Here is a 71,857-nt window from a genome sequence, read left to right as displayed (position 1 = left end):
GCGTAGACCAACCCATCTACAATCTCATCTTGGGAAACATTACGGGTACAAGAAGCGTTGAAGACCCCGATCCCGAGTGGAGGATGCTCGACGGTGAAGAACATCCAAAGGAGGAAAGGCCTGCGACAGCTCAGACGGGTGCAGTCAATTTTTCGTCGGCAGTGGAGACAAGAGCTCAAGCGACAGCCCGAGCAACGCAGCGTCCGCTCTCTGCTCCTGTTACGATGTGCCTGAGCGTAACACCGGGCGAAATTGCAATTAGGCAAAAGGAAAACCCGAGCTTGAAGGCTTGCTTCGAAAGAGTCGGGGAAAACGTGAAAAGAAAGAAGAGTCGCACGTCCTTCGAAAATCAATTGGTAAATGGTCTTCTGCACAGGGAATGCATATTTAGTTCAGGAAGGCGCGTCCAACAGCTGGTGTTACCGAGAGATATGCGAGAGACCGTGTTGCGCTTAGGACACGACGTCATTATGGCCGGACGTCATTAGGACACGACGTCATACAACGCCGCAGCTACACCGAACCAACCGTGAGCACGAACGCCGACCGCTAATAGAACACTAGTAGTAGACGCTAGTAGCAGTGTGCCCGGGTCGTGTGTATTTATAGTCTGTGCTTTGTGTTAGTTTTGTTAGCTTTTTGTTCTAGTGTGTGTGCCACATAGGGTGTATTAAATGTGCGTTTTTGTGGGTACACCCGTCGCCTAGTCCATTCTTTCAGTCCGAGTGTTCTTCGGAGAGAACCGTGACACTGCGGTATAAAAAATTGTCATTATCTACATTCACAGATCCCCAGGAGTCCTGATTCCGCTCCTGGCACAGAGGTGCAACAGTTAAGCTACACGTCACGGCCCTGCGATTGCAGATGCTGCCATCGGTAGGGCTTGAGAGGCCCACGTTGTTTCTGAGTAATCTTGAGCGACTAATCATTAAATGAACTGCCATGGTGGGCAGTTTGCTCCCAATCCAGGGGGCAGCTTGTGATCACGTCACAACGTCGCGTGACCAAACTGGTCCACGTGCTATATGCAGGCTTCGGACAGACAGACAACCGCATTTCAGCAGAGTGGAAGCACCAGGACACTAAAATAGCAACCACAGGAATTGTTCATTAGAGACTCGAGGAGTTAGTGATTACCATTATTCAGCCCAAATGCTGCATTTTAGCGACCCGTTTGGTTTTGAATTGGCCTGAATAATGTTTTACTTCAAGCGACAGCATAAGAGCCTCACTGCAGTGGAAAGCTGGCATCACACTGGGGCAAGACAAAAGAAATAAAAACTTCATAGCTGGGGGAGTGGGATGCTAAACCGCGGCGACGCTAAAAAATCAGTTACGCTGGCCGCTGCTTCAGAACACTATGCCATCACCACAGCTTTTTTTAAGCACGATATTTATTACATTGAAAATATAATCCATTTACAATAACTAAATTATTTACAAACCATTTAAGAAATGCAACGAAGCACATCGCAAAGAGACAGAGCAACAGAGCACTAGATGCAAGGTAAGGCTAAGCACATCACCAAGAGGAAGTGCCACTCCGGTTTAAAGTAGGTCGGTTCATACACTTCCCTCAATTGAATAATCAGTTGGGAGAAATCTTAACGTCCTGTCTGAACGAACTGCCAAGCTCTCAAACTGTGCTTGCGATGTCATCTTCGTCACATACCCGCGTTCACACGTGCTAAACTGCCAGCATCTCACGCCGTAGTTTGAAACCATCGTCTTCATCACCTTCCATCCGTGCGCATGGAAGCGTCATAAGACGAGCATGCAGCAAACCGCACGAAACAGCGGGAGACTAAAAGCAGTGAAATTCAGAATACCCACTGCAATGTCATCGAGTAATGGTAATTAAGCGACCTACAAATTTCCTTGTTATGAGTCAATTCTGTAGTTAGCATTTATTGTAATTGTCGTGTTAAACCCTACTGCACTGTTTTCTAAATATTCTTAGCGTACATTAGTTTTTGTACACAGAAACAACAATGCGCTGACTCATTTGAGCAGTGCATATAGATAACAATGAAATGCTATAAGTGCTGGGCACATGTATGCATGCAGTGCGTGCCAGAAGTAAAGGCAGAGATATTTTGTGGCTCAACTCGTAACTCCTTCGGTCTTGTCTCACATATTAGCTCAAACAACACTACGCACACGTGCACGCACAATATAAGCATGTAGGCTCTCATCTAATAGAGCCTAGAGGGCTTGTCTTGTATGTCTATTACTGAGTAATATTGCCAGAAGTTGCCGATTACAAAAATAACAAGTTTTAAAATGACTGTTAGTGAGGGTGCGGGAGGGCCAATGATGTGAGGGAGAGGACGAGGGAGGGCCAGCAAATTTTTGGAAGTGAGGATGAGGGTGAGGGAGGGTTGGTTAACTTTTCAAAATGAGGGCGAGAGTGAGGGAGGGCAATGGATTCAAAATTGAGGATGAGGGAGGAAAAGTAAAAATGGGGGCAGTTGCCTACCTCTGGTTATGACGCCCATGAGGAGACGATGCCTAGTCTATTTGGTCGGCATCACTGAGTACGCAGAAGAGGAGGATAAGGAGGTGGTTGGTTGCGTCTCGTGCTCAGCAAGCGGACCCAGCTGGTTTCAGTCGCCCGTCGTGTTCTGAATAAACCCCTGGTTGTAACAGTAGTGTATTCAGGCACCCTAATTCGCGGCTTTTTTTTTTTTCGATCTAAGGAGCCCCGCTGTCCATTTGATTGTACAGGGCTGCCTTGGCTTGGGTCCATCGCATCCTCAGATGCAATGGACGCCCATGCAGTATGCACGGGTGTTTTCATGTTTGACCTCTCTGTGTAGGGACGGCCCTCGTGGCCCTCTGACCTGAAGGTCCGCGCAGCAAGTTTTGTGGGTAGTGGCGCAGTGCAAGCTGCTGCCACCAGAGGCACGTGTGGCCCTGCTCCAGGCTTACTGTGTGTTACCTGGGCAGGTGCTGAAGGCAGCTGCGATGCTGTGCCCTGTTGCACCACAGTGGAGTAGCTTAGATTTTGCACCAATGAGAGTCATTCCTGCGCGTCCCTGAATGATATGTTTTCTTTGACTTTTAGTGTTGCTATTTCTTTTTCTTCCAGGCTGGGCACGGCCATGAGTACGCCGGATGGCTGCCCTCAGAGTTTATGCAAAAGTGCAGTTGAACACCATAGTTTTCAGCAGGATGGTAGTGAGAAGCACATTTGGCATAGGTCTGTTGGCCCCGGCAGCTCTGCAAACCGTGACCTTACCTCTGGCATTTGTAGCATCGACGTAGATTGGGTATATACTGTCTGTGTTTGAGCTTCGTACAGCCTACCTCCACAGAATCAGGAAGTAGGCTAGAGGCAAAGGTGAGAAAAATGCGCTTCGTAGGTGTTTTTGCTTTGTCATGACTTATTTTTAACCTATAGAAATTAGTAACATTCTGGTCTTCCAGTCCTTTGAGTAGTTCAGTCTTGCTTAGGTATTTTAGGTGATCATCAGATCACTCCACAAATAGTGCTGAGTGATCGGTGTGGGCTGATTGTTAAAGGAATTTCTCCGAATGATGCGATATTTAGCAGTTTCTCATACTGATGTTTGTACAATACTTCCAGAAGCAAATCTCTGTTTGCCAACATCTTGATCATGTATACTTGCCCAATTCTGTCAGTTAACTGTTCTCGAAACTAGCAATGGTGAGTCAAGTCATGCAGCTTTTTCCGGGGCCTTCGCTGTGTACTACATGGTAGCATGGGAAATTGGTTCTGCTGCCAAAGAACTCAGCAGTCACTTTGGTGCGTCCTCTTTTTGGAGTACGGTCAGCAGAAAGTAAGAAATTGGCCATGAAATATATTTGCTGTTCGGTTACGGTGCCAGACACCCACCATGAAACCCAACGAGAGGACGGGACAGGAGCTTACATGCAAGCCCTGCCCACGTCAGTTGTGCACCCCATCTATAACCCAATATGGTGAAATGCAGGGTAGTCCGCCACACAAGGTTAACCCTAGCTGCCAGGAAACAGAGGAAAAAAATAAACAAAGAAGGGAGAAGGAAACAGGAAAGTTGTGAGAAAGATAGGAAAGTGAAAGATTAAGGGGACAACAAAAAGGCGAGTGCAGATTTCCCATGGTCGGGTCAGGCCGGACGTGTCGTCTACAGAAAGCCGGGGCCAAAGTGGTGTGTTGCCTCCGCCGAGGGGCCTACAAGGTCCAAACGCTCGGCATTGGCTCAACCACCAGGATCCCCTTTTCCCCGGACACGGCTGAGCCACGCACTGCTAAACATGGGTGCTCGGGTCCGTGATGACACACTGCTCACCATCATCCCCCCGCCAACTCACCAACACCTGTATGTTACCGACGCCCCTGCGGGGGATAATTTTTGAGTACAGGCCTCATATAACATTGAATGAAAGCAAAGACAACGAGTGAAAAACATGCTGGCAGTTGTTTCATTGTCAGCGACTTCTGGATGAAAATGAGCAACAGTCCTGATTTGTTTTCATGAGTAGTTTGGAAGGACGACACAAGGCGTACATAACTTACAAACGTTACTGACATATTTTTGATAATGCTCTACACTTAACAGAGATTGTGCAGCACTTATATCAACCATTTAAAAAAAAGTTGCGTGCCGCATCTTAAAATGTTAAGAGCAAAACTTCCCATCAGTGAGCTGTCCTGACTATTGACATGTAGAGCTGTAGGGGGCATTGGCCATTTCGGACTTTTAGCAAGGCACCATTTCTTTTGCAACCCAATTCTTTTTATTAGCACTGCAGTTCACTGAAGAGCTCAGAGGAATCCTTCCATTTGCAGTTAACCTCATTCAGACTGCTTGTCCATGTCAACAGCCTGTTTAGTGAGAGAGGACCACTCATAAAGTAAGCGCTCTGATATCTTTTGTGAAAGAGTTCCCTTTGAAGGCTGATCACGTACTATGCTGTTGGTAGCGGTGCAAAATGGCATGCAGCAGAAGTTTGCGAATACCACTGGCATAAGCTTTTCGAAAACAATGGTAACATTCCATATGGTCATTAGAGGTTGCTGCAAATTGCATGTCAAGCTCAGTAACTGCAGCGATGACAGTGTCTTTGATGAGATCCAATGTAACACTAGAGCAAGGATCGTACACGCTGACCTTTGACATCAAGTGAGTTATATATAGTGCCTTTGTGATGCTTGGGCTGCAGCCAGGCAACTCTAACCGCTTTCCAGGAATTAAAAATGACAAGGCTCCACTAATGCGAGAATCTGTAAGTTTGCCTCGCAGGGACAACGGCCACAGTAGTGAAAGAAAAGAATGCTTGAGGCATTTTTATATTTTTATGGTTTTTCAGAGAAGCAAAGACACTGAGCGGGAAAGGCAAAACAGCAACAGTGGAAATGGAACTCATATAATCTATATGTCTAGTGCGGTGCACAGGCCTCAAGTATTGCCCCACATCAGGACCTTTGAGATATGAATAAATAAATACCGCTGTCATGTCGTGACGGCTGTCAACAATTCCAACTTAAAAAGAGGACTGAAAGTTTGAATTAAGCGGAGTTCCAATTAAGCTGAGCGTTTCAATACAGTTGATGTTGACATGATAAGTTCTGCTTGAGAAAGGGGAGGTTTGAATTAACGAGAGAACACTGCGGTATCACATCCACCCACCCCTTACCCACCTAAAAGGAAGCTGCAAGCTCTGCCTATGTGATATGAATGAATTATATAGGGTCAAGATAAAACAATTGGTGGCAGTGAGAAGGGTTTAGTATTTTTCACCCAGCAGATTAGGTAAGCAGGGTCAAAGAAGGCAGAAAGGCAAATAGGGCAGACATGTTATTACTCACATGAAAAAGAGTATCCAACGACACAAGGAAAGTCGCACTGCATGCTGCAGTCATCATTCTTTCAGCTCCCCACAAGTTCATCTGAGCGTCCAAAGAGTTGCACAATTATCACCCGAAAAGCGCAGGAAAATGAGCAAGACTAGGTTCATAGCTAAGCGCAGGGAGCTGGGCCAGTTGTTTCTGGGTATAATTATGAGACATCATTCCAGCGCACAAAAACACACAGACAAAGAGAGTAGACACCACGAATGCCAGACTTCAACTGAGGTTTATTCCACAAAACAGGCTTTTTTTATCTGCAAAGGGTTACTAGTGACCCCTGGGGCTTAAAAGTATTCCCGCGACCAGATTACAAAGTATTTAAGGCGACAGAAACCAAAACGAAGCCAAAACAAAAACATAGGCATGAGGGTATCTTGCCTCTCACAATGGATGGATGGAAGGATGGATACGGCTGAACCCTTTACACCGGGCGGTGGCTCAAGCCACCTAGCCATGTCTTGTGAAATTTTACTCCTGTCTTGCTTTTAGCCACCAATCAGATAACCTTCGCTTGGTTACTTCTAACCTCTTAAAATCCACTTTCCCTTCACTATCCCTAAACCCCAATGTCTTGCCCCGCCGCGGTGGCTCAGTGGTTAGGGCGCTCGACTACTGATCCGGAGTTCCCGGGTTCGAACCCGACCGCGGCGGCTGCGTTTTTGTGGAGGAAAAACGCTAAGGCGCCCGTGTGCTGTGCGATGTCAGTGCACGTTAAAGATCCCCAGGTGGTCGAAATTATTCCGGAGCCCTCAGCTACGGCACCTATTCTTCCTTTCTTCTTTCACTCCCTCCTATATCCCTTCCCTTACGGCGCGGTTCAGGTGTCCAAAGATATATGAGACAGATACTGCGCCATTTCCTTTCCCCAAAAAACCAATTATTATTATTATTATTATTGGGTAAGTCAGCCCCGCTGCTTTCCACTCTAGGGTGAAGCCCTTTACAGAAAAGTATTCAACACATCGACGCGCCACCACAACGCCTACCTAGTTGACCCATTAAACACATTTGCCTTAATTTGTCCGTGTGTTTATGTACGCTGGAATGATGTCTCATAATTATACCTAGGTTTGTAGCACGTGCCCTCCCTGTAATCCACAGCATCCCATACTGTGGGCAATTAACTCATACGCGAGGCAAGTGGATCAACGCGTAATGACAGGCTTTGTAAGCGTATTAAGTGATCAAAGTGTGAGGCACATATTCCGTCGCTAGCTATTCACTGCGAAAACTGCGTCAGAGCACCTTTTCAGGTGGGACGGATATTGCTGGGAAAGTGCAGAATCGACTCGACCTCAGCACGGTTAGGAAAAACAGATGTATGAAAAACATGAACGATGTTGCATGAGCTAGATATTTTGGGCGTCATGTTTTTCTGTAGGCACCGTTATTTATGACACTATCTGGTTTGCAATAGTCTTATTCGCGTGCTATTATTTTTTTTCGTCTGGGCATAATGCTCCGTGCTTTCTTTATCGTGTCCACCAGACAAACCGCTCATCGTTCCGAGCCCTGCTAACCTGCTTTGTCAGGGTGTCACCTTTAACTCTCATGCCTCCAGCCTCATATCTTCGCAAACAATATGTTGGAAACAAATACTGCTCTCGCGATATTCGAAACACTTTCAGCGCTGCCGACACGCCGAACAAATCAACACTGCTTACGTGAGGGCGCATAAACACGCTGTTGGCGCTGAGCAGCTGCTTTTCAGAGTCCACGCTCGGCGAAGAAGCCGCCGACCATCACACACTGGCAGGAGTTACGTAACTGTAGTTAATACCGGCCATATGTGCCACTCTGCCAAGCATAGCCTCTTATACAAATTGCCTTAAATACTACAGTGTGCACAAAAAGCGCGCTATCGACGCCCAGACACCACGCCGAAAGCGCGCCGAAGTAAAATGACAAAAATATAGCCCTAAGGCCCTAAGGCTCGATTGTCGCGGCTGTAGCGCCTTTTTCGACAAAACATGGCAATGCAAAACAACAAATTGAATAAAAATACCAAAAATACAGCACGGCACAACTTTGTTATTGCCTTTAGTGCACAAATCAAATTTATTTTTCGAAAAAAATTTTCTTTAGGTTCTGTCAATTACTTTCGGTTTCGGTTTTTGCTTAAGGGAGGTCTGTAATTCTCTCCTGTGCATTGTTTCACACCTTTCTGCCAAGCCAGCTCACCTTCGTGTAACACGCTCAGTTGCAACGTTTTTAGATAGGATCAGTCTCAGGTAATCCTGGAAACGAGGCTGCCAACGCTTTCGCCCGAGGTTCTCTCAACCGGGCATCGGCGGCCTCTGATCTAGGGCTCTCACGGAAGCGCATGCATTCCTTCAGTGAACTGACGCAGGCCTGCAAAGCCGAGCGCCGGCTCTACCCCCCACCACATCCCTCCCTCGACAATTATCACCAGACACTTCAGAGGCGGCTCCAGACACGCACCTTACCCTCCCCGTATAATACGCTCGCGTTATCACCAAGTCCACACAAACCCCTCCTGTACGTATACCCTCTGCCAGCACACCAAAGCCACACTCGATCACATCCTTTTCCTCTGCCTGGCGGATCCTCCCCCGCGGGGCCTGGAGCACATTACCACTTGGGGGGTTGGGAGACCCCAGCTGCTGCGTCGCGAGGACCCGGCCAAGCAAGCCATCACCACAGGCCGGGCTGCCAGCGTCATGAGCCTACGGGACATGAACGTTTGACTGCAGTGGGGCCGTGCGGGGGCCCAGGGACCTGCGTCTCTTAAACTCCCCTGTGTCCATTGAAGTTTTCGCCACCACCACCTTTCTAAAGAGCGGAGGGGGTGGGAGCGGAGTGGGCCCGCGCGATCGCCGCCCAGGCGGTGACGCTGCGGTCGCTTTGAGCTGCTGCTCCCTGCATGAGGAGCGTCAGCAGACGGCGGCTGGCGTGCGTACAAAACCGTATGCGCATCGCTTTACTTGAACGCTATCGCTTTACTTGAACAAGCTGTGGCAACTGACATTCGCATTTTATTTCTATCTGAGCATGGTAAAGCGGCGAAGGCTACTGTACAAAAAGGGAGCATAGGCCGCGAAATAAAAAACGATGACAAGACAAATAGGTCTCCATTTTTAAAAATTATTTTCCTATGTTTCAGTTGTAGAAAATTGATTTACGGCGAACTGGTCAAGATCAGCTGGCTCCAGTTATTTAAGAACACACATCTATGAGCCATTCGGACTCATTTAACGTTTTCCGATAGAGTTTTTTTCTTTTGGAGCTTTTAGTGCTGCCTTGCTTTATCCAAGTCATGAACACGCCAGAGCATGGACTTAAGGATGCACACAACAGGAATAAGCATGTGCGAAAGCTAGCACCTTATGTCCGAAGCTAGGTCTCTTTTTATCCTTTTTTATGAGAAATATTTCGCTTAAGCCCTGTTATTATTAGGCTCTTAACAATCGCGGTTTTCTTTCTCGCGGTTTTCTTTCTTGCATTGATTTTTTCTTTGCTCCCTGTTGACTTTGGCGCAGGCTTATTAACTTGTTGGGTGCTGACACGAACACTTTTACACCAGCTATTGCGCCTACCTTTTTGAGACTGTGGGAAATGCCATTAATGTAAGGAATGACCGCGTACGGCTCCCTTTCTTCTGATGTGGTTGTGACATATTTTCTGCCTCTAAGTGCTTGCAGAATCCCTTCTGCGACACTGGATAGCAGTCTCGTCGGGCAACCTGCTGATTTCAGCCGACGGTTCTGGGTGTCAAAACTGCTTTGAACTTCATGATGACAGGATGTCGTCAATGCGGCTCTCATTGCTGTTTCTTTCTATACCCCCGCTTGATGATCTTGGAGTGCGCAGGTGTGTCGGCGAGCAGACCCTTCTAGCTTCGTGGTCCGCACCGCTAGCATATGTGAGCGCGAAGAAAAGTTCGCGTCAAGTCAAGAAATCGCATAACGCTGTTTTCTGGGAGTTCTCGTTATTTCCAGTCCTAGTTCTTCTAGTCCTTAGCAAAAAGCAGCAATGAGAGCCGCATTGACGAGATCATGTCATCACGAAGCTCAAGGCAGTATTGACGCCCAGAACAGTCGGCTGAAAGAAGCAGGTTACCCGACGAGACTGCTATCTAGTGTCGAAGAAGGGATTCTGCAAGCACTTAGAAGCAGAAAATATGTTACAACCACATCAGAAGAAAGGAAGCCGTACGCGGTCATTAATGGCATTTCCCACTGTCTCAAAAAGGTAGGCGCAAGAGCTGGTGTAAAAGTGCTCATGTCAGCACCCAACAAGTTAAGGAGCCTGTGCGCCAAAGTCAACAGCGAGCAAAGAAAAAATAAATGCAAGAAAAAGTACCCGAAAAAAAAAACATGTCAAATGTGTGAAAGCGGGGTTTATGAAATACCTGGGTCAAGCGGACGCACCAACATTGGTCAAACAAGGCGCTGTTTGAATGAACGGTTTCGAGAGCACAAAAGATCCCTAAAGAGCGCCATCAGCAGTGAATTAGCACAACATTGCAGAGAGCATGAATGTGACCTGCAGATTAGCAACACAATGGTCATCACGTCATATATTGATCAATGGACCAGGGAGATTGAAGAAGCCTTAAACATCCGACAAAAGAACGACGCATGCGTCAGCATACTTTCGATAGTGTTTCGTGACAGCGAAATTGATTATCTACGTGCGTTGCCCTAATCTTTTACCACGTGTACATCTTATGCGTTTGTCATGCTTCGGTCCTTTCCTTATTGCGCGAGCGAGATGTATATATTCGACGAACGTGCATTAAAAATCTTGTTGTTAGTCAGCGTCGATTCCCGCCTCTCTTTGTTTCGTGCGGCGCTGCTCCCGCCACAAGAACATGAAATGTGCTAGAATGTTACACACAAAGGACGTATGAATTCAAAAAGTCGCCCGATCCCGCCCATATAACAGGAAAAAACAGCGCAATAGAGATGTAATTTCAGTTTATTAGATGTGCTCTTTGCATTTAAATGAATACAAACAGGAGACGCATATGTACGCACAATTTAACACACAATGTACGTAGCACTACGGCACCAGCATATAATAATAGCCTAATTTTTCTACAGCTCTGAGAAATCTGAAAAAAATGAAGCAATAAAAACATAATACAAGCTGAGTTGATGCACCTTAACCAAACATTCTGAAGGGTACAAAAGCATATATGCACACGCAAAACCAAACACATGTAAAGAGCAACCAGGGTGCCAAAAGAAAAGACGAGATGGGCGTACGATACAGATACGCGGTTTCAGGTCACGGATATTCTGCAGGTTGAAATCTCCCTCTCACTTTGCCTTTCGCACGAGCCTCGCAGTAAGCTTCAGAGTGTCATCAAAACAGGAAAAAAAAAATTAATTCAACTAGGCTAAAATAAAAAAAGACCAAAAACCAACCTACCCTGACGACGTTGCCAACGGAAACCCGGGGATGAAATCAAATGCTGCAACAGCTGCAACTATATATATGAATTCAACGCAGCCTTCTGTCCTGCGCCTTCTGCAAGATCTGCCGCGCTCTGGGGCTTGCGCGCGAGCGGCTAGGGGCTGCGCGAATACGTGTGCGCAAGATGGCTTTCGTCCAGCGAGGAAGCCGGGCGAGCGACGGGAAGTCATTACTGAGCTTCTGCTAGACAGCGGCGCAACGAGGACCGGTGGTAGTTGGAGATGCCTGCAGGGACCACCGCACCGTGTTGAAGTTGGAAACACTATACTAGACGGACACGTTGGAGACCCCGGCGGGGCGATGAAAAGGCAGACAGCCGTCGCCTGCCTGCCTGCAGCATGGAGCCGACGGCCCACGAAAGAGATGCGGGGTGAAATGTGCTTCCTTCGGCTGTTCGAACGAAACTGTTTGATCTATCAAAACGGCGAGTGCAAGAGCAAAACCTTCTCTCCCCGCAGCTTTTGGCGCGAGGGAGAGAGAAAAAGGAGCAAGGAGTCAATTTGTATTTTTTGTTGAAAAGCATTGGTCCCAAAAACGTTCTCCCCAGTGACCTTTATGGGACCAAAATGCTATGATTTGTTTTTGTTTCTGCTTAACACCCTCGAGAAAACGTTTCTAGACCACTAATGGGCGCACTGCACTTTTGCTGTTTCTGTGTCCTGTCTCTACGGCCTGGAAACGTTCGATAAATGTTGTACTGGGACTGGGACATTCCATCCTTTCTAGCCGCCGCAGTGGCTGAGTGATTACGGCGCTTGGCTGCTGGCCCGAAAGACGCGGGTTCGATCCCGGATGAAAGCTGTAACCGCTTTGAAATTCTACTCAGAAAACAAACGTGACCTGACAAGTGGGGGCTCGTCCTGCCGATCGAGCCATGGCATCGACCGATGATTTCCGTCCGCCGCCTTCCCTGGTTCAGCAGCAGCTGGCTACAGCAAATGGAAGCGCGCTGCAGCGCGAAAAATTCGTAACGCAGTTCCGAAAACTGCTTCTGACAACGCCGCTCTAACCCAACACAGCCAGGCTGACGTGAACGGCCGCTGCGGTTACATCTAACGCCGACCCGGCTAGGCATAACGCCGACCCAGGTTTCCGAGGTTCTTCGTTACGCTCCCACCCACGGTTCACAGGGTACGACGACACCAGGACGCCGCAGAATATCCAGGTGCAATATGTGGAATACTGTGAGATTAGTGGCGCGCCACCAGAGCGCGCCACTAATCTGGCGCGCCACCAGAGCGCGCCACTAATCTCACAGTATTCCACGTAGAACGCCGCCTATGACGGCTCCGCCAAACAATGGTGGCGCTTCACCGGTGGCTACACCGAATGGTAGCTGTTTTCGTCGTACTTGCCGCATTCAGCTCACGGCCGAAAATTTGAAGTGATTTATCCACGTGATTGCGGAATTCTACGACCGCATCGGCGTGCCCGTTTCCGACGCGGAGAAGGTTAACCGCCTTCGGCGTCAAATGCGCCCGACATAACAAGACCTTACACCGAATATGGAATCCGCAAACGTGAAGGAAATGGCGAAAGCTGCGGGTCCAATTATGGAACGTGCGTGGCCCCGCCTGCGCAACATGCCTCCGCCTCAGCCGACCAGCGCAGCAGCGGCTGACCTCGCTTTCGCCGACTGCTCCCCAACGCAGTCGTCGCAACACAGCTTGCCCACGGCAATGTCCTCGATCCAGTCGAAGCTGTCCATTCGAGAATGGCCCCTCCAACCGGCAGCCGTGCTCGCTTCAAGTGATCGGCCCGTTCCTCTCTCGCCAGTGTTGCGCCCGAACACCCAAGCATGGCACCCGCCACCAGCACCACGCACAGACACGACAGGCATTACTAACGGCACAGCTACATCCTTCGAGCGGCGACGACGAGGAGAAGCAGCTCCACACCACTCGCACATTCAGGCAAGGCCCCAAGCTTGGAGTTACGCAGGCAGAAACCGCACCACAGAATGCCAGCGTTGCGGAGGCGTGGGAAACATTGCACATGACTGTGCCAGCAGCAGGCCACATCGCCGTCTCCGTTGTTTTCGCTGCAACCAGCCGGAACACCTGCAAGCTCAGTGCTCGGGAAATCGTCAAGTATAGCGGTTGACCCAGCAAACGGCTACGCTGCTTCACAGCCGGTGGCAAGGAACCGCTCCTCGAGCTTCTTATCGGAGACCGTGTGTGTTCTATACGCTCTTGGACTCGGGCGCAAGTGCCAATTTGATGGGAGAGTGTGCCTTTGAAGTAGCGCGCGGCCAAGGAGCAAGTGTTCGCGAAGAGAAGCGTGCCCTACGGCTGGCCAACGGTTGGTTGGAGTCATCATTTTCAGTGTGTCGCCGATTTCCATGGCAAGGCGGCTCAACAAAGCTACAATTCCTGCTGCTACCCAGCCTCCGCCACGAGGTAGTGCTTGGAAGACACTTTCTAGAAATGGCTTGTGTTTCCTTGCACAGGGGCCTCAGTGGGTGGACATTACACGACAGATCTCTCGAACTGATCAAATTTTGCAAGCGAACAAAGGTCCCTAACCACCCTGAAGTGACTTGGAAGACACTTTCTAGAAATGGCTCGTGTTTCTTTGCACACGGGCCTCAGTGGGTGGACATTACACGACAGGCCTCTCGAACTGATCAAATTTTGCAAGCGAAAAAACGTCCCTAACCCCCCTGAAGTGGTACCAAGATATCTGCCAGCCATATCTCCCAAGCCTGAAGCTGTAGCTCTTGCCAGTGGATATCTTGAAGATGATGATTATGTTGAGACCGCTGTACAAGCTCTGTTTTTGCTGCTGACACTAGTACCCGCACCCCAGTGTTGTACATTAGCCAGCTAAACCTGCCAAATCTAAGTGAAGATGCCAGCATACAATTAAAAACGTTTTGAGTGCATATAACCATGTATTCATTATACAGCCAGGTTGCACTTCATTCCTGGTTCGCAGAATTGATAAAAGCTCTATATAACTCACCAGTTCAGTGTAAGCTATGCCCAGTCAAGAGGGATTCTAGACAAATGCATTCAAGACCTCCTCGATCAAGACCTCATTGAACTCTGCACAAGCTCACGAGCCAGTGCCCCGGTCCAAGTAAAGAAAAAAAGCAGGGCATACCGTCTGGCAGTTGAATATAGACAGTTAAGTGCCAGGACAAAGATACTAGTATACCCTGCGCCTCGCACTGACTGGGTGCTTGCATAGCTGGGACGTGCCAAGTGGTTTTCCAGTCTCGACCTTGCACATGGATTTTTAAAGTGCCTGTAGCTCCTAAGAACATACTACAAGACGGCTTTGCTAAGCCACAAAGGCATGTTCAAGTTTAAAAGAATGTCTTTCGGTGTAGCTGGACAAGCAGCATTCCAATCCTTGAAGGACAAATTGCTGGAAGACATCAAGCGCACACTGCATGGCGTTCTTGGATATTCTCATTTACTCCGGCCCATTTGAGGGACACCTGGAGCACATAGCAGAGGTGCTGCACAGGATCGACAAAGCTGGCCTCTCAGTGAATCCAAAGAAAGTTTCTTTCTGCAAGCAGGGCATAAATTTTCTAGGACACATCAAAACACCTGGTGAATACAGACCTGACCAGGAAAAAGTAGAGGCTGTTTCACAGTTTCCCGAGCCTCTCACAGTCAAAGAACTCCAGATGCTCGTTGGTCTTGTTGGATACTACAAACATTTTATCCCTTCCTTCTCGAACAAGGCAAAACACCTCACGATGCTGCTAAAAACGATAAAGACTAGATTTGGGCCAGGGAGCAGCAGGCAGCATTTGAGCTGCTCAAGACGACACTGGCCGGCAAGGTGGTTATTGCTCTATAAGACCTCAACAGACCATTTGTCATTGAAACTGATGCTAGTGGCATAGCCATAGCAGCAGTCTTATTGCAAGAAGTGGATGCCCTACTGAAACCGGTCGCATTTATAAGCAGGACCCTGACTGCTGCTGAAGAAAACTACTAGAAAACTACACGGTTAGGGAATGTGAATGTTTGGCAGTTGTGTGGGCTATCGAAAAGTTCAGGACATACATTGATTTACATCCATCGGGGCTCACTGTGACCATGTGTCACTTGCGTGGATGCTGACCACAGAACACACATCGGGCCGGGTCGGCGTTGGGTTCCGCGGCTACACGGCCTCAAATGCACGACCAAGCATAGCAGAGGCCATACTAACATCCCAGCATATGCTTTAAGCCGATTTCTCGCTGGCCATCCGGAACCCGCACCATCAAGCTTGGTGGAGGAACGGTTCCCAATAGATCTCGAAGAACCTCAGCAAACCATCATTCTGTTTGCAGACGCTACACCAGGTGACTTGACTGGCACACCCCTTAAATGACAGTGCTAAATTTGCACAACTCAGAGACGTTTTGTTGCACAGGACCTTGAGGCAGGCGTACTCCCTAGCAACCCTAAACAAGACAAAACGGTCCAAGATTTCGGCACTGAAAAATGCATAGCAGAACAGGGTGTATTACTGCGCACACGGGCAGAGCAAGCCGTACAGTGGCTTTTCCTTCATCTGAGGGGCCTGGTGCTGCAGACGGAGCATGACCATCCTTTCAGCGGACATGCCGGGTTTCTCAAAACCCTAAGTCGTGCTCAGAGCCATTTCACATAGCTGGGAATTTAGTCTGACATATCGCATATATGCAGGGCTGCCAGGTGTGCCAGGCATTCGAATCGCGTCGTCAGAAGCCGAAAGGCCACATTGACAGTTTGAACCTTTAGTATCTGGACGTATGCAACAACTCAGTGTGGATCTCGTCGGTCCACTGCCTAGAACTTCACGGCAGCACAAGTACGTCTGGACACTTTCACCAAGTTCTTGAGGTCTTTTCTTTGCGCGCACCAACTTCGACGACCATCATTGACAAGATGGTCGAAGTATTCTGCTGGCATGGTGTACCTTGTTCTATATCAAGTGAGAATGGCAAGTCTTTTGTCAGCGAATTTTGGAAATGACTGCTGCAACACTGTGGCATACAAAAGAGGCACGCAGTTCCCTACAGACCTTGTGGACAGCCTGTAGTACTCCATAATGCAACAGTTAAGCAAACCATCATGAACTACTGCTCCTCGCACCACGATTGGGACAAGCGACTTCCGGAGGTGGCTTTCGCGATGCGGACGTCAGAGAGTGTAGTAACAGGTTTTACGCCCTCATGCATGTGTTATGGGCGTAAACTGCGCACACCATAGTCTACTAGGCATCAAAAGACGAGTTGTTTTCTTCATCGGCTCCCCATACACTAGAGCTCGACCTCTATTTGCAGGATGTCATAGATATGTCCAGGGAGCATCAAGCATTGGTAAATGTTGTGGGGAATCAGCCCCGCAGTTTCCCCTTGTGATGCAGCCGCAGCCTCGCCTCCAGGAGGGGCACATTCCCTGGTTAGTTACCTCAACTAGCAAGAGAGAGCTCCAGCGTCGCGAATCGCACTGTATTTGTCGCACTGTGCTAGCGCTGCTGCAGCCAAGAAAAGTTATTCCTCTGAATTTTGAAGAAATCAAGATGATTTTTACTTATAGCTTTTTTAAGCACTTTGTGTCATACTTCGTCTAATTTAGTGTTTTCTCTTGTCGAACCTCGTCGAGACTGGAGAAAAACTTGCTGCGCGGCACGACCTGCGACCGGGGGAGGAAAGCGCAAGCCTTCCTTGACAGTTGACAGCCATGCGGTGCGGACGCTTGTTTTCTAGTTGCGGTCACAGATGGCGCTGTAATCTCAGGGTAGTATAAACGGAGAACTAAAACTCGGAGGAATTGAATACTCGGAGAACTTCAGAACGGGTTCAGATGTGGTAGGCGCTTGATGATTGCCTGTTCGTGCTTACCCAGTGCATAGAAATAGCTAAGCCGGAAAACAGACCTCTGTATTTAGCCTTCCAGGACATAAGCGGTGCAAACGACAACGTGAACAGGGAACTCCTGTGGAACATATTAAAAGATGAAGGTATCGGACATGACGTAATTGATTTTCTACAGGAAATATATCGAGAAAATAAAGTTGAAATATCATGGAAAGGAATTAAGAGTACGGCAATTGTCGAGGTACACAAAGGATTAAGGCAAGGTAATCCTCTATCACCGCTGCTGTTCATGCTTTATATGATAAGTATGGAAAGAACGCTAGAAGGAAGCAATCTAGGATATGATCTGTCATACAGGTTAGGCGGAAAGGTTGTTGAGCAACGACTACCAGGTTTAATGTATGCCCACGATATTGTACTGTCAGCAGATAGCCAGGAAGATTGGCAAACTCTAGTTAACTGCTGTAGAGACGAAGGAGACAGTCTGGGTTTCAGTTTTAGCGCAGCTAAGTCCGGAATGATGATTTTCAACGATAGAACTGATCAGGAGCTTACAATACAAAGCCATTAAATACCCCGAGTGGCCGAATACAAATAACTCGGGGTATGGGTAAACAAAGGGCAGATTTGCACGGAAAAGCACGAACAGTGCCCCGCCGCGGTGGCTCAGTGGTTAGGGCGCTCGACTACTGATCCGGAGTTCCCGGGTTCGAACCCGACCGCGGCGGCTGCGTTTTTATGGAGGAAAAACGCTAAGGCGCCCGTGTGCTGTGCGATGTCAGTGCACGTTAAAGATCCCCAGGTGGTCGAAATTATTCCGGAGCCCTCCACTACGGCACCTCTCTCTTCCTTTCTTCTGTCACTCCCTCCTTTACCCTTTCCTTACGGCGCGGTTCAGGTGTCCAACGATATATGAGACAGATACTGCGCCATTTCCTTTCCCTCCAAAACCAATTATATACTCTCATAGCAAAAAGGGCGAAGAGATGCCGTGATAATGAAACATAGGGCATTGTGGGGGTACAACAGGTATGAAGTACTGAGAGGTATTTGGAAAGGAATAATGGTGCCGGGGCTTATTTTCGGGAATGCGATTCTGTGCTTAAGGGCAAAAGTTCAGTCGAGATTAGAAGTAAATCAGAGAGCTGTTGGAAGATTAGCATTAGGTGCCCACGGGAAAACCACAAACAAGGCAATACAAGGGGTTATGGGCTGGACAACGTTCGAAGCACGGGAAGCTCAGAGTAAAGTACTACACGAAGAACGCCTGAGGAAATTGGACGATAACAGGTGAGCAGCTAAGGTATTTAAATCCCTATACAGAAAGTGAGCAGACGCACAATGGCGGAGACGAACAAGAAAGCTGACCAGTAAGTATGCTAGACACGATGCCGGAGAAAGAGCACTAAACGACAAGTTAAAAACGCGGAAGGTAAAAATTGGATAAATTAAATGAAAAAGAACCATAGTGTAGAACTATATCGATATTGAAAACAGCAGATCAGGAAGGAATCGTTTTATGACAATTCAAGAGGCAGTGACTGTCACAAAGTTGATGCCTGCCCTGTCCAGCTTTGACCTTTGTTTCCCAGAAACATGTCGCGGAGGGGCGTCGACGACTTTTTCCCCCTCCCCGCGGGAGAACGGCATTCTCACCATATACTCCCCCCTCCTAGCATTGTTGCCATACAGGTGGTAAGCGCTTGCACGTGTTGGGAACAGCAGAAGCGGATTGAATGCCCCGGCACTGTTCACGGCCCCCAATGACTCCTCGTGGGATTAAGGCATTGTGCCGAATTCTTTCGACATTCCTTCATGTGTTCTTTTTTCTTTTTGGGAGCTGCATTCCTCTGTGCGTGGCTCCTGAAGAGTCTTTTTTTCCCCTGCGTTGTTTTTTCTCTTTTTTTACTCATTCTTTGCCATACGAAGGGGGCGACGGGAACGCCGTGCGCTGGCAGTTGGTCTAGAGATTTCGGTGCGTGCGGTCGTGAGTGAGGTCAGCCAGGGAAGTGGTCGGCAAGGAGCCTAGGCGGAGATCTGACACGTAGAGCGCGGCGACGGTGGTCCTGGAGACGCGAGGCCCAAGTTCGACCGTATCCGCAAGCCCCCATCAGCCCCGCGACGAGCAACCGCAGCCCGACGCTCCCTGCGACCGGACCTTGCCACTCCGCAGCTAAGCCATCGTTTCTCACCACTCACTTCAACTCTTTTATCTTTGTATTTTTGCTTTCTGTGTTTCCCGTTGTAATCCTTTGTACTGTATTTCCATCTCGTAACATTTTTGTATAGCAATCGCCCTGATGTTTCTTTCTTTGTGTTAATTGTTGTGTTAACGTGTTCAATTGGTGCTTGTGTTATTTGCGTCACGTCAGTGTACGGCGCTACCTTGTCGGGCATATTGTAATACTTGGTTGTTGTTTGCCTAATTAAATTAATTCGCTACGGAACTTGCCTACGCCTCATGCCTCCGGTCAACGACTAATCAGGCGTGGCCCCTATCGCCGGTCAGCAGTCGAATCACAATCTTTCGCACGCGGGGTGGAGAAGTTTGTCGCTCCTCCCCCTCCGAACTTACGGAGAGTGCAGTGGTGGGCAGGTTGGCCCGATTAATTGTAACTTCGGCGCCAACCAACACCACAGCCGCCCACGATATCTTGACAAACTGGCGTCCGCGACAGGACTTGCTGACCACGATTGGCCGTAACCGCGAGGCATAGCGTTCAAGTAATATCTCACGTACTGTCAGAACTGAGAACAAAGAACCGTTGGTGCAATGGCAGAGTTAGAAAAAATAATTGCTCTCGGGAAGCAGCTAGGCTTTGAGGGGGTCGCCCTCCAGGAATTCCTCAGAGATGAGCGCGCGAAACAGGCGAGCGCATGAAAGAAGAGCAGCGGCTGTTCGAGGAGGAAGAAAGGGACAAGGCGCGCTCCGCTCGTCGAATGCTCGAACTGAACACTGAACTACAAATTCTCCACGCGAGAGGCGAGGGTGGCGGGAGCGCTGGTTCAGATTCCGCTTCGGTTCAAAGCGAACCTACATCGCGTTTCACGGTCGTCAGTCCACATAAGCTAATGGGGCCGTTTAACGATAAAACGGACGACTTGGATGCTTACCTGACACGGTTCGAACGAGTCGCACAGGCGCAGAAGTGGCCGCGAGACCAGTGGGCTACTGCCCTTAGCACGTGCCTTGAGGGAGAGGCGTTGAGCGTTTTTGGCCGCATGCCGGGAGCGGATGCGGTAGACTATGACAAGGTCAAGCGAGCTCTTCTACTTCGTTTCCGCTTGACGGAGGAGGGATTTCGACAGAAGTTCCGGACAGAAGCCCCCCACGAGCACGAGACCCCGTCCCAGTTCTTCTCCCGATTAGAGAATTACTGGGAGCGGTGGGTACAGCTCTCTTCGTGCGATCAGACCTACGAGGGTATCAAGAGCCTCCTTTTGAGGCAGCAGTTACTAAAGAACTGCACGCCGTCGATGGCTACCTTCCTGAAGGAGAAAACGGCGGGCGATCAGAATGTGCTGCTACAAAAGGCAGACAACTATGTCACTGCTAGGGGGTCCACATACTTTGGCCGGCGTGAACTGAAACATGAGGACCGGCCCGTAGACAAGTCCTCCGACGCTGGCCGCAAGGGCCACCAGGGAAAACCGCCATCTGCGGCAGTATCATCCACACCACGCTGCTACATTTGCGCGCGACCGGGGCACGTCGCGGCGCATTGCAAGGAGAGCCGGAGAAATCCTGAGCAGGGCAACCGGGCACGCCCTGGAGCAAAGGACGTGTCGGCCTGCATTCAAAACGGCTATCTAGAGCTGAAAGATGGCCAGTTCCTGCCAGTGGTGAACCTCGGCAGGGCCCAAGAGTCCGGGGTCCTTCCCGTCGTTGAAGGCCTCATTGCTGGGCAGAGGATAAAGGTGTTGAGAGACACGGGGTGTAACATTGTTATTGTCAACCGAGACCTTGTAACAAAGTCCCAACTTACTGGCCGACACCGAGCCGTTTATCTGGTGGACCACTCCGTCAAAACGCTACCCGAGGCACGAATTCAAGTTGACACACCTCACTATAGGGGAGAGGTGCTGGCCGGATGTATGGAATCGCCACTGTTCGATCCAATTCTCGGGAATATCGATGGCGCCAGGCATCCGTCCGAGCCCGACGCGACTTGGAGGGGAATAGCCCTGAGTATCGAAGGGGCCGAAGCGGATGCATCGGATCCCGTACAGGGACAGCCAAGTACCCCGGACGAGCCCGCACCCGCGGCGGCCGACCACCCGTCAACAGTCCAGGCAGCAATCGTCGGAGACGTTCCGCAAGTTACGAGCACCAACCGCGATGGCAGAAGTTACCCCGACGCAGATTAGCCGAGACCAACAAGCGGACGGGACCCTCCGGCGTTGTTTTCAGATGCAGAGGGAAGAAGGAAAGGTCCGGTGCAAGGGAGGGGGCTCGTAGACCTTTCTGCTAAGAGATGACATGCTCTATCACCAGTTCCTACCAGAGTCAGGCTCGGGTACTTTACAGCTGGTTGTCCCCTTTCAGCACGGAAACAAGGTTCTCCGCCTCGCGCACTGCGGACTGATTGCAGGTCATTTGGGGCACAAAAAGACTTGTGACCGCATTCTGGCTGATTTCTTCTGGCCCGGCGTGCATGGTGACGCTAGTCGGTTTGTGGCGTCGTGCGACAGCTGCCAGAAGACAGCCCCACGGGGATCAGTCAAAAAGGTGCCCCTTGAGAAAATGCCTCTGGTTGACACGCCGTTTCGCCGGGTGGCTATCGATATTATTGGGCCCCTCAAGCCCACAACTCGGAAGGGGAATCGCTACATCATGACGTTAGTCGACTATGCGACCCGGTTCCCAGAGGCCGTCGCCCTGCCCATCATCGAGACCGAGCGGGTGACCGAGGCTCTCTTACAAATTTTCGCCCGAGTGGGTGTTCCGGAGATGTTGAGCGACCGAGGGTCGAATTTCACCTCGGAACTCAGGGCAGAAGTGAGCCGTCTGCTGTCTCTTCGCCTGCAGACCACCTCGCCCTACCACCCGATGGCCAACGGCATCGTGGAAAGGCACAACGGGACGCTAAAGAAGATGCTCCGCCGCATGTGCACAGAACAGCCCAATTAGTAGGATCGGTTTATCGAGCCGCTTTTGTTCGCCTACAGGGAGGTTCCCCAGGCAAGCACTGTGTTCCCCCCGTTCGAGCTTTTGTACGGGCGGAACGTGCGAGGCCCCCTCACTATACTGAAGGAATTGTGGACGGGGGACAAACTGGAAGAGGAGACCAAGACAGCCTACCAGTATGTGATTGACCTGCGAGAGAGGCTTGAAACGACCTGTCAGATGGCGCATGAGGCTCTAGAAGAGGCAGGTGAGCGATACAAGCGGTATTACGACCGCGGGTCTAAATCGAGGGCATTACAGGTTGGAGACCAGGTGCTCTTACTGCTCCCCACCGAGCACAATAAGCTCACGATGAAATGGAAGGGCCCCCATGTGGTTAAAGGAAAAAAGGGAGAAGTCGACTACGTGGCAGACGTTGAGGGCAACCTAAAAACATTCCATGTCAATATGCTGAAGAAATACTTCAGCCGGGTCCCTGAAACCGACTCTCGCGTGCCGGTGGTTGCGGCGGTAGCCTCCAATATAGACGATGGGGCGCTGGTGTGGCCTCTCGGGGAACATACCGACCACCGCGATGTCGCAGCGTCCGAGAAACTGACCCTACCACAGGCACAGGAGCTGCGGTCCCTCATTTCTCGACATAAGGAGCTGTTTTCCGATCGGCCCGGATACACCACGTGGGCCGTGTGCAACTTGACCACTACCACCAACAAGCCCCTCGAGGTCAAGCAGTACCCGCTTCCCTTCGCAGTGCGTCAGGAAGTTGAGAGGGAGGTTGCCGCGATGCTGCGGATGGGCGTGATCGAGAAGTCATGCTCACCGTATAATGCCCCAACAGTCCTGATAAAGAAGCCCGACGGTTCGAGCCGCTTTTGCGTAGATTTCAGGAGATTAAATGAGGTACTGGTCGCCGACGCCGAACCGATCCCCCGCGCCGACTGCCTCATCGCGGAGGTTGGAGGCAAAAAGTTCTTCTCTAAGATGGACCTCGCGAAGGACTATTGGCAGGTCCCCCTGGACGATCACTCAAGAGAAAAGATGGCGTTTTCGGCTCCCAGTGGTCTTTACCAATTCAAGAACATGCCTTTCGGCATCAAGACCGCCCCAGCCATCTTTGCTAAACTGATGAGGAAGCTCCTAGACGGGATAGACAACGTCTATCATTACTACGACGACCTGCTCGTAGCGACCGAGTCGTGGGAGGACCATGTCAAGGCACTGGAGCAGGTTCTCACGCGAATCCGGGAAGCCGGGATGACCATACACCCGAAGAAATGCGAACTCGGCGTCGATCAACTGTGTTTTCTCGGTCACACGATTGGAAAGGGGACCCTTGGCCCGATGGAATCAACACTGGACAGGATCCGCCAAGCCCCACGACCGATAACCAAACGTCAAGTACGAGCCTTTTTGGGCCTAGCGGGATACTATCGTGAATTCATCCCGAGTTACGCAACTGTTGCCGCACCTCTGACAGACCTGACCAAAAAACTCGCACCAAACAGCGTTAGGTGGGGGGATAACGAAGAACAAGCCTTTAACAGCCTGAAACAACTGCTCTCAGAGGCCCCCATCCTACAGGTTGCGGATTTCAGCAAGCCATTTGTACTCCGTACCGACGCCTCAGATCAAGGGGTTGGGGCAGTACTGTTCCAGGAAAAGGACGGACTTCTGCATCCCGTCGCGTACGCGAGTCGCAAGCTACTTCCCAGAGAGAAGGCGTACGCAGCAGTTGAGAAGGAGTGCTTGGCCATTGTATGGGCTATCAAGCGCTTCAATTTCAACCTCTACGGCAAACTATTCACCGTCCAGACAGATCATCAGCCACTGAAATATCTGAACGAGGCTCAGTTTATGAATTCACGGCTGCTTCGCTGGGCGCTGCTCCTACAGGAGTACGACTTCGGGGTCGAGAGCATTAAGAGAAAAGATAACGTCGGCGCAGACTACCTCACCCGGGTGTGTGAATAGCCATGGGGTGAACTAAACGCGCTGCGACGGCCCAGTTTCACCCTTAGCTAGAAATTGCTTTTTATTGTTATTTTGTGCATTGTTGGTAGTGTTTTGAAATGTTATGCAGCGCAAGATGTTTGCGTGTGGTCGTGTTTCAGTGTTGGACTGTTACGACCGAATGTGCAGTGTCGAACTGTTTTGACTAACTGGGACGTGACTGCGTGAGGTGTGGCAGTGCGTGAGGCGTGTGTCGGTGCGCTATCCTGCGAGCCTTCGTGGAAAACTGGTGATACGACGAGGTGGTGCGCGCTGGTGACAGTGATGTGCGCGTCTTTCATCTGAGGTGGCTTGTCCGCCAGGAGCGTGTGTGCATGCACGAAATTTGTGTTTTGTTTGTGAATGTTATTGAGAATATCATTCTTTTCGTGGGGGTTGTGTCACAAAGTTCATGCCTGCCCTGTCCAGCTTTGACCTTTGTTTACCAGAAACATGTCGCGGAGCGGCGTCGACGACTTTTCCCCCTCCCCCGCGGGGGAACGGCATTCTCACCATAGCGCTGGAGGGGTCACTCAAAACTACTCCCCCCCTCCCTCCTAGCATTGTTGCCATACAGGTGGCAAGCGCTTGCACGTGTTGGGAAGAGCAGAAGCGGATTGAATGCCCCGGCACTGTTCGCGGCCCCCAATGACTCCTCGTGGGATTAAGGCATTGTGCCGAATTCTTTCGACATTCCTTCATGTGTTTTTTTTTTCTTTTTGGGAGCTGCATTTCTCTGTACGTGGCTCCTGAAGAGTCTTTTCTTTCCCTGCGTTGTTTTTTCTCTTTTTTTACTCATTCTTTGCCATACGAAGGGGGCGACGGGAACGCCGTGGGCTGGCAGTTGGGCTGGAGATTTCGGTGCGTGCGGTCGTGAGTGAGGTCAGCCAGGGAAGTGGTCGGCAAGGAGCCTAGGCGGAGATCTGACGCATAGAGCGCGGCGACGGTGGTCCCGGAGACGCGAGGCCCAAGTTCGCCCGTATCCGCAAGCCCCCATCAACCCCGCGACGAGCAACCGCAGCCCGACGCTCCCTGCGACCGGACCTTGCCACTCCGCAGCTAAGCCATCGTTTCTCACCACTCACTTCAACTCTTTTATCTTTGTATTTTTGCTTTCTGTGTTTCCCGTTGTAATCCTTTGTACTGTATTTCCGTCTCGTAACATTTTGTATAGCAATCGCCCTGATGTTTCTTTGTGTTAATTGTTGTGTTAACGTGTTCAATTGGTGCTTGTGTTATTTGCGTCACGTCAGTGTACGGCGCTACCTTGTCGGGCATATTGTAATACTTGGTTGTTGTTTGCCTAATTAAATTAATTCGCTACGGAACTTGCTTACGCCTCATGCCTCCGGTCAACGACTAATCAGGCGTGGCCCCTATCGCCGGTCAGCAGTCGAATCACAATCTTTCGCACGCGGGGTGGAGAAGTTTGTCGCTCCTCCCCCTCCGAACTTATGGAGAGTGCAGTGGTGGGCAGGTTGGCCCGATTAATTGTAACTTCGGCGCCAACCAACACCACAGCTGCCCACGATATCTTGACAGTAACCTACTCTTTGAACCTAGGTCGGGATGTCATAGAACGCGCAGCTATACGAAGAAGGTGACACATGTGCTTTGTGTGGTAAATCTGTAGAAACACTAGAACACCTCATACTAAAATGTGATGGTATCCATCCCGATGTCGATGCAGGCACAGTCACTCTTCCAGAGGCCCTATGGTTTAGAGATAACGATAGTCATGTAAATAAATCTGCGGTGGAAATTAGCAAAAAGGGATTGGAGGATTGGTGGCGCAAAAGCAGAGAGGTGACATAAGTTTTAAAGTGTAGTGACGTATCTTAAATAAAATGGAGAATTTTATTAACGACTTACAGCAGAGTTAAACAAATATAAAGGAAAAAACACTGAGCATGGTGGCAACTACCACTGCCCCGTTTCAAAGGTGACGCTCCTGCCTTCCATCCATCCATCCGATTATTTGAGAACGGAACTGGGGCCTCATCTCCTTATCTAAAACCGCTGGGCGGGCCGCAGCTTGCCGGCATCTGGCGTCATCTGGCGCCTTCAGGACAATCTGCGCATGCGCAGTGGCGACCAGCGGAAGCGGACCACGGTAGCCGATCAAGGATCGCGTTATGCTATTAACTCTGCACTATTTCTTGAAACGAGTACTGCGATCGGAGGCACACTACGGGTTAAGATCACAGAATAAAATCATCTCATCCTGCCTGGAGACTGACCAATCGCGAGAAGAATGGTGCGACTAGGACGCCACGAAAATTCTAGAGCGCTGCCACACACCCGATGAGCCTAAATTTCCTTAAGCGTTACGAATAAATGGCATCTATTATTGCAATTCCTAATCAAATTAACAATATTCAACTGATTACTTTCCAGCCAATTCACTTGGTGCGAATATTTCCACCGGAAATTTAGAATTCTTTTTTGCGCACACAAAGACGACACAATAAAGACAAGGAAGACGGAGCGCAAACTTGAAGCTGTTTTATTCAGAAAAAGAACATGACTTTTTTTTTTTTTGGTGGGGGGGGGGGTATAAATGTCATGACATGTGTATAATGTCATGTTCTTTTTCTGAATAAAACAGCTTCAAGTTTGCGCTCCGTCTTCCTTGTCTTTATTGTGTCGTCTTTGTGTGCGCAAAAAAGACATCTGAGAATGGACCAACTAGCCCCACAATGCATATACTACTGGAAAAATTTAGAAGCATTTGTATTCGTTGGTTATACCACTATATATAATTACTGTAGCTTGCCCGTCTTTCCAGGTATTCTCCACGGAGTGAGCTAACGAATTTGTGCAATTATGCGCACACAATGCGGTGAAGATCGCCGAAAGGCTACTGTCGTTGTGACGCAGCTCTTGTATATGCCGTTTTATCGGCTAAAGTGAAGCCTAGAACTGTTACCTTTTATGTTCGACTAGTGAATTGAAGGAAGCGCCATGCTCAACAACTGCTTCAAACTAGTGAGGAGTTGGGCGCCGACCTTTAACCCCGTTCATGCTTAACTACTTTGATGAAGTCGGAAATTCGGAAACGAATGTATCGGTAAATTTAGGGGCGTGTACCAAATGAAGTATAGTACTGGAATCAAGTGCCAACACAAAAAATACTGGCGCGGAGCCAGGCCGCACACGAGCCCACAAAGTGTCACAAACTGGTGGAATGGTAATACGAACAGCAAAAAGGGTGCACATACAGACTACAATAATCGGAAGAAGATAGGAAACTGTTTACACAACGCAATTTCGAATCATGTCGAGGAAGGTTATACAAATAAATCCGGTTAGATTCGTAGCTATTAAGAATATCAGCTTTAAAGAAATAAAATGCTTGTTTAGCATTATTTATTCTGATGAGTGGAGGGACCATTTACCACTGGATGGGACTTGGACAGACTTTCCTTGGGCTTTAACATTTCCACAGTAAACAAAAATAACAAAATATAACCACTGTACACAAACATTCACAGCCAGCTGCCGTACATTTGTCTAATATGTTTTATAGCCAATAAGAATATTGTTTCGAACCAGTGCCTGCAATTTCAATGACACATTCGCTATAAAACACAATCCTACAAAGTTATTCTTGCCTGTACATGTGGAAACTGCACCTCAAATAACCTACTTCATGAAGTAAAACTATACTCCTCTTGGAATAAATGACATCTTATAGTAAAAGAAATTACTCAAAAAAATCTCCGGCAGAGTATCGTTATAAGAAACAGAAGCACGTTCATAAAATTTACTAGAAGGTTAATTGCAAAGAAGCATGCAATACTTCCATTAGTTGCCATGCTAACTCCTTAGTGAACGAAACCATTCCTTCAAAAGGACTTTTTTTGACCTCCTTAATTACTTCTGTATACAAGTGAGCAGTTCAGGCACTCATTTTATGATAAGTAGGTGAACCACCTTTTCAGGCGTGCGCTAGGCTACTAGACATGTAGTCATATGGAGGTAGATTTCTGCTTGTCACATACGTGAAACCGATTCCTTTCAAGGACTTTGCCAAGGTGCTTAATGGATCTTAGGAAACCGCTGATATCGCCCTTTCTTACTGGTTGACTGTGTTAGAATTCTGTTCACCTTTGTTTCCTGTAAGAAAGCGTGCTCAACAACAGAAAAAGTGGGATTTAAGGGTGTGACGTTCCTTGTGTGTGCTACGAGGGTCCGCGTTCGACGGCGCGGCGTTGACGGAGCCCCAGTGGCGGCAAAAGCACTCAAGGGAAAACAATTCAGCTGGAAGAGAGGAGATCGGCGACAGCCGGTCTCGTTTTGGAAGCAGCCAGCACACATGTTTCTACTGTATATGCCAGCAAGCAACTTGAGTGGGATTGCATTCGGGCCTGCCACCATGGACCGCACGGAGACGACCCAGGTGACAGCGGCATCATCAATTACCGAGCCATACTCGTTGAGAGTGAACGACCAAAACGAAGGGGTTTAAGCACAACCGGACCCCCATTCCATAGTGTCGGCACGTGTCGAACGCCGCCGCCGCCGCCGCGGGGAGACGGGCGTTATCTTCCCCAATTGCCGTGGCCGTCCCGGGGACAATAGGGCCTCGTTTCGGCGGGCCTGGCCCCGTGGCAAGACGGCGGGCATCATCAATCAACCCTCCCGAGCACATCCCAGGACAAGGGACCACTTTCCCGGCCTTTTAGTGACCTCGCGTTCCGGCCTTGAGTGGCGAGTGTCATTTGATGGAGAACGGAGGTCGGTGACCCACGGGAACCGTCAGCGGGCCATAGACCGTCTACCACAGCCGACGCTACCTCGACGACAACCTTCTTTGCCTCGGACTCAACACGTGAGGGGGGCGAGACCATAAGTGCGGTGGTGCGTTTGTGCGCACAAGTGAAAGCCTTAGGCCCCTCCCACTCCGGCGTGGGCGTCCTCACCCTAGGGAGTGTGGGGATAAGATGATATAAAAATCGACAAGGAGTACGGAAGAGGCAACGCTCAGGACACATCGTTCGCCAAGGGGGCCTTCAGCGCCGAAGCCCGACGGCGTGCAGCTTCTGCCAGCAACCGTTCGAGCTCAACTCCGGAGCCCCTCCATCGTCCCCATGAAGTCGTCGACACGTAAGGTCGGACGCCCCAGCCTCTGAATCATAATCATGTATAATTATTGATATATCTGTTTGTTTAAACTGAGCCATACGGTGTCTCTTTGCCTCTCCGTCCCGTGTGGACCTGCGCATTATGGGGGGGTCGTCACAAGGGTCATTACTTCAAGAACGAGAAAATCAGCAGCAGTACTGAGCGATTGCCTTTGGCTGAGTGCAATAATTCAACGGAATTAAATGACAGGAATATTCACACAAGTGACGAACTCAATACAAGATATCTTTTGCACTCTATGTATACATTAGCTGCCAATGAACAGCAGTCCATGAAAGTGTCCCACCATCGAAGTCGCCCATTTCTTCGCTTTTGAAATCGCCCTGAGCACGGAGAGCCAGAAGTTCTGCTCACAAACTTAGGGACTGCATTCTCCCTGAGTTGGCGCGGCAGTCTTGCTCTCAATGGCACAAACCATTGCCGCTTGGCACCTTACCACGAATAAGACACTTGCCGAAATGCTTACATATACGTAGAGATTAAAACGTATGTAGAAATCTTGCCTTACATCACGTTCGGGTATAATACAGACATGGAGGAAACCACCAACATGATGCCGTTTAGGCCAGTCTACAAATGCGAAGTGACCACAACTGTAGACGACAAAACAAATGACGATGCCGCCTGTGCCCAAAGTTCCTGCTAATTCGATCGTTCTCACTTGGGCGAAATAAAAACAACACGCGCACACACGCGCACAAACTGACGACGCGCCCCACGACAGATGGCGTCGGCGAGCAGCGCCTATTCGTCCTCTTTTTCGTCGGCGCCCTCCTGTTCTCTCTTGGGCCGCCCACGTTGCAGCGTGGCCAGCGCCGCGTACACGTGGTCCAGCGTGGTGTTGCTGATGAGGAAGTCGAGCAGGTTGAGCTTGCGCTTGAGCGTCTCTGCCTGTGCAAACATCTCGCTCCAGGAGAGGCCCGTGTTTTCCACGTGGTACTCCAGGTAGCCCTGCGGAACGCATCGTGTGCTCGGGGTTACTCGGACCTAATTCGGTGCTCGGCAAAGACTATTAAGCAGCGAGTGAGATGCGCCTTCGAAATTCAAACTGTGTTCTAATCGGCGGTTGTGCTCGAGGGAGCTAAACGCCGATACCGAGCGGCTGGTATTAGAAGCGGCCAGGGACCTGTGTACTTTCATAAGCTTGATTAAAGCCAAAATGAGGTTGAAACACCGGCGATTTATTAACGATACGTTGTCTTAGCTCAGGGGTTTCCCTATGAATGGAAATTATGGCGGAGTCTAAATTTCTAAAAGAGGAAGAGGGGAGTCTGTTGAGGACAGAAGAGGAAGGACCCCGTTTATTTTTTTAATTTGTGCGGCGTAGGACTACCAACGTTTACAACTCCAATACTCGTGACTAATCTTATGAAAATTCCCCGTCATGTTTTAAAAAAAATGTGCTACGAACATTGAAGTCCCTTCAGGAAAACTAGGGAGTGTGTACATCACCCTGGGTGGTGGGCATGGGAATCGCTGTCTCAATCGTACTCGACGGTTTCGGTCACAAATCGATCACCTCTTTATTGCATACCGCTTTACTGCTCGGTCAGCAGTGACAAGAGCTTGTTGGGAACCGTGTGTAAGTTTACTCCTCTGCTTCTTGACTCCACCTGTGCGCGTGGTCTCTGCTTACATATAATTCCTTTTCTGTACTTAAGAAGCCAGTGCCGAAACTTTGTGTGCTAATCGAAGTGGCTGCTCGCAGTAATAACTACGTCTGAGCGTCAATGGCCTCAATTAGAGCACGTTGAACGGAAATGGTGCCCATGAGGCTTCCCAGATAGCAGTTCATTCACACGCATCCAATGATGAGGACCAAGCAGTTCGCAGCATACCTAACAGCTATTTTGAGTTGCTTCGGGGCTTGAAAACCAAACCCTTCTCATAGTACTTTTTCTCTTATTTTGCGCATGGGTATCTGTACCTTTCCTGCTCCAGGTGCACCGTCTAATGCTTTGCAGGATGTGAAACTGTACCCGTTTTCACTGAGGCATGTTCGAAGCAACAGCCCAGTCGTGCTACACTACGATGTCTGCACAGCAGAGGCGTGCCAAAAATGCTCGTCGCATTCGAGAGCTACTGGGTTCGATCCCCTTTGCCACCGGGTAACCACCGTGTCCTAACAGCTACAAGATTTCCTCGGCCTGGTGCTCGGTTTTTCTGGGGTGAGATGCTTGGCAAAAGGTCATGAAGCAAACCATTGCGTTGACGGGCCAGTGATTCGTTCTGCCGTCAAGCAGCCCTCCATCCGCCTCATGCAGTAAAAGCCCACTTGTGGCCTTTTTTTTTACCAACTTATGGCGACAAGTTTATGGCCAATAACACTACAAGACTTTATTGTGACTACCAAAAATTTTATTTTGTCTTTTCCGACTGGGAAGTAAAGGAACTTTACGAACCACTTTGTTGACACTTCACTTTGGGAACGCGATCTCGTTTTTATCGAAAAGGCTGGCCTTGGAAAGTGCAAACGAGCATTTGCGTCGAAATCAAGGAAGCCGAGTTTTTTCATTACTTTTCACAACTGTCCCTTCAGCAGTGGGCATATTAGCCGCGTATGAAAGCGCACCTCGTACGACTGCTCCAGCTTGCTGTTGGGGAAGTTGTCCGCGATGGCCCGGATCACCTTGGCGCGGTACTCGTAGTCCTCCTTGTAATCGTCGTGGGTGTTCACCACTACCGTGAAGCCCTGCGCGAACCTGTCCTTGAGGCGTTCAAGAGAGCCCAGGCACTGGAACTCGCCTCGGATCATGATGGCCACGCGGTCGCACACGTTCTCCACTTCGTCCATGCTGCGCATTGGGGGGGAGGGGGGGGGGGGGGGCGCTGCTGCTGCTTTTGTTTGCTCAGGCCGCGCCGTTGCGCCAGTCTTAAAAAAAAAACTAAACACAATCCTGATTATGACTGCATGTGCTAGAGAAAGCTGTACCACAAGCTGGACCGTCTGACCATTTTCCAGAATATCGCTGGGCATGTAGCGGTGAAATTTGGAGAACGCTCAAAATTGATCATACTAAAATTTTATTACCAGTAGTCGCGTGAGCGGCACTCCTGTGATCTGAAAGTATAGCAACCGCCATTTGCCTTACGATGCCTTCGAAGCAGTAGCTTAATTGGTGGTCGATATAATTAGCTAGGACTCATGAAAATATCGAGCCAAATGAATGGCGTCTATAGGAAAAACTATCTGTGCCAGCACGCCCTTCAGGGAATTGCAAAATCGTTATAGGTGACGTCACCAGACTCATTAAAATATCCGACAATAAGGCGCCAGTATGGGCTTGTTGGTAGGAAATGACATACAAAATAGCGCAACAGCACACAGGGACAAGGAAGAACAGTTCCAACAGTTTATCGTGAACCGTGAGGCGGTAAATATACATTAAGTTGCTATACACCCCTTCTAAAGCAAATCTGTTCCCCTCAACCTGTCTTACCTCCTCTTTCAGCAAATAAGAATTGAGCTGAAATTCCGTACAATCAAGGCTGGTCTCATTGCTTGAAGAAGGTCGGACAACGGACGAGTGTCAAAGGAGTTTAAAAGAGCGTCTTGCTGGACAAGTTGGTAACTATACATCTTTGGTTACAGGCGCGAAAAACAGACACAGCACAAGGCAAAAAGACGGGACGGGAGGCGCTCCGTCCCGTCTTTCTGCCTTGTGTTGTGTCTGTTTTTCGCTCCTGTAACCTAGGATGGAGTCAAATTAGTTTTTTCGGCCCCATAAAAAGTGCAGCAACTTTGCGAATTGACAAGACCAGGGCTTGCAAAGAAAAAATGGTGGGTGTACGACGAAAAATTAAACCAGACGCCGCGGTAGCTGGTTATGGTGCTCGGCTGCTGACCCGAAAGACGCGGGTTCGATCCCGGCCGTGGCGGCCGAATTTCGATGGAAGCGAAATTCTAGAACCGTGTACTGTGTAATGCCAGTGCACTTAAAGAACCCCAGGTGGTCGAAATTTCCGGAGCCCTTCACTACGGCGTCTCTCATAGTCTGAATCGCTTTAGGATGTTAAACCCCCCTAAACCATAAACATGAAACCAAGTTCGTTGAGCGAACATCTTTACAATGTCAAAGAAAAGAAAGGTTGTTTTCTTGATCTGCACATCAAGGAATGCAAATCTAAGTGCGAAAGTGCGAACCTATGACGCATGAAGTGTCACCATTATGAATGCTTGCAAACTGACTCGCGAAATCGTGGAGGCATAAATCAGATACCTTATGTTCCACGTGAATCACTAAATAATCTGTCGGGCTACTTCAAAAAGAATTATATCATCTAAGAAATCACTAAAATGTTCGTCTCTCGTGCCTGCGCAATTTATGGCCACTTCGTGCATATTTTTGTGGGTCAAAATATAAAGTGTTGAAAGTTAGCGATCCTATGTGTTCTTTCTTGTCCATGTGTGCTGTTGCGCTATTTTTAATGTGGGTCAATAAGATTGGCACCACTGAAAGCACTATTACAAGAGAGGACGATTGCAAGACTAACGCGAAATTTTCAACGTTAGCTACGGTGTGAAAATGGATGAATTTTATAATATAGCATGATGAGCTCATCGACTGGTTTGGTGGCGTCCGGTGTCACACATGGGTACCCAGCCTATACCAGGTGCTTCAGGGAAGCCCATGAATAATTTTTAAACCTAGGCTTTTTGATTTAAGCAGAAGTTTTTTGCGGCATAGTAATACCAGTGTTGGCGGGTGTCAAAAAAAAGGCGAACATAGTGACAATAAAATCCCGATCTTCTTTTTAACTATTACCGATAGGCAACTGATTGCAAGTAGAAACTTGTAGCCGGCCGTCAAATGCAACCAGATCAGTTTTTTAAACTTCGAAAAATCGATTACCCTTGCCGCTGCGGATCAAGAAATTGGCGAAATTTGGATGTCGCTTTGCTCTCTACACAGGCGCGCGGTTTTCGAATGGCTCGGGGAATAGCCAAAATTTGTTGAGCCACAGCCCCAAGGGTAATAACCATCTCAAACTTTGAAAAAAGCTGATATAGTGATTATTAACGGCCTGCTAGAAGTCGTTCATAACAATCAGGTGCCTATCGCTAATAGTTAAAAAGCCAACTATTAGAATTTCGTTAATCACTTTACTGGTTCATATGACTCGTCTGGTTTCGAAGTGCGCCAACACTGGTATTACTATGCTGCATAAGGCTTCTCTCTGCTTGAAACGCACCAGTTTTTAAAAATTATTGCCGGGATTGCCTGAAACACACGGTATATGGTCAGTGTGTCGGAGTGTATCATGGCAAGCGACCACATATCACACAAGAGTCATGGTCATGACTCAGCGCAGACTGAGCGAGTGTGACGTCGCATAATACTTCACCCAAACGGAAGTGACGTTGTCAAACCGGACGTGTTATCGCGGGAGCCGTGATGTCTAGGTAACGTTAGGTAAACGCCAAGTTGTGCTAAGCGATATCTACAAGACCATTGTGCTACCCAATGCCAGACTGGGCCCTGCCTAGACGTCCCTTAAGTTTTCCGACATGTTAAGTTTCGACAATTTTTGTTTAGGTTCAAACTCATTTGTCGAGGTATGTTGAATTCTCCTACCAGAAGAATAGGGCACGACCTGTATGAGAAAAAGACAAGAAGCGGTTCTGTGCGCCATGACATGGTTTCGTGGCGTTCTCTGTGTGCAACGACATAAACTAGCCCCGGTTTGGCTGGCTCTGTGCGCCGAAAACTGAGTTACTGGTGCTAGAGTGGCGCTCAGGTCGGCTAAGTTGTCACAGAAAGCATCCTGCGTTATGAGAGAAAGGCGCCACAGTATTATGTAGGAGCCACTTTTGCCGCACCGGTTGGAGCGGTTGCTTGCTCCTACTGCTGGTATTTTTGCTTTCGAACTCGCTTCGTTGCTGAAAAATATTCTTGTATTGAATTCAGTAGTAAGCTCACTGCATGAAACAAATTACAATCAGAACACTCCTCGTGTCGGTGGGTGGAGCCGTCTGTATTTAACGGCCACAATCAAAAACGCTGTCTTTTCGAAGTTAAGAGGAAATTTGTCATAAAGCTGCCTGCTCTAGATGTAAGAGCAACTTTTTAAGATGTAGCGCACTAGAGCATAAAGTCCGGGAAGCGTGAGAACAATATGCAAACTAGTGAGGTGAAGGCAGCCCTTTAAGCATACGGGTTGAAACGAGTTTTGGCAGAAAAGATTGTAGTGTACCAAGGAATACCTGTATGAAGATGTAAAAGGACCGCCACATATGTTCAGATCTCCTTGCAAAATAACCAAACAAATTACTGTCGAATGTTTTCGTTTAAAGCTATGCTTGTACGTGAAAGGGAACATACAGTTTGCACTTACGGCGCAGCAACAAAAGAAGGGCTTTGAGATTGAGAAATGCTGAGTTCTCATAAACGATCTACTACAGCCACCCGTGGCGTAATCATCATTTTAAAGTTCTATGTTCCTTGGTAACATATTTGAAGGGCTTTTTGCACAGAACGCAAAGAATGCTGCACAATAGCGAATAACATTGCAGTTACAAAAAAACTAAATACAACTTTTTCAATTACGTACAATCTCTTCAGGCTCCAAGAACTTTCTCCTAATGTAAGACAGCAGCCAACCATTATGAGGGTCCTATTAGGAATGCCCACATCACGAGTAGCTGTTTCATAAATGCGTATTCCGGTTCTTGGTGCACATGTGCTCAAAAACTAGTTAAACGCCATCCAAAGCTTGCTGTTATTTACAGGACCTGCCAGGTGCAGATAAAATTTCTTTACGCTTTCAGATGAGTTGTAAGTATGCCGCAGCCTTGCTCAGAGCACTTTCAGTCTGCAAATCACGGAAAAGCCTGCGGCGTTCTCTAGGGCCAGCAGCACAGTGGCACCTTGCCTCTTTTTCCTATGCTCTGAGTTCCATAACCGGAATTCATAACGTCCAGATACCTTCACAGCTTCTTGGTCGCCGATGTGGACTGAAACCAACCGAACGTGCTCAAGTGCAGGAGGCTATATACTCAAGAACAAACGTTAACGTGGTTACTTTTGGGTCGATAAAGAATAAAATTGAGTGATCTTCTAAGAATAAAATGGGCTGATTATCTCATAATTCAAAAAAATTGACAACCGGAGAGAGCCTTATACAGATGTTACGACGCCGAAACAGGCTTCCACAGTCCCAAAGCAGCTACACGCTAATTGCGTCTGCCGCCTTGAAGCTGCATGGCTTAGCAGGAATTATTTCCCGATATAGCAACTGTGCAGGCTGCAAAGTCTCCAGCTGGAACCGCCAGTGAAAACCACTTTACTGGCTACCCGCACGGCGCCAACTTTGCATGCTTCGTAATGCCTTCGCGTGACAGTTGGCTTCTATGGGATGAAGACAGCTGTATGTTGATGGCAAAGAGAGATGCGTCCTGCAAACAACGTAATTCTTATTCACGTAGGACACACTAAGCAACGAGTTGTTTAGACGCAACTGCTGAGGATGGCACCACTGCTTAGGGACTGCTTAAGAGCAGTGCAGTCTTCCTTTTTGTGTTCAGACAGCCAGCAAGAGGTTTTTGATGTTCGTGGAGTTGATGCACCATATCACACAGAACGTGCCACAGAACGTGACTTCCTGCAGGCGAGGCACCTATTCCATGCTCATCTACTCTGGCGGAGAGGAGGAAGGATATCGTATCATTTCTTGAAGAAACTAGGTATATCTTAGGACTGTCTCAAAGACGGTTCGAGAAAAAAAAATATTAGCTGCGGTTCAACTACTGCTGAACCACGCTATAGAGAGCGAAAGCTGCGGTGTATCGGGAAAGTAGACGCGGCTTGGCGTCTGTAACGCTGAGTGCGTTCCGCACACTGGATAGGCAGTGTGCCCACCCTGGCAGATGGCAGTTAAATAGTTGATCGCGAGAGGCTGCTCACCCAGAGAACGCTGCAGTGCCGTGTGTCTGCCACAACGTTTTCAGCGCTAATGCATGCATCCCACATTTCTCTCACCCCACCGCAAAGCGCCTCAAAGCGCGATTGAGGCGTCCACTGACCCAAGGAGCCAGTTATGCGCCTTAGAACGTTGTCGACGCTAACGCTAATGAACACAATGAACGCCGACGTCGCGTGTCTGCCACAACGTTGTCAATGACAACGGATGAAGCGCACATCTTTCACTTCCGCCACTTAGGTTGAAGCGCGACTGAGGTGTCCACTGTCCCAAGGGGCCAGTTATGCGCCTTACCTTTGCTTTCGAAGAAAATTGAACATTGGCTTTGAAAATTGGTTTTGAGGAAAGGAAATGGCACAGTAACTGTCTCACATATATCGGTGAACACCCGAACCGCGCCGTGGGTTGGGCTGAAGGTCGTTCAAGGTCAATCTCCGGCCCACGCGACGACTGCTTAACCTAGTGTAGTGAAGCTATTCTCTTCAAAAACCGTTTTGTAAAAGTCCCTCCTTTATACCTTCCCTGGCGCGGTTCAGGTGTCCGCCGAGAGGTGAGACAGATACGATACTGCGCCATTTCCATTCCGCAACAACCAATTTTCAATTTTCAAAGAAGCTTCAAACTTTGCGAGGACCCGTCGCAGGTAGCGATATTCGAGTTGTTCTTTCTATGATCGATTGACAGCACCATTCAAGTGCTCTAATAGCAGAATAGTATGTTGGGATTCGGCGCGGCTTTTTCGTTTGGGCAGAAGGAGGGGGGGGGGCACTCCTTCCCCTCAAATGCATGTCTCTGAGCGTATGAAGGATGGCTTTACATGAGGGCTGCGGAAATGTTTAATTTTACTCAAGTTAATCCGGGCACCCGCCCGCGCGAGCCATCTCCCATTCGGTCAGCTTCCTGTGACTTTTTTTCTTATCTTTAGCAGAATATGCAAAAAGGGAGGTCTGCTACACATAGTGTGGACGAAATGTGGACAGACACATCATCTGCACATTAAGAATTTTGAAGGGTACATTGTCGGAATAGCTTCCTAATTTAAAATTACTGTCGGGGCTAGTGGCCGGAAACTGCGATCGCGACAGCAAACGGCAGGTCAATTTACGGCACCTAATGGTTATCGGCAAGAAACCTCTGCCGGGATGTTCGTAGGCCTGACGCGAAAAACGGCCCTCCAAATGAATTCAGAAGCTACCATGGCTCTTTGTGAGTGCCGCTATTCTTATGCAGAATAAATCTTGTATTGTAATAAGACCTCGGATAAAACCACTTCAAAGCAGCAACTTTCATTGTTTGGATTTTATTAGCCGTGCGCCGCTGCCCAAGTGTTGCTTCGCGTTTTGAACTGAAGGATTTCAACACTATTCCAGCAACGACCTCAGGCGGCTATCACTAAGCATGCATGGACGTGCCAATACACTCGAGAGAGCTAAGTGAACAGCAGCCAAGTAACAGCGATGCGTTTCGGCAGTCGCTCGAGCGTGTTTGACACTTCTGTCCTCCACAGTGCATGTCTGCGACTAAAGACCTTGCAGGACATACCAGCGTGGAGATTAACTGATCTAAGTGGCAATGGACAGGTGAAGAACATACTGAAGACCCGAAGGCCATGCGGCGCAGTCCGCCTCACCTGCCCGTGGAGATGATCACCGAAGTGCGCGCCACCTCCTGGAGCCCGCGCAGCGTGTCCCAGAGTTTCCTTCGCGCAACGACGTCCACGCCGGCTGTCGGGTCGTCCAGCAGCACCAGTGGAGGCAGCCCCACCAGCGCCATGGCCACCGACAGTCGCCGGCGCATACCGCCGCTGTAGAACTCGACCTTCTCGCCCAGCACCGTCTCGATGCCCACCAGCCTGGCGAAGTCGACCACAACGCGGGCCACACGTGACTCGGGGACACCACGCAGGCGTGCGAACAGCGCCAGCGTGTCGGCGCCGCTCAGCTGCTCGATGAGGGCGTCCTGCTGTGCGCAGTAGCCAAGCCCCGGCTGCCACGCCTTGGGGCCCGCCCGGAGCGCGACGGGGCCGCGTGGGGTGCGCATAAGGGCTCGGCCCCGATCCGGAACCAGCTCGGTGACGAGCATGCGGAGTAGCGTGCTCTTTCCCGAGCCCGCCACGCCCAGCAGGCCGAACACCTCGCCCTCGCCGACGCCAAACGAGACGCCATTGACGACTAAGCGCTTGCGGAACTTCTGCAAGCGCGCGCATCAAGGAATATCGTCAAGAAAGCGGCTCACCGGACGACAAATACTAGTGGTGGTGGTGGTGGTTAAAAAATTTATGCTCTCAAAAGAGAAGTGCATGTAGGTAGGGCCCCTAGTACGGGACCTCAATGGCGTCGGCCGCTGTCCGAGCGCTCTCGACCAAGGCCCTTTGGGCTTGCAGGTCATAGCAGCCGAGCAGGGTCACCTCGCAGTCGTCCCGGGTGGGGTTCAGAATCAGAATCATGTTTATTTAACATCATGACGATGTTGGGTGTGCCGACAAAAAGCCATTGGGAAGGCTTGACGAGGCCGACGCACCCCACAAAGGCATTGCAGTGGCACAGAACATGATAGCACTTCCAGAAAAAGATGAACAAAGATGAACAAAAATAACAAATTTGGCATTAGCTGTACAATAATTCGGACTCCTTATTTAATCTATGTGGAAGAGTGTAGCTCGATCAACATTTGATAACCATAATTTGTTCGCATCCTAGGCACATACCATTTGGGTGTCGCTCGTGTAGAGTACTTTGGCTCTTTGCATTGTAATCCTGATAGCTTTAGCATATTGCACTTTTTATGATTAACACTGGCTTTATACCGCTGTAGAAGTAAAACTTCGTACAGCTGTGGCAAGCGGATGATTCGAAGTTCATTGAGAATCGGTTCGGTGTATCCTAGTCGAAGAACATTCATAATATTTTGAACAGCTTTCTTTTGAAGAAAAAACAAGCTGTTAATATTTGGAAAAGGCGTGGCACCCCACACCAAAAAACAATAATTTACAACAGAGGAAAACAGTGCACTATAAAACATTTCCTTGATACTCTTCGGCATGAAATATCTCGGTCGACACAAAATACCGACAGCCTTTGACAGCTTGTTCATCCCCATGTCGACGTGATCATTCCAACTCAAATGCTCGTTAAAAATAACACCTAAACTTTTTACCGCAGGGACCGTTTCGATGAGTGACTTACCGATCCTTAAACAGAGTGGTGGCATATTTGTCAACTAGTTACGAGGCCTTAAAAGCACGGCCTTCGTTTTTGCAGCGTTTATGTTTAATAAATTATTTTGAGACCATTCTTGGAGTGAATATAAACATTTTGTGGCTTGTTTCTCGAGATCTGGTAGCTGTGCAGCTCTAAAGAATAAAGTGGTGTCGTTAGCGTAAATCACAAAGGTTGGAAGATTACTAACACAGACGATGTCATTAACATAAAGAAGAAGCAGCAATGGTCCCAAGATGCTACCTTGCGGAACACCTGAAACGATGTGTCTAATATCAGATAAATCATTGTTTATTTTTACTTGTTGCGATCGAGAATTTAAGTAAGACTGAATTATGTCAAGAAACTGTCCGCGGAAACCGTAATGCTCGAGCTTAGTTAACATTATTTTGGGGTTAACGCGGTAAAACGCTTTTGAAAAATCGATGAATATGCCAAGAGTGAGAAGTTTCTGCTCGAAGGACTCTGGAATTAGCTCTTTTTGTGTCAGCAGCGCGGTTTCCGTCGAAAGGTTCTTCCTAAACCCATGCTGACTGGTCGTTATTATGTCATATTTGTCACAAAAACTTGATATCTGTTTGAACAAAATCTTTTAAATGCACTTTGAAAAAACAAATAGAATAGATATTGGACGATAATTGGACATACTGTTTTTGTCTCCACCTTTGTGAATAACTGCGACCTTGGCAAACTGCATTTTCTTTGAGAACACTGCGTGTTCAATACAACTATTGAAAATAAATTCTAACGCAGGATTAATTACATCGCCGACATATTTGATTGGTGAAATTTTGAGGTCATCAATGTCACACGACTTGCTGTTACGCCAAGCTAGAGACAATTTTTGATTTCGTTCGCATCAGTTGGAGACAAGAAAGCACTGCAAAAAACCGCGAGTCAAGACACTTCATATTCATAAAATTGTAGCTCACGTCTGCCTGAGACACAAAATAATTATTGAAATCATCTGCTAGTCGTTTCCCACTCACTGTTTCATCCAGGGGTGAAGGGGAATAGATGGGTTGGTGCCGCTTCTGGGGTGGGCTCTTAATCGCACAGCAACATTGATATGAGGATAGTTTTGAACATCCGAGGACGTTACTTTTATCATCATGCTGTGTGGTACACGAGGACCAGAGCTACGGCTCGATCAAAGGCTACAGTATCGCAGAGTTGCAAGAGAGGCTCAGGTTGGCTTCTGGGCAAACATGGCGTGCGTTATTCTGATCGATGCTGCCTGTTCGCCTATGACAACCTAATCGTCATGTACACAAATCTTGACGGAGTATACTGATGAGCCCCAAGAACTAAGCGTACTGTAAACTGTTCGGTGGCCGATATTTGTAATTTAGCTGCCAAGAAAAGCTCTTCTGTGAAAAGCACATTTCCTGCATCCCAGAAAGATATATATATATATATATATATATATATATATATATATATATATATATATATATATATATATATATATATATATATAATGCCGCCAGGTGTCCCCGGGCGGCGCCTTGAGGACGAAGAAGTGAGTCGCGCGTGCTTTTTGCAGCTGGACACTGCTTGATTTCTTGCGGCCTGTGCCTAGTCTCTTAATTCTGCAGCCATTTGCGACATTTTGTAGTGGAGGTGCTGGGTAAATCGCTCTGGAATATGTCGCACACTCCTCCGAACACCGAGGACCCCAGACCTCTCCCTGTCGACACCCCAGTGCACCGGGTCAGCAGCAGAAATCTTGGACTGCCCCCTGAGCATGGGCTATTGGAGACAACCTCGCCGCCTGGCCGACTGCCTCCTGTGCTCAGGCCATTCGACTCTCCCTCGGCGCCTACTCCTCAACCGGTCATACAAGGCATCGCGTACTACACCCTCCAGAACCCACGGCTACCACAGTCCTTTCACGGGACTCAACTGGAGGACGTGGAAGATTGGCTCCTCCAGTTTGAACGTGTCGCCGCGTTTAACCAATGGGATGACGCCGCCAAGCTGAGGAACGTTTTCTTCGGTCTGGAGGACGGTGCTCGTACGTGGTACGAAAGCCGTAAGGACACTATTTCATCATGGCCTGTGTTCCGACGTCAACTGCTCGCCGCGTATGTCAGCGCTGATCGTCGGGAGCGAGCTTAACGAGCCTTGCAGTCCCGTATGCAAATGCCCAACGAAACTGTTACCATGTACGTCGAAGACATGACGGCGGCTCTTCCGACGGGCTGACCCAGCTATGTCAGACGCCAAAAAAGCTGCGCCACCTAATGCGTGGTGTTAAAGAACAGCTTTTCGCTGGCCTCGTGCGCAGCCCCCCAGCACTGTTGCCGAATTTCTAGCGGAGGCAGTCACAATGGAGCAGGTCCTCCGGCAGCGTTCCACCGCGTACGACCGGCCAGTCCTTGCTGCTTCTGTTACGGAGTCCCTCCCGGTTTTCAACAGCAATAACGACTGTCTCCGCGACATGGTCTGCGCTGTTGTTCGTGAGGAGCTAGAGAAGATTTGTGGTACGTCGCAGCCAGCGGCCAGCTCCCTTATGAGCGTTATCCGCGAAGAGGTGCAGCAAGCTATCAGGCCTCCGTTACTACACGCCGAACCACAGCCTACCCAAACAGACTACTGCCGCCCGACATATGCTGAAGCTCTGCGACGCCCCACCCCAAATCGACGCGACATGGTCTGCGCTGTTGTTCGTGAGGATCTAGAGAAGATTTGTGGTACGTCGCAGCCAGCGGCCAGCTCCCTTATGAGCGTTATCCGCGAAGAGGTGCAGCAAGCTATCAGGCCTCCGTTACTACACGCCGAACCACAGCCTACCCAGACAGACTACTGCCGCCCGACATATGCTGAAGCTCTGCGACGCCCCACCCCAAATCGACCGGCATTTCCACCACCCAACCAGACAGACTACTGCCGCCCGACCTACGCTGACGCGCTGCGACGCCCTGTCCCGAATTCAGCGGCAGTTTTTCCCAACCATCACGACGTCCTGCTACACTCCGTGCAGCCAGGGCAGCAGCGCATCCCGAGTGATCGAGAATCTCTGCGCAGAGCGGACGTCTGGCGTGGCCCTGACCGCCGGCGTTTGTGCTTCCACTGTGGGGAGCCCGCTCACCTGTTCCGCCGGTGCCCATATCGAGAGCTTGGCCTGCAGGGTTTTCCCTCCGATGCGCCCAGGCCCCGGTTTGGCCAACGGCCCCATGAGATTGAAGAGTACCTGACCCATCAACCTCAGTGGTCCATGGCGCGCCGTCAGTCCCGATCACCGTCACCTCGCCGTCCATCGTTTTCACCGAATGTGCAGAACTCCTCGCGAGCGACGGCGGACCGCTCGCCCAGCCCTCGCCGGAAAAACTGAGGACAGCGACCTCCGGGGGCGTGGTCGCTGGATATCGACGCTGTAAAGACCCCCTGACGATCCAGACGACGCAGATATCCGATGACAGAGCTTTGACGATGTCGACGACAGCAGCTGAACTAAAGGACCGGTTCTCCCTCGACATACCCGTGCTTCTCGATGGTCACAGCATTAGCGCGTTGGTGGAGATAGGAGCGGAGTTTTCAATTATCAGTGGCAAATTGGCAGCGCTTCTAAAGAAAGTTACAACCCCTTGTTCTGGCGTGCAGATCCGGAAGGTGGGGGGCCATATCATTACTCCGCTTGGACAGTGCACGGCTAGGGTCCAGATCAGCGACTCGACGTTCGTAGTTAGCTGCCTGGTGCTCCGCGACTGTTCTCGTGACCTGATTTTGGGCGTAGATTTTCTCCGTGAGAATATGGTGCTGTTATTGACCTGAGGCACAGGACCGTTACGTTTTCTACAGCGGAAGCCGACGACACCTCCGACGTGTGGCAACGCAGCTCCGGCCTTCGTATTTCCACTGAAAGTGTCTTGATCCCGCCACGCTCCAGTGTTTTTTCAAGCGTCGAATGCGATGATGGGCTACGTGATAGACCTGCAGTCGCCGAAGGCAACCTTTCCTTGCTGCTGACACATGGCATTTGCGCGGCCCGAAGTGTCGTCCACCTGAGTGACGGTCGGTCGGAACTCCTTATTACTAATTTTACGAGCGAGCCTCGTCACCTTTTCCGAGCTACTGCCATCGCCTGGGCCGACCAATTGGCCGATGTTACTAAGTGCTTTGCGTCCGGGGCCATGGACCGTCCAGACACGTCCCTGGATCGCATCGATATTAGCTCCGGACTCTCAGCGACTCAACATTTGACCTCCGCGCCCTACTGCTCCAGTACAAAACCTGCTTCGCATCCTCCTCGAAAGTGCGGCAAACGACGATCACGAAGCATCGGACCATCACTTCCGATGACGCTCACCCCATACGACAGCAGCCGTACCGCATTTCCCCGAAGGAACGCGACACTATCCAAACGCAGGTGAAGGAGATGCTTACAGACAGCATTATTCAGCCCTCTAAGAGCCCGTGGTCGTCGCCCGTCGTGCTTGTTAAGAAGGATGGGACCCTGCGCTTTTGCGTGGATTACCGTAAGCTGAACGCCATAACGAAAAAGGACGTCTATCCGCTGCCCCGCATCGACGACTCGCTCGACAGACTTCGCCGCGCCAAGTATTTTTCGTCGATCGACCTAAAGACCGGATATTGGCAGATAGAGGTTGATGAACGTGACCGCGAAAAAACGGCCTTCATCACACCCGATGGCCTATATGAATTTAAGGTGTTGCCCTTCGGCCTTTGCTCTGCGCCAGCGACGTTTCAGCGCATGATGGATACTGTTCTGGCTGGCCTCAAATGGCAAACCTGTTTAGTTTACCTAGATGACGTGGTGGTGTTCTCAGAAACCTTCGACCAACACCTTGAACGCCTGCGGACCGTGTTGGATGCCCTGCGGTTGGCCAACTTGACACTTAAACCCTAGAAATGCCACTTTGGCTACAAAGAGCTCAAGTATCTCGGCCATGTTGTGAGCGCCGATGGCATACGACCCGATCCCGAGGAAACTGCCGCCGTAGCCAAGTTTTCCCGTCCTACTACAAAGAAAACGCTCAAGCGCTTCTTGGGTTTGTGCGCCTACTACCGTCGTTTTATCGCCTACTTCTCCAAGATCGCTGAACCCCTCACCCGTTTAACACGTGACGATACACCATTCGTCTGGACTGCCGAGCAACAGGCTGCTTTCACAGAGCTGCGCAACGGCTGCACACTACCCCTGTGCTGGCTCACTTCGTTGAGGAGGCTGCTACCGAGATACACACCGACGCTAGCAACATCGGGCTTGGTGCCGTCCTCGTTCAACATCAAGAAGGCGTGGAACGTGTGATCGCGTATGCGAGTCGTACACTCTCGCGCACCGAAATCAACTACTCCACCTCGGAAAATGAGTGCCTCGCTGTCGTCTGGGCCACGACGAAATTTCGGCCTTATATCTATGGCCGTCATTTTAAAGTGGTGACAGACCACCATTCCTTGTGCTGGCTTACCAATCTCCGGGACCCATCAGGCCGTCTAGCACGCTGGAGCCTTCGCCTTCAAGAATTTGATTACACAATTGCCTATAAGTCCGGACGTAAACACGAAGACGCCGACACGCTCTCACGCGCACCTGTCGAGCAAGCTGATGACAGCGCAGAGGATGACAGTCGTTTCCTAGGTGTGATCAGCAGTTCGGACTTAGTGGCAAAGCAGCGTGCTGACGCTGACCTGCTGTCTGTCATGGATCACCTGGAGGGCCATGCTTCCAACGTACCTCGACACTTTTCCCGCCACTTGTCCTCTTTTTGCATTAGCAATGGCGTACTGTTCAAGAAAAACTCCAGCAATGGTGACCGGCCCTACCTCCTAGTCGTGCCATCAGACCTCCGCGACGACATCCTTTCGGCGTGTCATGATGAGCCCACCTCTGGCCATTTGGGATTTGCACGCACGCTCGCTCGAGTGCGTCAGGGCTATTATTGGCCTAAACTTGCAAAGACCATCCACCGCTACGTCAGAGGTTGCCGTGAGTGCCAGCGTCGTAAGTCGCCACCGCTCAAGCCCGCAGGTTTGCTCCAATTGCGCCACGTCGCACACCTTTTGACCAAGTCGGCATTGATCTTCTGGACCCATTCCCTGTGTCGTCTTCTGGCAATAAGTGTATTATAGTTGCGACTGATTATTTGACGCGCTATGCGGAAACCCAGGCGGTGCCGCGAAGTACATCCTCTGAAATCGCGCGCTTATTCATACACCACATTGTTTTACGACATGGTGCCCCGTCCTCCGTCATCACCGATAGGGGCACCGCCTTTACAGCGCAGCTCTTGCACGAGGTGCTCCAGCTGAGTCACACGAACCACCGCAAGACTACTGCATACCACCCGCAGTCAAACGAGCTCACGGAGCGCCTCAACAAAACCTTAGCAGACATGCTCGCAATGTACGTCGACGTACAGCACAAGACTTGGGACGAGATTCTCCCATATGTGACGTTTGCCTACAACACGGCGATTCAGGAAACGACTCGATTTACGCCGTTTCGCCTCGTCTACAGCCGTGATGTCCAATCGATGCTCGACGCCATGCTTCCGTGCCCCCCTGACGACCAGGCGCTCACGCCAGACGCCGAGGAATTTACCCGGCACGCAGAGGAAGCCCGCCAACTGGCCCGTATGCACATCCGCCGGCAGCAGGCAACGGATGCAGAACGCTACAACCAACGACATCGCCACGTCGAGTACCACCCCGACGACAAAGTGTGGGTATGGACCCCGGTACGTCGCCCCGGCCTGTCGGAGAAGCTTCTGAGCCGCTACTTTGGACCCTACACAGTGCTGCGCCGCATCACGGATGTGACGTATGAAGTCTTCCCCGATGGCACTCTGCCCAGTTCGCGCCGTCGACCGCAGCCTGAGGTCGTGCACGTACTGCGTATGAAGCCGTACTTTACGCAGTCACGGACACCTCGTTCGCTCCAAGTGCGCCCACGTATTTGCTTCCTTTTTTTTGGTTGGGGAGGGGGAATAATGCCGCCAGGTGTCCCCGGGCGGCGCCTTGAGGACAAAGAAGTGAGTCGCGCGTGCTTTTTTCAGCTGGACACTGCTTGATTTCTTGCGGCCTGTGCCTAGCCTCTTGATTCTGCAGCCCATTTGTGACTATATATATATATATATATATATATATATATATATATATATATATATATATATATATATATATATATATATATATATATATATATATATATATATATATATATATATATATATTTGTGTTTATTCAAAAACCCGAATGTTTGACAGGTGCACAGTACCTTTGGTTTACCTGCTTAAAATTCCCCATGTAATCATATGGAGGATGAATCTGCTCCAGGTCAAGTGGAAGTGATACGATGTATCATTTGTGGTTTAGTGTGCCAAAACTGGGCTTTGGCGATATCGAAGGGCGTAAAAGAGGGCTCCGGAATAATTTCGACAGCCTAGTGCGCTTTAAACTGCACTGACATTGCGCAGCACACGGGCGTTTTTTTATTTCACCTCAATCTAAATGCGGCTGCCGCGGCAGGGGTTTGAACCCGACTAACTTCTGTGCAGAAGCGAAACGCCATAGGCATTCAGCCGCCTTGGAGGGTTACTTGGTGGAAAGGGTGACTATGTAAACGATGATAGTCAAAAACGGCTATTCCTGCGCATCGGCTGTGCGGCTCGTGGCTTTGAAAGGGGCAGCAAATTAATTTTGTCCAAGAGGGAGACTAGAGCTGACATGCGGTATCGTTTGCTAACTAACCTCTGCGGGGCCGAAAATGGTGCAGCCAAACGCACTTGCATACCCCTCGACAAAACATTCTTAACTGCATGCCGCGGCATTTTACCCCACTCCTGCAGTAGCCTCGCTGACGCTGCAGCTTGTATGAAAAAAATTGCTGGCGGTTTTGCATTGCTAGCCGTGACATGCTGTGCGAAAGCAGGTTATTGAAGGTGGGCACCAAACGCCACGAACCTGGAAGTGCGATTGAAAGCGCTTTTCTTTCCTTTCATGACGTGTGCACAGATGGAAGTTGATGAAGACGATGATGTGCAATGTGTATCCCAACCACACCTTTTTTTGACTAATCACTGGCCACGTTATCAGCTTCCGCAAGTTAGGTTCACGCAGGATCTGTTAGCTCCGCTTCAGGTTGATCTGATCTCCTTGCAACGAGTTGCTGACACGCAGGCTCATCTCGTCTTCTATTACGACTTTATTTTCCCGTCGCATGCGAAGCATATGCCCGCACATACCCTAAATGGTCTTCTTTCTGAACACCTACAGAATTTTCCACATCATACTGTTCTCTCCACTCATGCCTCCGGCAGCTGTGAGAAGGCGGCGATTGGCATATATTCGCAGGATCTAGCTTGGAGCTACTCCGTTCGTATCCCTGATTATACTCCTATATTCTTCGCAGAGTTTTTGGCCATTGGTTTGGCTCTTCTCAAAATTCCCAGACATGTCGCACGGGTTCTTATTCTTACAGACTGCCTTTAAGTTATTGTCTCTCTCCAAAATTCGGAAAAATCTTTCTTGACTCGTTCACTTAGGTTTTTTGTTCCGAGCACAGTGCGCGAGATCCGTTTGGTCTGGGTACCTGGGCATTCAGGCGTCTATTTTAACGAGGTGGCTGATTTATTGGCAAGGTCAGCTCTCAGCGCACCTATAATATATCCCGTCCCTCACCTCATTCTGTTAGCAGTTTCACGTTTCCAGCGGTTCCAACATATTTCAGTCAGTTTGAGTGATCCGTTGCTCAATACCGTGGACTTTCAACACCTAAAGTACCCATAGAATATCCGGTGGTGAAAGTCAAGGCTTTGTGAACTGTCCATGACGCTCCTGCGATGTAGAATCCCTCACTTAAACTTGTACTTATGCAGGTGCGGGTTGCTGCGACAAACCTTTGTGTATCATGTGGGCAAGTTGAATCAATCGATCATTTTCTCCTCTCTTGCCGGCGGTTCGCGGTTCAGAGAAAGCAATATCTGGAGGTTCCTCTTTCGAGACTAGGACTGCCTCTGTCTCTTACAGTTCTTCTATCGTTCGGTGCGAGCGCCAAGGGATTCCCGTTAAGCAGTGTATGCGGCTACCTTCACGATTACATAAGTGCAACTAATCGATTATCTTGTTAGCTATATACAAAATTCTTTCGCATGTCCAAAAAAGGCCAGATTGATTCTATTCCGGATGACTCATACCTCTTGAATTCATTTTATTTTTCCAATTTTTTTATCTTGATTCAGTCTTCTGACGTTTCCTTCCCCGCGCAAATGCTTCATTGGCATTCTACTCTATACCTTGGCCAATCCCCCCCACGTGGGTATATGCCACATTACTTGAGGAGAAGAAGAAGAAGAAGAAGAAGCGCGAGAGTGCTGGCGTGCTGACGTGTTCTTGCTGGCCGCTGCTGTTTTCTGCATCTTCTGGTGGTTCCGGCTTGTTCATCCTTGGTGAGCCCGTTCTACGTGGGGGGTTTTGGTCAAGGCGTAGTTTAAGACGCAGTTCATGTGAACCTGAGAGTGCGTTTTGCTGAGAGATGTCGTTGACCTCCCCAGGTGGAGGGTCGGCAGCTTGGTTTGCCAGCTTGCCAGCCCAAAGCCTGCCACTTGAGTCCTTTCACAAAAATGGCATTGATGCGGTTCCCGTGGCTATCGTCCCAATCGGTGAGGGTGTGATCAAAATGAAAACCCCCAAACTAATTCAACAGGAGCTAAGATCATTGACTGCCCAATACCTGCAGATCTCTGAGGTGCGTCCATTTGGCCGTCGAGGAATTGTGTGCAAGTCCTCGGACATCGCTTGTGTTGCAGACTTGCTTAAGTGCAAAAATTTCAGCTCGCTGCCGGTGAAAGCATTCATTCCCGAACAGCTTGCATGTGTCAAGGGTATCGTAAGAGGTGTCGACCCAGCATCATCCCCGCAAGAAATTCTACAGGAATTTCAGGATGCAGGCGTTGGGGTCCTTTCAGTCTACCGCTGCATTAGAGAGGTAAACGGCTCGCGTGTTGCTACTGAGTCTGTAATAACAACTTTTGCTGGCTCTACCTGCCCTGCTGAACTAAAAATCTGGCCGATTGTATACCGTGTGGACCCTCTAGAACCCCGCCCTCTTCAATGCACCAACTGTTGGCGGTTCGGACATAGTGGCAAAGCATGCAAGTCGGAGACCCGCTGCCGTTTATGTCGAAAAGGTCATTCTGCTGATCACTGTACCTCAGAGCAGCCTCATTGTTGCCTCTGCAGCAACAGTCACTCAGCTGATGATGCCAACTGCGCAAAACGTAGTGAAGAGCGTAGCTTGTTGGACATTATCAAAGAGAAGCGGTGCTCAAGAGCCGATGCTTACGCTGTTCTTAACAGGAAAAAAGATTCATATGCTAGTCGTGTGCGCGCTTCTGTTGGGGACATTGAGTCCAACTTGACTGCCTCAATTGTGACCACAGTCGAAAAAGCTCTTAATAATGTGGTTGAGCGAATGCTAAACACTTTCTCTGAGGCGTTGGTTCAGTTTGTTGCAGTTCAGTCTGCGTCACCATCAACACCCGTCCTGGCAGCAACGTCTACATCTGTTTCAGCTTCTGCAGCTAGTGCTAGCCGCTCTACATCACCTTCTGATGCTCCCCAGGTCCCACCTAACATCTCTGTTCCTAGCAGTGAATGTCGCAGTGACATCTGCACAACAGATGTCGAAATGTCATGCCCTACGCAGAAGCGCCGTGCTTCCTCATCACCATCTAATTCTAGTTCCCCACAGATGAAAGCTAAAAAGGGACCACCCAAACTTCATCCCCATGTTGATATCCTTAAAGAGGCGGTTTCGGCCTCTTCAATTGGTCAATAATCATGGCAGGTATCAAAGTGTTACAATGGAATTGCCGTTCCGTCTTGTCTTCTCTTCCAGATCTAGACATACTTATTCACAGGCATAAGCCTGATATTGTACTTTTACAAGAAACGTGGTTATCACCGTATAAATCATTTTCAATGAGAAACTTTCGAGTTTTCCGGTCAGATCGAAATGTTGGCAGGGGAGGTGGCTTGGTAACCATGCTATCTAAAATTTATGTCATCAGGCATCTATCTATCTCTAAGAAAATTGTTCTCCCTGACTGTGAGCTTTTAGCGATCAAAATTTCATTTCCGCATTGTGCTGATATTACAATTGCTAATGTCTATTTTCCTTTAGGTGTACACAGGACAGACTGTTTAGACAGCTTGGTGACTGGCACAAACAGTGCAGTCATCACAGGAGATTTTAATTCTCACCATAGTGACTGGGGAAGTCGTACTGATTCCTGCGGCCAGCTTCTCTGGTCGTGGCTGTCTGCAAATGCTGTACGCTGCTGCAATTCTAGAGAAATAACCTTTATGCGAGGGGTTGCTCGCTCAGCCATTGACTTACCATTATCATCAGGTAGGCTAGATGTGACTGATTGGTCGACAGAGGATTCGGGTACGTCTAGTGATCACTTTCCTATAACTTTCACTATCCGGTTATCTCCTCTTAAAGCTAGTTGTGTAATCCATACATTTGTCAACCACAAAATTTATAAAAATCTGATGTCCGCCTCACTTGCCTCTATAGTTAATACAAGCCGGGATGACAGAGCTCAGCAGACGGTTTCATTTTTGCAAAATGCAATAGACCACTCAATATTCGCTGTGCCCGCAGCAGCCTCTACTAAACAGCCGTCTCCTTGGTGGACAGAAGAATGTGAGAAGGCCTATCGTCGCAGAAAAGCGGCCTGGAAGAGGCTGTCCTGCAACCAGAGTCCGGCTAATTGGTTAAATTACAAATTCTTCTCTGCATCTTTCAAAAGAACACTTGCAAAAGCCAAGGAGGAGTTCAACCAAAATTTAAACACATATCTTTCAAATCATCGTCATCGGAAAGCCCTGTATAGATTCATGGAACGTAACAAGAGTTCTGTCGTCCCTCTTCTCACTAGTTCAACAGTGTTATCACCATAAAGGCTCATGAGAAGCCTGAAGCTCAGGGATTGGCGTTACGCTTCCAGACGCAGAGCAAGGTCCCTTTGTGCACAATTTCACCCCCTTCAGATTATACCGAGGTTGACGCATCAGAGCTCCTCTCAGTCCTGGCAATGTTGCATCCTGCAGCTCCTGGACCAGATGGTGTCTCTGTTGGTATGATTAAAATTTTAGCCCAGGAGTTTACAAGCGCCCTCTTAGATTTGGTCAATGCTTCTCTGGAAAATGCATGGATTCCAAGCATTTGGAAGACGGCGAAAATTATTTTATTAATGAAAGATGTAGGAAAAGGATACGTCTTAGATAATATTCGGCCAATTGCACTGACTTCAAATTTAGTCAAATTAATAGAAAGAATAGTGCACAGTCGCCTCACAAAACATGTTCATGACGTCAACGGTCTCAGCTCAGCCCAGATTGGCTTTCGTCGTGGCTGCTCTATATGGTCCGCGCATGTGGATCTAGAGAGCAGAATCCGGCTCTCGCTACGCAGAAGAGAAGTTTCAGCTTTGGTCACTCTTGATGTAGCAAAGGCCTATGACAGTGTAGAGCATACTATTTTACTTAACAGACTTGCTCAGTTACATCCTCCAACCTACATTTATGCGTGGATATCTGAATTTCTGAAGGACAGATTATTTTACTGCGCCGAGGGAACCCTACGTTCAAATACATATTATCAATCAAGAGGTGTGCCGAAAGGATCGGTGCTATCCCCTCTGCTTTTTAATATTATGGTCAGTGGCATCCCCATTCGTCCTGATATAATTGTTTTTGTGTATGCAGATGACATAGCTTTTTTCGCCTCGGCCAGGGATATCCACTCCCTTTACCACATTCTGCAGGAATATTTGGATGCTCTTGGAGTATGGTTGCAGGGTATTAATTTATCCCTGAATGTAGACAAATGCGGAGTTTTGGTATTTCCTCCAGACAGGCCTTTGCACATTTCATTAGTCCATCGCTCTCTCCAGATTCCACAAGTGGAATCCGTAAAATATCTGGGTGTTACTTATCACCCAGCATTAGATTGGAGCCTTCATATAAAGAACAATGCGTTTAAAGGAGAACGCGCTCTAGGCCGGCTGACAAGAATCGCCAATAATAAGTTTGGGATGCGCCGCGACAAGTTATTGTTACTATACAAAGCCTACGTAAAACCTATACTTGAATTTGGTTGTATTCTGTTCTCTGGTAGCGCAAGCTACAAGATTCAACCCTTAATCTTACTGGAAAGGCGCGCTCTCCGCCTCTGCCTTGGTCTCCCAAAATCAGTTTCAAACGCCCTGCTTTATCTGGAAGCCCGTATCCGTGATCTAACTTCCCGTTTTCAAATACTCACGGTGCGAACTTTCCTCAGGTCGATGGACCCAGTGACTGATGTCAGTACTCCTATTTTTGTGTCTCAGCCGGCCTTATTCTTTTCTCATCATTGGCCACGGTATCAAATGCCACAAATTATGTTAACGCAGAACCTTTTAACACCGATTGGTGTTGATCTCAGTTCTTTGCAGTGGGTTGATGACACGCCGGCAGCAGTGGAATTCCATTTCGACCACATCTTCCCATCTCATGCGAAACAGATGCCAGCAAACATTTTAAGCGGTATTCTCTCGGATCACATAGAGAAATACCCCCATCATACTGTGCTTGCTACCGATGCCTCCGTCAACTGCCAAAAAGCTGCAGTTGGCATCTTTTCGCAGGATTTGGCATGGAGCTATTCCGTCCGCATCCCAGATTATATTCCTATATTCTTTGCGGAATTTTTGGCTCTTGGAATGGCCCTTCACAAAATTCCATGCCATGTGTCTTAAGTTATTATTCTCGCTGATTGTTTGTCAGTGTTAGTCTCCCTTGTCACTTCACAAGAAGATTTTTTGAGCCATATCCTGCGATTTTTTGTCCCATGCTCTTTGAAGGTAGTCCGTTTTGTCTGGGTCCCTGGCCATGCAGGTATTCATTCAAATGAGGTGGCTGATTACTTAGCAAGGTCGGCTCTTGACGGGTCAGTGACACATTCCGTCCCGAATTTCAGCCTGCTGGCGATTTCCAGGTTTCAGCGGTTCCTACATATATCAGCCAGGTTACGAGATCCCTTACTAAATACCACTGACTATCAGCACTTAGCATATAATTGGAACGTCCGTTCGTGTAAATCCAGGCTGTGTGAGGTAACAATGACGCGGTTGCGGTGTAGGATTCCAAGTTTGAATTTATATCTATGCAGGTGTGGGTTGACACCGACTAACCTATGTGACGCATGTGGGGAAGTTGAATCTTTAGACCATTTTCTCCTCTACTGCCCAAAAGTTCGCACTTCAGAGAAAGATTTACCTGGAGGTCCCTCTCTCCAGGTTAGGGCTCCCTTTATCTTTGCCAGTATTATTATCGTTTGGTGCGAACGCCAAGGGATTTGCATTGGGTTCTATTTGTGGGTTTCTCCACGATTACATAATTGCAACTGGTAGGTTGATGTGCTAATTCTTTTAAGTTCTACGAGCTCTTCTTTTTTCACCAAAATGCGGTCTGTTATTTAACTGTCAATATGGTTCTCTTGTTTTTATTCATTGATTTTTCAAAATTCACGATTGGTGCTACATTTTTGTCATCATCTTCCATGGAAACTGTTTATTCAATTATACCTTGGCCAATCCCCCCGCGTGGGTATGTGCCATATACCTGGGGTGAAGAAGAAGAAGAAGAAGAAGCGCGAGAGTGCGTTGCACTTTAACACGTGACGTGATCGGCTGAGGCGATAGCTTAGTGCTCTCAGTTTGCCCAACGTCACCCCCATTTCCATTATCCATTTCCATTTCCAGTATCACATGACGTGACTAACTTCGAGGCTTCACCACACACCGACATTTCTCAGGTTATCAGGCAAATAGTGTTTTCGCACTGTAATAAATGAAATCTCTCCCGCATGGGCATTAGAAGTCACAGCAATTATGATAAGGCCCCCAGTGGCGCCGTCAGTCAGTCAGTTGCCTTGCGCGAGAGGCATGGATGCAGACGATGCGGAACGTAGTGCCCTAAACGCGGCACGTATGCGGGAACGCGAGGCAGGTCGAACACAGAACGAACGCTCTAGGGACGCTTCCCTCTAACGCGCCGCGCAACAAGATGCCAGTCCGTGCCAATATATACCGCACACCACAAAGCACTCGTGGTAACCGCCGAAAATAGAAAAGCAATAATCACGCACATATGCGCGGCAGCAGCTTTCGACCAAAATACAAAGATTCCAAAACCACAGTGTGAACTGCCTAGAGCTCGTCATCCGCCCTACAAGGCGCTTCATCGACATTTATTTTTACCGCAGTGGTGGCTAGTGGCTTTATCGTCCAAATATCAAAAGTTCGACCTCGGCCACCGCCGCATTTTTACGCAGGCGAAATGCAAAAATGTCCGTGGGCTGTGCGACATACGCGCAACGTAAATAACTTCACTTGGTATAAATAATCCGGATCCCTCCACTACAGCGTCCCTCATAGCACGCGCGTCGCTTCTTTGCTTTAAAAAAGATACCACCACGGCCATTTCAGGATTTTTCGGAAGCTTGTGACAAGGCTGCATGCAAAGCACGTGAAAATTGCCATTTCAGTAATTATGATGGCTTAACCAAGACACAAACTATACCGCATCGATGCCGGCATCTCTAGCAGTCAAAACGCAAGCATACAACATAAAAGCATATAAAATTGCACATAAAAGGCGGATACGAAGCCAGCATTCTTAGTCACAGCTTAACTTCGCATATCCAAGAATTCCATCTCTTTTTCTGAAAGAATAGGCGGGGTGCCGACGCATGAATCCCCCGCTTTTGCTATCGCCCTGGCCTCGATGATCTCTCTTGTTGTTGCGGAGTTGTTTCGTTCCAGGATTTTGCAGCCGTGAAGGTCTGGTATGCAGGCAGGTTAGTGACTACAACGGTGCCAATGCTTTGCCAGAAATCCTGATGAAGCAATTGAACTTACATTGTTATTATGCTCGAGTAACCTTTCGTTAAGACAACGACCGGTCTGGCCGATGTATCTGTTTCCACAGAGTAACTTAATCTCATAAAGAACACCCTGATCACATGCAACAAAAGGATTCTGATGGTTGATTTTTCATCCAGAACGAGGCTTTTTCTTTGGATTTGTCGCGTTACACAGTTTTATGAGTTTCATTGGGGCTGAAAACACCACCTTTACATTGGCCTTCATGGCGATTTTCTTAAGGTTGTGCGAGATCTTATGCAGATAAGGGATGACCACAACTTTTTGTTTTTCATCTCTTTCTTTCTTTTGTTGGTTGGTACCCGTCAGACCTTCCGGCGTTTTTCTCTTTCAGAATACTTTCCACCAGTGACCCTAGCAAACCAGTGGGGTAGCCAGCTGCGCCAAGACGGGCAGTTTGTTAATCCACGCCCTTAATCCACTCTATTGTCACTCGTTCGATCATTGCGCGGTTGAGGTGTTCGCCGAGAAGCGAGGCAGTTACTGCGCCCTTGCCTTATGTCCATTACTTCTTGTTAATTTCAGCGAGGTTGTTGCCGCGAAGCGTTGGGTAATGTGCGGATGGTATACGCTACAAGCTGGGCAGTCGAACCCGTTTTGAATGAAATGTAAGTAAAAAAAGACTTCGTCTTACCTTGGTGAACTCAAGGACAGCGACGACGTCATCGCCGATGTCAGAATCGATTATTTTTTTCCTGACGCGGGTCTCCTCCTCCTCTACATCTTGGTCCATAACCGTGTGGACGGGTACCGCGCGACGAGCGCCCCCCTGCGTGCATATAAACACTACCGTATTTCAGTGCACCTAAAGCAGCCAGCCCGCGCAAGGGCCATTATTTAGGGCGTGGTGAGGGTGGAGGGGTTCTGCGTTTTGAGATGAGAACTCAGTTGTACGTGAATTAGGAGGCTGTTTTCCAGAGTTACTTTTTTGTTTCAGAATTTTAAGCGGTTCAGTGTTTCGGGTTAGGTGCATGATTCGAACCTTTATTCATTTTATTCACTTGGCTCCAACCCCCAATCAGCAGACTTCTGATAGAGATATGCCGATGAAACACTTTATTATTATCAGTAAAACCATGATCCACCTTTTTATAAACAGCTGTAAAGTATAAAAGCTATATTTCAATATGCGCGCCCTAGAAAGCTGATATCGCATATAACACACATCATCCAGGTATGTGGTACACACCAACCAAGTGCAAGAACTATGCCCTTCAATCATTAACCTGTAACCTTCCAATTTTCCTCAACAGTTAACGTCATAAGTCTGTTGATATGTTGATATTACCAGGTTGCCTAAAGCATGTTTCAAAAATGTGTTCTTGTGAAGCCAATACTGTAACCGTGTATATACAGTGAGCCATTATCTTGCAATGAGTGTGCTGCTTTTCTTTCTGTTGGTGTGAACCTGTCAGTACCTGCACCTTAAAGCTATTAGGACAACATGGACCTCGCTCCTACGCAGACTGAGCCACAAATTTGGCCTGTTCGAGCAGCCAGTGCAGGAGGCTAGTGAGAAGAAAATTTGTCAGGATGGTTACCACTCTTACCGCGGGATTCAGTGACAGCTGTTAAAGTATTTGTACTTTACGATATGTTGTGATCGAGATTATGAGAGTGACCTCACATCTCGACAGTTCTAGGGAAATATTTTTAGTTTTCCGCACGTCGCCGTTTTTAGTCTAATCCTCTCTAATCCGCCGCTCTAGAAGCGCAGCCCCGCCGATGATCCTCTCCTCGGGCGGTGCGTTCCGCAGCAACTCTCGCTTATCTCTGCAGTCGCCGTACCCTCCCTTCTTCCACGGTAACCACGGTAACCACATTCCGGATGGTTCCCGTGGAACACATTCCGACACTCTGGCCACAACCTCCTCGTCTCGCCGTACGCTCAATACACGGCAATCCTCCTCCTTCTAGGGTAACTACCTTCCGGTTGGTTTCTATAACAGCCGCGTACCAGTTGCGCCTTGTCACGCTCTCGCCATACTCCCTCCTTCCACGGTATGGCTCCTGTGGCCACCACCCACCCGATCCGCATTTCTCTGCTCACATGATAGCCTCCTCACTACACGACAACCACCCTCCGAGTGGTTCCCATAACAACGCACCGACCGGTTGCGCCGACAATGACAGACGGCGACATATACTGCGTGCGACGTGCAAGCCCTGCAGGAACGGGCGCTTAGCACTGTCGCTGCAAAACCCTTCCCAAAAAGTGCAGGCGCGCGTGCGGGACGCAGAGACGATCCACTGACTCGCGGCAATGTGCTCGAAGCCTACTCTTCTCCTGTACAGCACCCACAAGAAAGGCCCTGCCCCGGAGAGACTGTGCAACAGCGACAGTGGAAATGCGCTACTCTGAGGCGCGAGCTGGAGCCCGTGCGCCCTACTGTACCGCCGCCAGCGCTTTGACACTTCCGCGACGGTTCATGCGTCACTGTTCTCAGAGTTTGGTGAGGAGCACGCGAAGCACATTTCGCCATTCATTGCTCCCAGTTGTCGCCGCAAAACCCGGAGGGGCACCCCTCTATACCAAGGCGTTGCGTTTCGCGGTCCCCGACGGCGACGCTCCTTCCAAGGCGGTGGCGGCAACTAAACAGCCTTCGACAGTGGTAGTAGCTGACCCGACAGCGCGGTCCCGGGGAAACTAGAACCAACAGGGCGAACCGCAGTGACACAAAAACTCACCTGGCGCTCCCCTCCTCCTTTTCTTCACTTCTCGTTCTTTCTATTCTCGATGTTTCTTTTTTCTGTGTAATGACTGGGGGGGGAAAACTTGCTTACCCAACGCAAAGGAAATAGCCACATAATAATCATCATCAGCATCATCACAGAGCAAAGGAAACTGCTGTCCGGAGGCTGAACTGGCCTAACTATACTGGCGGAATGACCGAGTTACAGACACTGCGCCCCTGCAGCTTTTCCTCCAAAGCCAGAAAAATTGGCGCCGAGTGTAGCAGCTGCTAGCGGCTGCGAGATGCGTTGGTTAAATTGTCCACTTGTTCGCAGGAGCTTTGAACAGCCAAGTTAGTCCATGCCTTCGAACACGGCGGTACGGTGGCACCGCCGTGTTGTGGTACTACCGTGATGTGGTATGTGGTACGACCGCAAAGAGACGCAGGTTAGCGCAGCACGCAGTATTTCGCATATAATATGGGTGGTACTATAACGCATTCCACTTTCTTGCGTAAGATGCTACTTCGACTTGCCCTAATGTTGTATTGCAGACTACGTAAGAGAGCACTGAGCAAGAATTTTGTGGTTTTTGCGTTACTCAGGTTATCTCCGATAAGCCTAATCGCAGAAGTTGGAAGGCCACACTGGATATTTCTAAAGGTTTTTGTTTCCCGGTGGTAACATAGTGCGTTTGCAATCGTAGTGGCACTCCTACTTTGTCCAGATACACATTTCTAACGCTGCTGGGACTTCAGCACGGTGTAAAATATGTAGGAAGCGGCGGCACAGTCACCCTCGTCGCAGGCAGATCAAGTCCTCTCTCACTCGTCGCTAAGCGGACTGATTGCGCGTAATTTGAACCTGTTGGAAGGGTAAGCGCCGGCGGCTTCATGACAAAGCAGTAAAGCATGGCCCGCATGCAGCGTTTTTAGCGCCCAAATACGGGCTGCGCACATTTCACACGCGGCCCCTTTTCGCGTGCAAGGAAAGCTCCATGCTGACCAAGCTGCATTTCGGAACGCGTCGTCGCCCCTTTGCGTTCGTCACTTCGCGGCCACTGTTAAAAAGAATGCACAAAGCTTAAGGCGCGCGTGTGCTGCCTTCTCAGCGGTAGCCAGCCGGCCAGCCGAACGCAGCGCGATAGCATCCCGTTTCTATGGCAACGCTATAGCCCACGTATTTTTCGTGCCGTAATCAATGGTTCGACGAAAATTCGTTTGGTCAGGCATTGAATTAATGGAAATAGGAATGCGGTCACTGACCAAGTCAATAAGTTCAAGACGTTTCGGAACCTCATACGGGCTCCTCGGTCGCTGATCAAGGAACCCGTTCGAGGCTTCAAAACGTCTTGAACTTCTTGACTTGGTCAGTGACCGCATTCCTTATTCCGTTAATTTTTCTTCCCGCCAGTGAAATTTCACGGGTCGGTTGATAGATGACGCTGCAATCACGGCCCAGTTGAAGCTGCGTCATTGGTACTTTATCTGGCCGCTGGCATCCAGTGCACTTGCTGTGTTGTGTACGCACCCATAACTTTTACACAGTGAGTTTGAGACATGGTGGAGCTATTTGCACTCATTGACATGCCATTTCCAGGCTCTCTTAATACCTCGGAAGCTTCTGGCGGTTGTCACCCAATACTACCCGCATAGGAAGAGTCATAGGCGAGGATATAATGTCGCTGGGGTATCATGGTTCGCAGTGCCCTGTCAGGGTGTGATTACTGGCTAATATCTCACTACCGGCAGTTGGCGTCTCGTAGAAAGCGTTTGTTTTTCTCCTAGCAATCAAAGAAAAGCTTCACGTCCCCAAAGCGTGACCTTTACTGCCCAGTCGCGATCCGCAGGACAGTATATAACCACTCACATCGGCGAGAAACGTGCCCCGCAGCTTGTCCAGACCGCCGGAGTCCAAGTACAGGAGCAGCATGAGGAAGAGCACGCCCTGTGCGAGCATCAGGAACACCTGGATGACGTCCTGAATCTTGGGACTCACGTCGGGAAGCTCCTTGGCGCCCGTCCTGAGGAATTCCGAACAGCAGTACTCCACGAAGTCCTCGTTGTTCCGCCGCTCCTCCTCGGCCGCCCCGCTGAAGCCGCCCGTCGGCTCCACGCAGATGCGCCGGTACGAGTCCAACGTGGCTGCATGAGGCCGCTCAGAGCGTTAGCGACAGCCTTTCTGCGAAGTCCCCGCAGTCTTGGTACGACCGTGCAGAAAGACGTATGGATGGATTAATTAAGTGTTTCAGACCAGCACGCCATTCTTTATAACAGTGGGCTTTTGGAGGTAAAAAATGACTTCTCCGGCATAGTAATACCAGTGCTGGTGGACACGAGAAGCTCATTCTTTCCCAACGCAATAGCACTCTGGAATTCACTGCCTACTGACATCGCTTCATGCACTGATCGCAAAACATTCCGCGAGGAAAAAAAGATTCATTTGTATAGATTTTGATCGCTTCTGCGCACTTTGTAGCAAATATTGTTTAATACGCCTGTGAAGAGTGGTGCATCACCTGCTGTTGAACCATGACATGATTGCAGCCCTTGTTATGCTTGTTTGTACGTTTTATTTTCTGTTATGCATGTTCACATCACTTTCGCCTTTGCAAACCATATGACCCCCCTTATGTAATGCTTTCGGGCCTTTAAGGAAACAATAAATGAAATGAAATGTGAATCGTGTTAACTAAAATCTGGCTAACTATATCCTCAAAGTAAACATTCTATTACATTTAGGCGCCTGGTTGCAATTTGGGGTCTGTAGCTAGCAGTTATTAACAGCCATATATTTTGGAATGTCGGAAACCCGATCAGCCTTGACTCTGTGGCCCAACAAATTTTGACAATCTCGCGCCAAAAGACGCGTGCTTTCCTACACTTTTGTTGTGAGCTCCTACCTAAAGTCGGATACGACTTAAATCTGCAGTGAATCTCCGTCCACATTCAGGACCGCCACACAGAATTCCTCCACGACAAATAAGTAGTCCGTTGTTAGAACCTTTCTTGTTACATAAACAAGACGCTATAATACAAGAAAAACAAAAGCTCCACGATCTTGATATCTAGTTTTGTCTCAAAACATTAAAAAGCTGATTTTGTTTACTGTTGTGATTGCCTAGCGGAGTAATACCACATGCCGCGGACCATCGCCTAGTGTTAACTGCTTTTTTTTGTTGTATCCTACCTAGCAACTTGCTTGCACTGCAAAAGCGAGGCTACTATTGCTTTAAACCAGCGCACCTTAGCCTTGTCCTCTTTACCGTTCTAGAATTTGCGACTCTTGTTCAATATTTCGAACAGCCCATACTTTTCATCGAGGCCCGCGCCTAGTCCGTTCCCAAGATAGAGTACTTGGTCCCTGATACCCCAGTAGGCGTGCCACTCTCGAAACGGGAGACTGAGGTTACGCAGCACCCTTTTTACTTGAAAATTATTTGTAGTGGACCTGCCATGGCGTTTGCATCATGATGATTGCTCGCCTGCAACGCATGCCCATGAGTGAATAAAGGTGATGATGTTGTCACTGACAAATGTTCCCTCTCTCTCTCTGACAGTCGTGCACAGGCGCCGCACAGTCTTCATTAAAAAACACAAATAGCGTAAAAACATTCAAAGCAGTAACACAAGAATAGTTCGAAATTTATAATGCTAAATAGTGCAGTAACGCAACACTTCAAGTATAAGCTTTCCGCATTAAGTTTACTGCTGGCGCTATAGCGCGTGGCAGATAGATAAAGAGGAGGGAAAGGCAGGGATGATAACCAGAAAAGGGTTCCGGTTGGCTACCCTGCACTGGGGAAGAGGAATTAGGGGACTAAAAGGTTTGGCTTGGTTTGGTTTATAGGGGTTTAACGTCCCAAAGCCACTCAGGCTATGAGAGACGCCGTAGTGAAGGGCTCCGGAAATATCGACCACCTGGGGTTCTTTAACGTGCACTGACATCGCACAGTACACGGGCCTCTAGAATTTCGCCTCCATCGAAATTCGACCGCCGCGGCCGGGATCGAACCCGCGTCTTTCGGGCCGGCAGCCGAGCGCCGCAACCACTCAGTCACCGCGGCGGCTTGGGACTAAAAGGAGGAAGAGAAAAGGGGAAAAAGGCATGACACACACACACACACACACACACACACACACACACACACACACACACGCACGCACGCACGCACGCACGCACACACGCACACACGCACGCACACACGCACACACACACACACACACGCACGCACACACGCACACACGCGCACACACACACACACACACACACACACAAAACGCTGTCACAGTTTGTCACTCAATCCAGTCGCTCTCAAGTAGGCAAAGAGTGCCTTGTATGCCTTGAGGGCAGTCGGCGGTTGTGGCCACGGACCGCGGATCTTTTGCTCTGTTAATGGGCGAGGATCGAGGAGGTCCAGGGCACAACACAGTGTATGTCTTGCACTCGAAAATGCAGGTATTTCGTATTATGGTTTATGGGAGTTTAACGGCCCAAAACGACTCAGGCTGTGAGAGAGGTTGTAGTGAACGGCTCCGGAAATTTAGATCACATGGGGTTCTTTAACGTGCAATGACATCGCACAGCACACGGGCCTCTAGAATTTCGCCTCCATCGAAATTTGACCACCGTGGCCGGGATCGAACCCGCGTCTTTTGGGTCAGCAGCCGAGTGCCTTAATCCGTCAGCCACCGCGGAGGCTTATTTGGTATTATGAATACGCACTCAACCATCAAATGTTTCAATTTGAAGGAAGTTTCTGGGCTTTCCTGAAGGACAGGAGATTTACTCGGTAGCGGAAATGCCAGCGCTCACATCGACTGCAGATCCAGGCGATTTGGCTTTTGGACACGGTGCCGAACAGCGCCGACATGAAGGAGTACGACGGGGCAAGGCTCAGCAGGGGAAGCAGGTTGCGCAGAACGAACGTGATGCCCGGCGCCGTCTTCAGCAGCTCCGCGGCGATGGCACCGCTGTTCATGAAGGCTGCATACGGTGGTAAAGTGAACGTCAAGACCGCACAAGCGGCAATCACGCTCCGACAAAACAAACGTCGCAAAGAAATTTGCCGACGAACTAAGGACCTTTGCACTATTGCGTCACCGAGAAAAGTATCGCTGCTTTGTCCCTTTCATTCTGATTAGCCTGGGTCATATTGCGCGAAACCTGAAGGCCCAGTCCAAAATACTAACACGTTCATTAAGTCGAGGATTTGAAAACTCCAATGCATTTTTATATCTGTGCCCAAATTACACAAAAAAGTGTAAAAAAATTTGTCAGGGTGTCGACTGTATGCACTAATACATGGAATATTTACCGCCCAAAGGAAAAGACAGACGGGCTTCGTTCCGTTGAAGCCTACTAATCCAACATCCTAATGGGGCGACACCTTGCGGAATGTCGACGCGAGAAGCAGTGTCAACATCCTGCGAAGCCGTGCTAGCTTTGCTCACTGCGCCCAACACCTTGCGACGTTATACTTTTCGCATGCTTTGCTTTCGTGCCCTCATCAATGGACAAAAGATTGCCGTAGAACACCGACTGGCGAAACCCCAGGCTATGTGCCACAATGCGGCTAAATTGGGTACCTGCTTAGAAGTTGCCTCATGCTTCAGAGCAGCAGTAAATAGTTTAGGACTATAGGCACCATACCGGCATCATAAGTTGTGCACATGTAGTAAGCGGCATGGAATAAGTCTAATGACACAGTAGGTAGGCATAGCGTTGCCACCTCTACAGCGTATGGCTAATGCTGAACGCCGAATTCCAGCAGCGCTCTGCAGATCTCCCTGGGTCAGAGCTGGGCGGAACCCCCGTGAAAACAAAGTGCGCAGACGTGCTCCGAAAGCGCGAGGTACATGCCAAGGAAACGTCTGCATCAAGAAATCGGCCGTTATCGATTGTATTTTCGTCTTGCTGAATGTACTCTCGCGAGTAAAAAAATATAAGCACTAGTGACATGCCACAGGAGCGCCAGATAGCAACGCTCGGCGCTGCGGTTGCGAACACAGCAATGTAACAAAAGTGCCAGGCGTGTTCGCAAAGCATGGCGCTGCGCCAGCCGCGTGGTGCGATTTTCCTCCCTCCAGTGACGTCATTGTGGTAAACTTTTTTACTCGCGTCTGTACATCGGCCAATCTGCTTTGAACACACAATAGGCTGAAGACAGTTATGGCCGTGGAGTAATCCCGCATTGCAATCATGCAGCAAAGAACAACTTTTAACCAGGATAATGAACTACAGAACGCACTCCACGGTGCGATTTTTATTCATGGCCGGTAACAAATTAAGTCTTGGTCTTATACAGGTCACGCAAAACAATTCCTGGCCTAATATCAACCGCCGAAACCACATGAACCTGGCTCTGGAATCGGAGACAGCACCAGTCGTTCTCAGCAATACAAAGCATAAAGCCAACACCCTCGCGACGATACGTCCACAACGTAAATTTTTGGAATTTCATTGGATGCTGGCGCATGGCGTTCAATAAAGCGCATAACTACCAAAATTTGCATGAGGTGCATGTTCGATCTCCAGATAAAACTGAGGCTTGAGCGAGTCGGTAATTCTTTGAGTATTGGATTGTTGGTGCTTGTGTGTCTTCGTCCGTCCCTGTTGCAATTCGCGCCATATTACTTATTCCATCCCAAACAGCACTTATTTGATTTCCGTTGTTCAGCGACATAGGCTGCTTCATTTCATTCGTTCCAAGTTTATTTCATACAATAAAACTTTCCTAGGTGACGTGCATACAAAGTCTTACGATGCCGCGCCACCCGAATGACAACTGATTAAGCATGTACATGAACATAGTCGATTTATATCAACAAGATTAATAATGAGTAGTGGCTGTTGTGAGCAGCATGGGTATATATCTTTTCGTTTACCTATGCAAGGTACGTATTTTCTTGCGCGTGATAACGTACAATGTACGCTAGTCTAGCAGCACAGCTTTCAAAGCTCAGAAAAGAATAATAAATTATTTATGTCATTGTCGAGATTATATGTCAACAATCACCATCTTCGAGAGCGATGGGCCCGCACTCGAGCTTCTGTGCCCCTTCAGTTTTGCAGAACTTTTGTCAAAAAAAAAGTGTCAGGGATTGAGCAAACGGGCATGGGGTGCTACATCATGCCGGTGCTACCTGGTACACATGTGTCCTATTTGCTTCAAATACCGACAAAGGGAAAACGATGCATCTACGTCCCTACATTTAGTGCGTATTACTGCCGAACTATCAAAGAAGCTATTAAGTATGTTTTTATATTTCTCTGATAGGCGCCCTTGGTGTATTGTGTGTTTTCACAATCAAGAGTGCACAGTCCGATGAGACCCATCTCGGCGACAAAAAAAAAGCAACATAAACCAAACAATTTCAAGCATTGTCGAGATTTCGAGCCTTTTATTAGTGTTTGTGAACTGCCTTACGTTACTTCTTGAAGCAATTTTCAACACTAATAGCGGTTGACTAATACATCCAAAAGACTGAATTAAGTACGCGTAGAACATACAAGGTCTTGTTACGAAGTCACTGGCATAACTGTGTACCCCTATTATCTACACAATAGTCGAAACGACTTCAAAGTGGTGTAATTCAATTCCTACATTCATTCTGAGTACAGTTTTACCATCTGTATGCATGTGAGACACGCACACAGCTTGAGCCGTACAAAGGGTTAACAGCATCGCGCACCAGCGCAGCTATCCTAGTCGACGCTTTAAGGCTCACTGAGGGAACAGCGAAAACGCGCCCCTTACTGAACAGGAGGACTGAACAAAGCAATGCGTCTTGCAAATGAGTCCACGCCAGATTGGGCAGATGGGACCTCATTTACGTGATATGGAATGTTAAGAGGAATTGACATCGCACTGAAGACTCACCGCCGAAGAAGCTGACTAGGAGCACCAGAGCATATCCGGTAGCCGACGACCGTGCACCCAAGGAGAGCAGGTAGGATAGAGGAACAGCGCTGACTCCGTAACACGAAAAGATGAGAATGATGGGCACTGCAATGCAGAATAGCGTGCGGGATGTAGAGCAACGGCTTTTCGTTTTTTGCCACCTATATGGAGCCCCTAAGAGGCAACGAAGGAGTTTCACTCTATTGTGGGCTGCATTCAGCGAAACCTTTTAACGGGGTCAAGTGCACGAGTGCTTCTACCCACGCATGTCAGTGTTATGGTTTACATCGCTAAGAGGTAGATAACTATACACCTCCAAACTCCATGAGTGCACACCCGTTCCCTGAAAGCACCTCCTTTCTCAGGCCACTTTTAAAGCTAGGGTGGAGCGACTCAACATTCATTTTGTCAGCAGAAGCAGTGCAGCGAGAACCGCCGATGTAAAACGGGCGAAAAAAAAAGAATAATGGGAGACGCTTAACACAACTTCAGGGCGGAATGCGATAGCATTAGAGATACCCACAGAATCAGCAAACGAAGCCACAAGGTCACGTGACTTCTACTCTGGTGGGCCGGTTTCCACCTGCCAACGTTGGCACGTTGTGATCTCGTCACAAGGCCCCTTGACTCCTCTCGACCAATCAAAAATTTAATCCCCACCTTTCAGGCTGCTCTTTTAGACGTGACCGGTTGCCACTAGACACAGTGATTACGTTACAATGGTGGTGCGACCTCTCTCGACAAAGGAATTTTGTCTCGGACATCAGCGAGGTTTTTGTGTGGCGATAAATACTCTCACATTAAAATTATTCACAGACGATCAATGCGAATCATGCGGCAGAGTTCGCTTAACACTAGTACCCCCTACCCCCCCCCTCTTCCCCCCCAAGTGAAAGAGGCCACAGGTTTCTGCAAGTTAGGCCGTGAAAAAAGCGCGCACAACGCCCACACAGCGCGAGATTTGAGGTAGCCTCATATGATTTCGAGAAAAACGTTCACTTTCGACACACAGACCCCACCCCACACGAAAAGTACGTCAGTATGTAGCTTTAAAGTTCACTTTAAATTGCAGAAAAGCTAGCCGATATATTGGTTAGCGTATTAGGGATATGAGCCGCGAAACGAATTCCAACTGGTTGTATTGCGTGATTACTAAGTGACCTAAAGTAAAAACAACGTAGCGGCGGTAATACGGCGAATCTTAAGCCTTAGCGCGACGAAGACAGAAGGCAGCGTCACGCACCCATCATCTCAATGAAGAAGGCCCCGTAGAAGACGAACATGTTGAAACACACGAAGCCGGCGGACAAAGAGTAGACGAAGTAGTCGAAGAGGTAGTTGGCCACCCAGTATGTGCGCACCGTGAGCCCCGTGAGCAGCTGCATCTGGCGGCAGCCGGTGGCGCGATCCACCACCGGGAAGATGCCGCACGAGGCCGTCATCAGGGCCAGGGACATGGCGCCCAGCGTGAAGCGTTCAAGCTGCCGCTGGATGACCTCTGGTGACTGCGGGTCGTAGGCGACCGTCTCCTCAAGCTGCTTCTGCGGCCGCACCTTGACCTTGATGGAGGCCGTGTCGTCACCCACGGTCCAGCGCAGCAGGGACGTGTGCACCATGTTCAGAGAGATGATGGCGCTGTGGTACAGCTCGCCACTGTACCTGCACCCACCCATCGGAAAAACACGGATGGGCTGCTAGGCCAAAGGGTCAAGAAGGGTGCTCAGTAGTTGCAAGCAGACACGTTGCACCCGTGCTGACAGCGTTCTTCTGCTGAACATGTCACCATTAGATGGATTTACCTCTCGACTGTTGCGGTCTTGAGTCGACTGAGACGAAATTGAGGAACGTTGATTCACAAAGATTTCCTTGTACGCTCAAAATTAGGGGGACAACTTAAGCTCCGCCTTAAGGGTGTGGCGTGACAGGGTTAATGATTCTTAGTGCGAAAGCACTACACCAGACGTACCAATCACGAGCAATATTATTGTCCTGTGTGATTGGAGTAAGTTCGGGTAAGTTCGGAGGAGCGTCGCGCCAGACGTAGCCAATGGGAGGAGGGCTGACGCCCAGTGGAAGAGGACGATGAAGAACCAGAAACCCGGCTGCGTACACATTCAGATGCCAGAAAGAAGAGGCGAAGGATAAGCACATACTTTCGCATGTACACGCTTTAACTACGCTAAAATCCGGCCAAATTTAGCTACTTCCTTAATTAGAACCATTTTATAATTACACACGCTCATTAGAACTGACACCAGACCCCGTGGTACCCAACAATACAAACAAGCTCTCCCCTTTAACCTTCTGACTCGCAACCCAACAGAGTCTGCTCGATTCCTAACAAACTATACCAATTTACTTTCCAGCGCATTTATTTTATTTTACATCCTTACATGTCACAACATTTGAGTCATGCTAAGACGTCAAAATCACAATATAACTCGTTTTAATCATTTTCACTCTACAGCTGAACGTATGATGTCACGACCCTCTCGACGAATCGGGATTTTCTCCACAGGTTGTCGGCAACAACTACAGCGGTTTATCCGCTGAGGGGGAGCCGTCCACTGCACTGTTATTTGAAGTACCGTACCTTTCGCTGCACAGATAGCAAAGTCATCAGTCCGATGACTTTAAGACAAAACTACAAGTTCCAGTAGCTTTCATTCAGCGGTTAACTACTAATTGCCGTCCACATGAGCGAAGTCAGATGTCAAAAAGAAAAGCTGTGCCACTTTCTCACAACCTTCGGAGTTCAAAAAATTTACTTGTGCTTTGCGGATCAAGCCCTGGGCCGCAGATGGTCCGTAGCAATCGCGTTAAGAGCTAAACTTACAAGAACGGCTACCAGAGGGCAGGGAAAGAGTGACCTCGAAGCAAGAACAATAATCTCCGAGGAGGACACTAGTATGAAGCTTTAGTTATTGCCTATATTACTGCCCGCAAGTGGAAGGTCCGCCGTTTGTGCGTTGTCGCCGGCGCCTGCTTTCGGTGTTGTGAGGCCTTCGTCCTCCGCCTTTCCCCGGTCTTGGTACGTCACCGATCGGATTCTAGGTCGGCGGCGAGCACAGCTGGGTCTTGTCTGCGCCGACGCCGCGGCTCGCGAGCGCTCGTCGCTGACACCTACAGCACTGTGGGCTGCGGCATGGCAGCTGCTCTGCCATATGAACGCACTAGTTTTTCGGTTTGCTATTTTTTCCGCAAGGCCCGCCGAGGGAATCTTGGCTGAGCTCCCTATCACAAGTACTTTCGCTTCAGAGCTGCAGCCCCATAAAGGGGGGGGGGGGGGGGGACACAGAGCGGATTAGACCGGCTCGCGTGCGCATTAGCCTTCGCGGAGTTCGCTATTTCTATTTCCCTATCGGCTACAGCCTCCCTCCATTTTAGTGTCAGTGCAATAAGCTTATATGGCCTGATACCTGATTTAATATCTGCTGCTGGTCCTTGTACCCAAGATATTAAAGTTATTTTTGGAATATAGCGGAGTGCTAGACGCACTCTGGCACGGGTCGGCCCGGTATTGCCCTGCCTCCGGGATCGGCACGGGGCCTATGGGCCTATTAGCGCGCGGCGCCTTTTCTTTCTATTTTTCCTCTCCTATCCCTTAAAGGGACTATGCAATAAATTAATTGAGATTACGTAAAGCAGACGAGAGATAGGCATTTCATCACTCGTCACCCCAACGCAAGAATTTTTAAGCTGGCATCAATAACACCGAAGATATAGACGATTAAGAAATACGCTCCTCCTCTCCCCCCTCAACTCATACACGCGGGGCACCAGACAAAAATGAAGAAAACAGCTCTTGGATTGGGCCCCGTCCATGAATACGTCATCCGCTGACGCTCATTTCGCAACTTCCGGTTGTAACTCCTAGCACCCCAGCAGCATCGTCGGTGGCGTGATTGCGGCGCGCGTCGGGTTTCTTTGCTTGTCATCTGTTACAGTAATGGACCCGGACATCGAGGCGCGACTGCTCGCTCTTACGGTTGCGATGGGCATCGAGCCCTATGCGTGTACCGGCTGAACGCCAGCGACGACAGTAGCGAATAGGATAGCCACTGCGAGTGGCTCCGGAACTCCCGACAGAAGGAGGCGGCAGGAGAAAATTGAAATCATATGCGCGAAGGCAATGCCCTGGCCCGCGCTTGCCCGCTTGCACGAGAGGGTCGCGCGGCGGCACGAGCAGACTATTTTCTCGGCTACCGGAAGTGTGCCCGTGACGTCGTGGCTGCCGTGGCTCCAGCGAATGACAGCGGGCGGTGGCCTTACGATGTCATGGGTATAGTGACGTCTTTTTTCACGATTTTAGTGTCAAAATCGGTCACTACCAGCACACCAATCGGCCCGCGAATTTAAAAAAAAACACGGTTTTGAAAAATTCATAATAAATTGCCGGCTCAGGTCCGAAGACTCATACTTGGTGTGCATGCTTCTTAGCATCATTTCTAAGCATTGAAGACATTTACAAGCGACTTTTTATTCATTGCATAGTTCCTTTAACTCTCCTACTTTCAGCACGCTGCAGCGAGCGTGGCTCGGCTTGAGCCAGTAGGCAGGCCCGTTCACTTTCTTTCTTCCTGTCAGCAACAACAACAGCAGCAGCAGCAGCAGCTCCATTTTGTGCGGCTACTTCTTCCTTTCGTCCTCCCGTCGCAGCCTGCCTTCATTCTCTCGTCTTACTATGCTGATCGCTTCGATTGCTAACCTTAGATGGACGCCAGCCACACAACGCCTCAATGAGAGCTCCATAAAACGGTTCACGCTGTGAAAAAGAAAAGGCGTGCAATTGCTTTCTTACCTCTTGG

The 71,857-nt window shown here is 49.1% G+C and overlaps 2 protein-coding genes across 20 annotated transcripts in view; both read right to left on the bottom strand.

Moving 5' to 3' along the window:
- The window catches only part of LOC144132515 (uncharacterized), a 71,429-nt gene extending 63,629 nt beyond the window's left edge, over window positions 1-7,800 (bottom strand). For 16 of the 19 annotated variants that reach the window (XR_013314837.1, XR_013314836.1, XM_077664979.1 and 13 more), the window contains exons 1-2: window positions 7,522-7,776; window positions 5,816-5,896 (exon numbers count right to left, since the gene is read on the bottom strand). Coding sequence is in view for 15 of the 19 variants with exons in the window: in XM_077664979.1 (XP_077521105.1) it covers window positions 5,816-5,896; window positions 7,522-7,533 (93 nt within the window). In the remaining 4 variants the exon portion in view is untranslated. Of the gene's footprint in view, window positions 1-5,815; window positions 5,897-7,521 lie in introns of all 19 variants that reach the window. The other 3 variants (XR_013314839.1, XR_013314838.1, XM_077664980.1) reach the window with 2 other exon arrangements.
- A 21,667-nt stretch (window positions 7,801-29,467) lies between these two features.
- Window positions 29,468-68,699, bottom strand: LOC144134756 (phospholipid-transporting ATPase ABCA3-like). Its single transcript, XM_077667586.1, has 8 exons — window positions 68,293-68,699; window positions 67,029-67,154; window positions 63,962-64,132; window positions 61,016-61,290; window positions 57,108-57,242; window positions 38,927-39,486; window positions 31,949-32,171; window positions 29,468-30,327 (listed from the first exon to the last, which is right to left on the bottom strand). Exons 1-8 carry the CDS (start codon window positions 68,663-68,665, stop codon window positions 30,121-30,123), a joined length of 2,070 nt encoding a protein of 689 aa, XP_077523712.1. The 5' UTR covers window positions 68,666-68,699; the 3' UTR covers window positions 29,468-30,120.
- Window positions 68,700-71,857: the final 3,158 nt, after the last annotated feature.

This window comes from Amblyomma americanum, chromosome 5 (assembly GCF_052857255.1).
Source record: "Amblyomma americanum isolate KBUSLIRL-KWMA chromosome 5, ASM5285725v1, whole genome shotgun sequence".
In the NCBI taxonomy this organism is placed as follows: Eukaryota; Metazoa; Arthropoda; class Arachnida; order Ixodida; family Ixodidae; genus Amblyomma; species Amblyomma americanum.
This window is presented reverse-complemented; position numbering and strand designations above follow the sequence as displayed.

What these genes read in the sequence shown, in the direction of transcription:
- LOC144134756 (XM_077667586.1), bottom strand. Translation starts at nt 68,665, where the DNA reads ATGGTGCACACGTCCCTGCTGCGCTGGACCGTGGGTGACGACACGGCC. An exon ending in CGCCTGGATCTGCAGTCGAT is followed by an intron (nt 61,291 to 63,961) that starts GTGAGCGCTGGC and finishes GGCCTCATGCAG; the next exon opens with CCACGTTGGACTCGTACCGG. An exon ending in GGGGCACGTTTCTCGCCGAT is followed by an intron (nt 57,243 to 61,015) that starts GTGAGTGGTTAT and finishes ATATGCACGCAG; the next exon opens with GGGGGCGCTCGTCGCGCGGT.